Genomic DNA, 69,222 nt, shown 5'->3' with positions numbered 1-69,222 from the left:
CCCTCCTGCCAGGCCGGATGAAGCAGGAGCTGGGACGTAGCAGGGATGCAAATGCTTGGGAACCCGGGGTGAGCGCAGCAGTCGCGTGACAGGGTGGCCTTACCTGGCCGGACTTGTAGATGACAGCAGCTAGGGCGGTCTCCGAGTGAGAATGCCCAGACTTGTCGTACAAGGCCATGAGGGACCCCCCCTCGGGGAGCTGCGGGCTCTAGGAGGGGGATGTGGCTCAGCACAGATGGCCCGGAGGTGCTCGGTGTGACCCTCCCACCCCCGCTGTGGCGTGTCCTACCTGCAGGAGGATGTAGGTGCAGGTGCCGTGGAAGCGGTAAGGCCTGGCATCGAACGTGGTGACAAAGGAGCCGCCTTCCAGGGAGCAGCGTCGGGGGCAGGGCTGCTCTGTGCACTTCCACTGGCCCATGGTACACTGGCTGCAGACCGGGAGGGGGTGACCCAGCTGGCACCCCCAGACGCTCCAGGCTGGCAGAGCTGACTGCCTCTGGGGCTGAGGTTGCCCCTTATATAAGCCCTGTGTCCCGCCCCCCACGTCTCCGTCTTGCCCGTGTGCCCTGGCAAGCCGTCCGGCACTCACCAGGTCTGGCAGGCGGATGTCATGACCTCCCCAGGGGCGTAGACCACCCCGTTGAGCACGCAGGGGCACTGGGTGACCGGCACGCAGGTGTGGTTTTTGGAGATGTCATCGAGAACCGTATCTGCAGGAGAGGGCTTTCCTAGGCCCGGGGCTAGATGCCCTCCCACGCCCTCGCTGGGCAGTCCTTCCCGGCTCCTGTCCCTCTGTTCCCTGACCCCGTCCCCTGCTTGCACTTGCAGCCACCCTCCCCTCGAGCCAGGGTGCCCAGACCCAGGTGCCGCTCCTGGTCGGATCCGGTGCCATGTGTTCTGGCGCTCTCTTGGACCCCCCAGTGACCTCCCTCCTGCCCTCACCTCCTGGACAGAAGCAGCCGAAGGTGCAGAAGCTGGAGCAGGCGTGCTGGGGGTTGGAGCAGGTCCTGACGCAGGCCTCGCCGCACTCCTGGTACACCTGGTTGGCCGCGCACTGGCCCAAGGCTGCAGGCACGCGCGGCCTCCGTGAGAGCCCGCCCCTCCTGCCCTGCCCCGCCAGGGGCCTAGCCCAGCCCTCCTCCACCCACTCTCACAGACATGGGGGGGGGGGCACGGGGGGCCTTTCCCCAGGACTCACAGCAGAGGCCGGGGCCCCGCCAGTTGCTGACGGCCTGGCCAGCCATGCTGCACTGGCGTGAGTACTCAGACAGCGTCGCACAGCTACAGTCCCGCCGGCCTGGCGGGACGCACGCGGCCATGTCCACCTGGCAGCTCAGCACGAACGTCTCTTTGGGCACGTTGCACTCGGGGGACACCAGGGTCAGCAGCTGGCTGCAGGTCTGGGCCTGGGCAGAGGGCCATTCGGGGTTTTGGGGGTCAAGGCCGATCCCACACCAGCCTTAGAAGGCTAGGGGTGTCGTTGGCCTCGGAGAGCCCCTCACGCTCCACCGGCCGGCCCCGACCGTGGCTGAAGGGCTACCGCGGCCCCTGGGGTCCCCGTCACCTCACGTACATGCTCTGCCTGTGGGACCCAGGGGCTGGGGACGGCCTCGTAGGTGCAGATCTCGTTGGGGTCATCCAGCGTCTGGAGGGCGGCATACACGTGGGGTTCCAGGGGTTTGCCTAGGGGTGGGGGGTGGAGCAGGGTCAGCACCATGGGGCCGGGCCTCAGGGGGTCTGGGCCCCGGCCCCCACCTACCTTCCTCACTCAGAAACTCGTCCGTCCGCTCGCCGTTGAAGTCTCCACAGAGACCGCACAGCCTGCCCCTGTGCCGCTTCTCGACGAGCACCTGCGGTGGCGGGTGGGTGGGCACCGCCGTCAGGGGGCCCCGGGACCCTCGCCGCACCGGGGGGGGGTGAGCCCGGGCCCGCCCAGGCTCCTGGTCAGTGCCCCACCCTGGGAGGACCGTGTCCCGACCCCCCACCCCTGCCGGCGTCCTCACCATGAGGTGGGTGCCTGGGCCCCACATGACCACCAGCTCCAGCTCTAGCTGCTTGGTCACCAGCTGCACGCTCTGGCCGAAGGGTGTTATCTGGAGCCCGTTACTGGTGTAGGGCAGGCTGACGACCCTGTGGGACGAGAGTGGTCAGGGACAGCCCCCTTGCCCGCCCAGCCTCCCACCCCAGCCACGTGGCCTACCCCACATCCTTGACGGAGATGACTGCCTTCTGCACGGTGACCACAGAGGCCCCCAGCTCCACAATGATCCGGGAGATGCTCCCGCTGGGCTCTCGCCGTAGCTGGACGCTGAAGGTGGGCGACGCGTCTTTGCAGGTGGCAGAGAAGATGTAGTTGCAGGTTCCCGGGAAGTCATACACGTGGCCGTCGAAAGTGGAGAAGTGTCCGGCCCCCCATGTGGAGCACCAGCCCTTGTCTGAGCCTGTGGGGGTAGCGGACAGAGTCTTGGGGCCCTGTGTCCACCTGGCTGATGGGGCAGGTGTGGGGAGGCTTGACCCCTCGAGCTGGGCCCCTGGCTAAGTTCCAGGCCCTCCTGGTGTGGGCGGGAAAGAGGCCCTGCCCGCCCCGCAGTCCCCAGCCAGCTGTGGGCTGGGTCTGCCTCCCAAGCCTTACAGGAACTGAGGCATCGGCCCCGGGGTCTGCAGGGCACAGAGCTGCAGCTCAGCACCCACGCGGGCACCTGCCCCCTCCGGCTGCGTGGGCTTGTTTCCCTCCAGGCGAGGGGCCGGCTGAGACTTTGCGGAGCTGGGTTCCCCTCAGAGAAACCCCAGACCACGGCTACCCTGTGGCCTCGGTGCTCCGGGCAGCTCTGCAGGACGGGATGGGAGGCTGGCTGTGGCCCTCACCTGTCTTTGGGGAGTCCTGCAGCCTCTGGAGGCCCGGGTGCACAAAGGAGGTGTCGTCTAGGCCTGTGTGGACAGAGGCTCCGGTCAGCACCGCCCCGGGTGTGCGGCTTGTCGGCCAGGAGCCGTGTGGCGGGAGCTCAGAGCCTGCTGGCTCCGGCTCTACTCCTCACGCCCTCTGAGCAGCCCGGCTCAGCCACGCGTGTCACACGTGCACGGGGTCCCTGCGTGGGCAGGCCGGTGCACGTGCATGTGTGGAAAGGCAAGGAGCGGGGCCTGAGGGCGAGGAGATGACAGTCGGGGGTGCTGGGAGGACGGAGAGGCCCCTGGGGGAACGAGAGGTATGCGGCCCCGTGCCAGTCCTGTGGGCGGAGTGGGGCGAGGGGTCCCTGTGCCCCGCCGCACCTGCGGTCTGCCTGCCGGGCTCCCAGCACTCACGCTGCAGGCGCCCCCCAGGTTGAACAGAGAGAGCCCCCCACGCAGGACAGGCTGCCTGGCTCCCCTGTGGACCCCGGGCAGGAGGGGCCTTGTGGTCACTGAGCAGGAGGCCGCGAGGCGACCTGGGGAGGGAGCGGCCCCCTGACAGCACAGGGCTGGGCCTTGGAGGCGAGCTGGCCTGGAGTCGGTGGGCGGCTGTCCGGGCTGTCCTTCTGTCTGGCTGCACCCCACCCACCGTGCTCCCAGGGGTGAGGTCCAGAGTCCCTGGGGGGCTACCCCATCTACCAGCCGCCCAAAGTGGCTGCGTTCCTACTTCCTCCCTCCCTGTCAACCTCTTAGTCTTGGGATCGTGGTGACCGTTACTAGAGAAATGCCCGGTGAAGACGGTCACGTGACCACCAGGGGCAGGAGTCGCTGACCCCGCTGGCGACTCCAAGCGCAGCTGGAGTCGGGGGCCTCACCTGTGGGCCGTGGCCTCCTTGGCTCTCCCCCGCCCTACCGTGCTCCCAGTGCCTCCGTCCCCCAGACCCACTTGGGCCCTCAGTTCTGCCGAGGCTCCCACCTGCTTCAGCAGCCTGTGCAGCTGTTGGGGTTCCTGATCCTGCCCCCTCCCCCGTGCTCCCTCTGCCTCTGGCTCTGCCGTGTTTCTGGGTCTCGGGGCGATGCCAGGGGATGGGGACAACTGCCCGGTGGCCGAGGGGGTCCTCAGATGGGGCAGGTGGCATAGAGGCTGTGTTGCTCTAGTTCCAATGGGCTAGTGACACTTGGTCTCCTGGGCCTCTTCCCTCCACGGTGTCCCCCACACGGGTCCCCATCTCTGCCCCTCCTCTCAGTTCACCACCGCCCCCAGGACACGTCCGGCTGTATCCTCTGCCCCACCCCCCGCAGTGGGTCACTCTCTGGTCCCCCCCCTTGCAGTGGCTACTCCACCAGCTCCTCGTCCCCCCCTGCCAGCCTCACTGAGGCCCTCCGGCTCTGTGTCAGCCGTGGCCCCCACCACTGGCGGCGGAGGCTCCCTTGAGGCACGCTCAGGAGGCAGGCAGGGGGGCCCTCTGCACTTCCCGCTCAGAATCCCAGGACAGACCCACGGGGCCCGCAGGGCGGGCGGCTCTGCCATCCCAACCGTTCTCAGCCCCGCAGGCCACAGCGCCGCCAGAGCATGTGCTGTCCCTTCTACACGCTGGGAGACCCTGCCCGCCCCTGCCCGTTCTGTCTCCACCCCGGCCTGCCTCAGGAGCCTTCTCCTGTACCTGCCTCAAGTCCCCAGCACCCCAGGGCCCCTGCGTCTGACCCTGTGCTCTTTGAGTCTCTGGTCCAGGAGGGCAGGGCCCGCCTTTCAGCACCCTCACACGAGTTGGTGCTCAGAGGGCGTTTGCCGAAATGTGGATGGATGGGGCCTGTGGCACTCACAGCTGGACCCCCATGGCTCGACATCCACTCGTCATACCTGCAGGCCTGCACCCCACCCCGGCTGGCTTCCGGGTGCCCCCCTTCTCGTCCTGGTTCTGGGTCCAGGTCTCAGAGGGGACGTGCCCAGGCAAGTGGCCTTGGCTGGCCAGGGGTCCTGAGTGCTCAGAGCCACGAGGGTGAGGGACAGGCTTCATGGGAGGGAAGGGGCGGGGCGGGCCGAGGGGAGACCCACTGGGCTCAGGAGTTCATGGCCCACCCCCAGTACCTACACCCAGGGTCCCCGGCCGAGGGCCCGCCAAGGAGGGAGCAGCCGACCAAGGATTAAGGAGAGAGAAGAAACCAGTCATGCTGGGCTCGGGCAGAGAGAGGCCCAGAGGGCTTGGTGCCCGCAGTCTCTGGGCCACCGTAGGACCCCTTGGGGCTGGCTTGGGGGCAGGAGTGAAGGCTGTGCTCAGCCTGTGGCATCGGGGGGGTCTGGGGTGGTTACCAGCAACCGGAGGTGGGGGTGAGGGGAGGGGGAAAGGGACCCCTGCTCCTTGGGCCTGGCTGGGAAGATGGGGCGGGAGGAAGCGGCAGCCCTGTCTGAGCCTCTGCAACGGTGGTGGTGGCCCTGGGCCCTGACATGAGCCCCCTTCCGGCCCCGCTTCCTTAATCCTTACGGTAGCCACATGAGGGGGGGAATGTTTCCTCCAGTTTTACGGGCAGCGAAACTGAGGCCTAGAGCCCACTTTGTGGCTCGTCTGTTCATAGGACCCAGTGGAGCTGGGGTCTCCAGCTGGGCCCTTTGGCTCCAGCACCCACGAGGCCACTGCCCTGCTCCCTACACCCTACAGCGCTCTCAGGTCCTGGGGCCCAGTGTGGAGAGCGGAGCCCCGGGCAGCACCGTCCTGCCCAGCATGCCCGCATCTTGCTGCACGCACGGTTGTTGAAGAGACTGTGTGTCCCCGAGGGACCCCTGCCCTGCCGCAGCCCAGCGTCCTTTCTTGGCCACTGTGCCCAGGGCAGGGGTGAGTGGCAGCCTGCTCTCTGGCAGAGGCCCGGGTCTTGGCGAGTGGGGGGCAGCTACAGAGCAGGGAGGGGCCTCCGCTCCATCGACGTCCTTGCGGCCAGCCTGACGCTGGGGCAGCGGGCGTCTGTCTGCCCCTGTGGCGCGGCCTGCGGGCCCCCACTCACCAGCGCCGAGCAAGGCTCCCCCGCAGGACAGGAGCAGCAGGAGCCGAGGCCCCAGCATGATGCGTGAAGAGAGGTCACCGCTGGACCCGGCCCCTCCCGTCGCGAACACCGGGCAGGCTCCCTGCTCCTGTGTGCAGCCCGAGTGGCCGGCCCCGGACGCCTTATGTAGTGGCTACAGGCCCCGCCCCTGCCTCACCCACTGGGCACCGGGGTGGCCAGACAGGACTTGGCCTTCGGAAAGCTCTTTGGTGGGCGGTAGCCCCATTATCGCTGGCCTCCAGGCAGGGGCCAGCATGGGCCCTCCAGGGCCTTGCAGACACGTCCTGTGTTTGCTCCAGGCTGAGGTGGCAGGGGCACCATCAGCCACACCTTGGGGGCTGAGAGGGTGCTCGCCCCGGGCGTGCAGGGAAGCTCCTGGGCACCGTTCGTCCCTGGCGGGGGAGCCCAAAGTGCTCGGATGGTCCCTGGGGTGGACTCCACCCTCATCCAGACCCTAGCACCCCCAGAGGTGCCACCCTGCCCAGCCCCACCCCTGCCTGGGAGCAAAGACCACCCAGTGGAAGGACCACATTTTGGGGTGGGGCCATCACTGACAGCAGCAGGCCTTGGGACACCTCCCCGGGGCCGATACCACCCCAAAGCGCAGGGGCCCCCGTTGGGCACCTCCTCCCTGGTGATCCTTCCCCGCCAGCCCCCTGGGAGGGTGAAGCACCAGAGTGGTCCTGCTGTATCCAGAAGGGCCCCCGTTACCTTTTTCTGACCCCCTTGGCTCTGAGTTGCTTGTAGGCAGAGGAGTAGGACCGGAGCGGCCACAGGGGGCTGCCCATCTGGGAGGGCATCTCTGTGGGGGCCTGGTGCCAGCCTCTGGGTGCCAACCTCCCAGGCAGAGGAGCAGGGGCTGTGCCCACCGCCTCCTGGGAGAAGGGCATGGCTGGAGGGGTGGAGGGCAACAGCTCAGGGGACAGGGAGTGGGCAGGACACAGGCCAGCACCGAGAAAGGGGTCGGGGTTAGGCCCAGGATGAGGATCATGATCAGGGCAAAGGTCAAGATCACGGGCAAGGTGAGGGTCATGATCAGGGAGGGTCAGGAGGTATGTGTGTTTCGGATCCTTTGTGGGATCTTCCAGCAGTCGGGGAGCAGGTATGGGTTTGATGATTCTCCAGGGCAGCCTGGCCTTAAATGGGAGCCTGTGTGGGACCCCATGTAGGAGCCTGGGGCCCTGGTACAGGGGCTTCCCCTTTCCTGAGGTTGGTTCTGGCCCCACAGAGACTTGGGGGTGCAGGAACCCTGGGCTCCTGCTGCCGAGGAACCCCCAGGCTGAGCTCCCCACGTGACACTCCACCCTGCCTCACAGATAACCTGTGTTTACGCTAAATAAGCTATAGTCTTAACGTAAAATTGTTAAAAAAAAAATTTTTTTTTGTTTATTTTTGAGAGAGTACGGGAGGGGTAACGGCAGAGAGAGAGGGAGACACAGAATCTGAAGCAGGCTCCAGGCTCTGAGCTGTCGGCACAGAGCAGGACACGGGGCTCAAACCCACAAGCTGTAAGATCATGACCTGAGCCGAAGACGGACACTCAACCGACTGAGCCCCCAGGTGCCCCTTAACACAAAATTCGTTTCGTGGAGAGCTGCACTCAGCGGCAGCTGGCCCTCCGGTCCCTGAGTCTGGGCCAGGTGGGTGTAAGGTCCCAGGTGTGCTAGGCACTCCCATGCCTGCGTTTGCCTTTAACTCAGAAGTAGAGGTGGATAACGAGGGGTTCCAAGATGCTCTCCTGCGTTCCTCTGCCCTGGAACCACCCCTGCTGGGGTCACTGCGGCCAGAAGCCTGGGCACACAGGGTGAGGTCTGTCCAGGCTCTGCCATGGGGCCACTGTGGGGGTTCTCCCTGCCCTTGGAGAGCTCACACCCTCATGGGGGTCTCACGTCGAAGCTCTGAACTTAGAGGGGGCAAGCCGTTGGGTGGGTGGGGGCTGAGGTCCCACAGGGACAGGTGGGTGGGTCCTCCTTGAACCTCAGCCCTGGCCAGGATGCTCGGTGGGTAAGGGTGCCTAGACAGGTGGCAGTGGGGAGGTGACTTAGCAGACCTTGGGACAGGCAGGATAAGGAGAGAGACCCAGAACCCTGCTGGAAAAACATACCTGGGATGCCTGGGGCCCTCTCCCACCAATTAAAGCCACCCCTGAGGTCCCCTTGGGCCAGGGCTGCCAGGCCTTGTTCTCTGCCTGGACCCTTGTGAGCCCCCCCCCCCCCCGCCCAGCTGCTTTGCCCACCCACAAGTGGAGTTCTCACCCAGCCACAGGGCTGCCTGCTACCCCTCCCAGGAGGCACCCGACCACAGGGCCTTGGCACGGGCCGCTCAAGCCTCAGGACATGCCAGGGGGACAGCAAGGAATGGAGCCAGAGAGGGAACTGTGGTCATGGGCACACCCCCGGATCACTGACGTGTAGGACCTGGGGGAGGGGCCAGGGCTTGTGGCACGTAAGGGGTCCCCACGTTGGGGTCTCCAGTGGCACCCCTCCCCCACCCCCCAGCAGCTTGAAGGACTCCAGTGTGGCCCCAGCAGAGCTTGGGTCACCAGGACTGCCAACAAGGCTGTCATGGGGCCTGGACTAAAGAAATCTGTATACGTGTGCATGTGTGAGACTCGGTTTGAGTTTCCTGGAAAAAGCTGTACATTCCAGGGGCTGTCACCTCCGAGCTGTTCAGGCCTTGTGTGCACAGTTAGTGGACGGCTCTCGCCTGGAGCCGTGGGTCCCAGGTCCCTTTCTATACACCGGTTTGGCGGGAAATCAGGCAGAATGGCGTTTTTCTTTGCTGACCTGGGAGCCCTGAATGTGCTGAGCAAACAGTAGGAGATAAGACTGTGTGCACCCATTGTTCCCGGCCGTGCGGGTGATAAAGGCACAGCCCGCTGGCCAGCCTTGGGAAGCGGAACCCACGGGCTGGACAAGTGGGTGATTGTTCGGCCTCACGCCCCAACTCAGACCCCTGCCCTCGCCCACTGTCTGCATGGCGGGGCCCTGAGCGGCACATCTGGCCCCGGGCCCCGGCTGGTGCTCCAGAGGGCCCGCAGCCCCAGGGCTCAGTGTCTCCGCAAAGGGGCCCTTCACGGCCCACTCAGGAGGGCGGGTGCTGGCCCCTAGGTAGTGGCTCTCCTGGAGGCCTTGACCTGACCTTCACTTGGGACCGAGAGCCTGCTTGAGGATGTAGGCATTCACCGCCGGCAGGTGCTTCCAGAAAGCTCCTGAGCAGGCTTGGGGTCCCCAAGACCCTGGGTTTGCTGAACCCAGGTTTGTGGAGGTGAAAGCGCCAGAGTACACAGTGGCCAGCCAGCCCCTCTGGGCCCCACTGGCCAGGTGTGGCATTCCTCAGGGGAAGGCAGGTCAGGCTTCACCCCAGGCTCGAACCACGGCTCGGCCCCAGCGATCACTGTCTGATCCAAGTGCCGAAGACCACGGCTTTGGGGAAAGATTTCCATACGGGAGCCGAATGTGCCCCGGGCCTGGCCAGCGGCCGTGACCTTTCTGAGGGGTGGGCCCGGCGGCAGCCAGGGAGGCCGTGGTGACAGACAGCGCTGGGGTGTGTGGCCCACATGGGGTTCCATTGCTGGGTGCGAAGTGGGGCGTCCTCCACCCCTGACATCAAGGACAGAGCTGAGGGGCTGGGCTCAGCCCCTGGGCACCTGCCGATCGGGGAGATTGTGCAGACCAGGAGACCCAGGGCCTGGAGGGGCCTGGGAGGGGACCCGGCAGTGGAGGGACCTCTGGCCTGTGGCGAGAGTCTCTCCAGCCCCACCTTTGCCCCAAGATCCGCGTGTAGCTGGGGGCCCAGCAGGTGCCCCTCCTTCTCTCTCTCTCTCTCTCCCCACCAAGTGTCATTCTTGATCCCCACCCCCGGCAATCTGCAGCCCCTTCCTTCTCAAGACCCCCAGCCCTGGAACTACAGGCCTGCGACCCCTCCAGGTACCCCCGTCATGCCCCAGCCTGCCTCACTTGCCCTGCTCTCTGGCCCCCTGCGCCCCTCCCGGGTCGGCTCTTGCTGCTTACTGACCCCTCCAGACCCCAGCCCTGCTGAGGCAGCACCATAGGCAAGGGGCCCCTGGGTCACCCCTGCTCCCTGAGCCACCCCTCCTGTGGTCCCGGGGCCACCCTGCCGCCTGCCCTCCCCCCAACCCTGCACCTGACCCTGCTAGGTCTGCACCTTTAACCTCTGCCTGCCCTAGGCCTGGATTTGGGGTGGGTGCTGCCCACCTGGGGCCAGGGCACCGGCCGGCACCCCCTGCCTTCCTTCGGGGTGGGGGGGACCCTGTGCTGCTTCCTGTGGTAGCTGACTGGCTTGTTCCCCCAGCTCCAAGTGGAGGGTCCGGAACCCTCTGTCCCCTCAGCCGAGGGCCCCCTGGGAGTGACTGCAGTGATGTGCCCCCAGCCCCTGGTTGGCCCCCAGCAGCCCCCCCCCCCGCCTTGGCTGAGTGCCCCCCGCACCTCTGTGCTGGGGCCCCAATTGCCAGCGGATGTTGGGAGAAAAGCAAACAGATAAGGTCGGTCAGGCAGGATTTGGGGTTTGGGCCCTGGTGGCAGGAACACCGCGAGCCAGGCGGGGGGGTTATCTGGCCTCCCAAGTATGGAGGTGGCAGGTTCTGGAGTGTTTGCTCTCCTCTGGTGGCCAGGGGGTGGAGGCTGATGTTGGCGAGCACATTGGGAATAGGGGGGTCATGTTGGGGGGCGTCCAGTTCCGGCTGCGCCCAGACGGGGCAGCTGTCTGCAGCACACACTTGCTTCTCTCTGTCACGTGGGTCCGCGCTGTGGCCACAGCCCTTCCCGGCCCTTGCCGCGTGCTCACGCGGGGAGAGAGGCAGGAAGGAGCTGCCTCTTTTTACAGGGGCACGAATCCCATCCTGGGGGCCCCAGCCTCACGACCCCATCAGCTCCCAAGGGCCCACCTCCTAATTCCACTCCCTTTGGGTAAGAGCTTCAACATATGAGGTTTTGGGGGGTGGTCACACACAGGTGGTTCATCACAGTGTGGGAGGTAATCAGGCTTGGGGGTCCTGCCGGGCCACGAGTCGGGTGATCTCTGAGGGCAGACGTCTTCTGAGCTGGGAAGGCCCTGAGCGGCCCAGGAAGGCTTCCTGGAGGAGGTGGGCTAAAAGTGTGGGCCAGACAGACCCTCAAGGCCAGGAGCTGGGCCAAGGGAGGGAGAGGTCACGCCAGAGTGTGTCCAGGCTCTAGAGTGAGCTGGAAGAAATGGATAAACTGAGGACCGGGGGTGGGGGAAAGAGGAGGGGCCCTGCACGAAGGGGAGAGGCAGCCGGCGAGGGTGGGCCTGGCCAGGTCCAAGGGGTCCTGGGGCAGGCTGGCACTGCCCGGTGTGGCCTGCAGTGGTCCGGGAGCAAGACCGGCGCTCCCGTGGCCCACAATGGCTGGTTCCACGTGGCCGGTCAAGGACACAGAGCACACCGTACGGGACCAGGTACGGTCCACCAGGGGCCGGCCCAGGGGGGCCTCAAGTACTCCCTACTTGCTAAGCAAGTACTCCCAGCCCTCGGACCGCTGCTGGCCTGCCCTCCAGGGGGGCCCAGAACACACTGGACGAGAGGGCCAAGGCCCCGAAAAAGCCTGCGGGGCAGGGAAGGTCCCAGGGGGTCTGAGGCTCCAGACCCACCCAGCATCAGGGGGCAGGGGGCTGAGACTGGCCTTGGGAATAGCCAGTTCCACAGTCCCCTCCTGCTAAAGCAGCCCCCGTGGCTGGGGTTAGGAAAGTGGGCTGCACCTGGGTGGAGGGACACAGAGGTCCCTCTGACCCTAACCTTCCCCCCCCGACCTGAGCACAAGAGGAGGTGACACGGATGGTGTGGCCGACTCACCTTCGGAGGCTTGTTGGGGGCACTGACACCTGCCGTGTGCAGGCGGTGGCCTCGGTGGCCTCCCTCTGCAGAGTTTCAGGAGGGACACTGGGGGGGGGAGGGGTGAGAGGGCCCCGGCTGGTGGTGGCTGGACCCTGGCCAGAGGACACTTCCGCGCACCCCACTCCCAGCCCCGCCGCAGAGGCAGGACTCCTCTGCCGCTCATCGCTCTCCATCGTTTCCAGGCTCAGAGCTGGGTCCCCGTGACCCCACGCCCCTCAGAGGTTAGGGACCATTTCTGGAACCGTAGGAGCCAAAGGCACGGGATGGAGTCTCTCTTCTCCTCCCAGTGGGTAAAAGCATGACTTTCTGTTGGGTGTGTTGGTTTCACTCTTGTTTTCCTTAGCAGCTCAGGCAGGTGTAACAGCCACCAAAAACCGCATGTGTTTGAAGAGTGCCGCTTAATGGGTTTTGACCCAAGCACATTCCCGCCACCACCACGGGGACAGCAGGGCCCCAGGTGGCCTCGAGCGCTTTTGCAACCCATCCGCACAGGCAGCACATGGACCCAGCGCACACACACACTCAGGCTCCGTTGCATCGTCCAGATTTTGTGTCAAGAGAATCCTGCCGTATGGACTCTTTCATCTGGCTGATTTCGTTCGGTATTTTGAGCGAAATCGTTTGAGATTCATCCCCGCTGTTGCCTGATCAGCACTCTGTTCCGTTTCAGCGACGAGCAGCACTCCCTGGCGGGGCGCCGCGGTCTGCTCGTCCGCTCCCCCGGCGCTCGTGTGCGCACAAGTCACGTGCGTGATGCCCGGGCGTGGCATGACGGGCACGTGGCTGGTGGCTTTCTGACTTCTAAGGGGCCGGGCGAGCTGCTCGCCAGAGCGGCCGCACTGATTCGCATCCCCGCACCCTCTGTTTCCTCCAGCACTTGGCGGGAGCGTCATGGCCATTGTAGCAGGACAGGAGCCGCATCCCGCACACACGCTCACTTGCCATCCGTGTGCCTTCTTTTGTTTTCTGTGTTTTTTGGTTTTTTTTTTTTTATGTTTATTCATTTTTGAGAGAGAGAGGGAGACGCAGACTCCAAAGCAGGATCCAGGCTCTGAGCTGTCAGCACAGAGCCCGACGCGGGGCTCGAACTCACAAACTGTGAGATCAGGAGCTGGGCTGAGGTTGGACACTCAACTGACTGAGCCACCCAGGCACCCCGGTTTTAAAGTTTATTTATTTATTTTGAGAGAGAGCAGGGAGGGGCAGAGAGAGAGGGAGAGGGAGAATCCCAGGCGGGGCTCGAACTCACACACCTCAAGATCATGAGCTGAGCTGAGTCAGGTGCTCAACCCACTGAGCCACCAGGCGCCCCCACCCGTCCGTGTACCTCCTTTGGTCAAGTGTCTGTTCACATCTTTGCACATTTTAAAACCAGATTATTTGGCTTTGATTCAGTTCTGAGGGCTCTTGATCTATTCTGGACACGAGTCCTTCTTCATCAGACGCAGGGTTTCAGAGTGTTTTCTTTCTGTGTGTGGCTTACTGAGATACCCTAATCATGTCTCTCAAAGAGCAGATGTCCTGGGGCGCCTGGGTGGCTCAGCCGGTTGAGCGACCGACTTCGGCTCAGTTCGTGATCTCACGGTTCGTGGGTTCGAGCCCCGTGTCAGGCTCTGTGCTGACAGCTCGGAGCCTGGAGCCTGCTTTGGATTCTGTGTCTCCCTCTCTCTCTGCCCCTCCCCTGCTCATGCTCTGTCTCAGAAAGAAATGAGCATTAAAAAAATAAATAAATAAATAAAAAGAGCAGACATCCTCCATCTGGACCGCGTCCAGTTTACCGAGTTTTCTTTGATGGATTACGCTTTTTCAGTGTTGTAGCCGGGAAATGACACTTTATCATTACAAAGTGACTTTATTCTTGTCTGCTAACATTCTCTGCTCTGAAGTCTTTGGCGTTAACATTGTCCCTGGATCCTTGTCTCAGTGTGTTCGCATGTCCTCTTCTGTGCCTCTGCCTTGAAGACTCGCGTGCACCTTTATACTGACAGTGGGTTTCTTTAGGCAACTACAGAGGTGACCGGCTAGTTTATGCGGCCTGAGAACCCGTGTGGGGCTCCTGGGCCCCCGGCGCTGGTGCCGAATGCAGCCATTGAGACTCGGGCTCCAGTCACCCTCCTGCCTCTGGTTCCCTTTCTTCCGTCTTCTGTTGCTTCTTTTGGATCAGCTGAATACTTTCTCGTGAGTCCTCGTGCCCCTTCACCGTGCCACGCGCGACAGCCCGACTGCCCGAGTCACAGCCCGGCTCCGGGAGACACCGCCCCGTGTGCCACAGAGCCTGTGCCATGGCTGCGCCCGCGCCCGTCCCCGTGGTGGGTTATCTCCGAAGAGGCTGATATACGACACGGCAGGCTTCCACGCCCGTGTGCGCGCGTCAGCAGGCCTGTCTTCACCTCCCGACACCGTTCGGTGTCTGCGGACGCCTTCTTTCTGCCTTTGTTTTTGGGGCGTTTCCCTGGGATGCCAGTTTCTTTTCCTTTGTGTCCCTTGGTGGTTCTGACGGAATCATCGGCCACCGGGTCATGTGTGCTCGTCTCTAGAGATGCGTCCCCACTCTGGTTCCTTTGTGGCCGGTCTCGCTGTGACTTCCTTCCTGTTTCTCGTCTGACCCCCCCAGCGCGTGGTTCCTCTCTGGACCTACGACCTCGGCTTCCCTGACACCGTCCCCGTCCCCGAGGAACGGCTTCAGCCCTTACGGTGCCTCTGTGGACACGCGGGGTTCGGCTGCCGTAACCGCGTGGGCACCCCTCCGGCTCACCCTAACTCCTGCGCAGCCCTGCCCTTCCCGACCCCGCGTCTCCCCTGCTCTCCCGGGGTCACAGCCCAGCTCCTCCCGGCCCCCTCCCTGCGGTGACCGGGAACCTTCTTTTCCGGGATGGCGACCCTCGCTGCCCGGTGACCAGTGTCTTGACTGTTTTCCATACTGTGATCCACCTTTCAGCCTCGGGGAGGAGGGAGACTGGTCTCCGTCACTTCCTTTGCTGGAGGCGGACATCCCGGATGAGATGGAACTTAAAAAAAAATCACACCGTGGTACATAGTCACTAAGTAAAATGTGGAAAAATGCATAAAAGTAGCAAGAAGGGGCCGCCACCACCCCCGTTCCCGGAGTCCCCGTGTCCAAACCCGCGAACCTTCTGAGCACCTGCTCCTTCTCTGTGTGCCCAGCACCCATATCCCTCTCCCGGGACGGCCCCGACACCAGGCGTCCACGCTCCCCGCTCTGGAGGCTGGAGTCCCAGACCCAGGTGCCGGCAGGTGGGTTCCCGTGAGGCCCTGAGGGAGGGTCTGCTCATGCCCCTCCCCCAGCCGCTGGCGGGTCCCGCTTCTCTGGGGCTTATAGACGCACCCCCCCGCCCCACCGTCCTCGCGTGGCCATTCCCTGTGACTCAGAGTTTCCCTCTTTTCACTGGGACATAGTCCTGACAACCTCTAATGACCTCATCTTAACTCACAACACCCGCAAGGACCCCGTTTCCAAATCAGGTCCCCTTGCGAGGTCGTGGGGGTGCTGACTTCAGCCCAGGAATTTGGGAGACACGGTTCAACACCAATTGTACACTTCATGTCCGGGGTCTTGTCTCGGGGCCGCAGTGCAGGGATCCCTCTGCCCTTTGGAGACACTGTTTCGGGGGCTACACGGTGCATCCTTTTGATCTTTCGGGAGGTGCGTGGGACAGGCCCGTCTTCCCGAGGCCTCTGTCCTCGTCCTGCACTGCGGGCTGCTGTTGCAGAAGGAGAAGCCCCTTCCCCGGACCCTGCCTGGCCCCAGAGGGGTCTGGGCCGTGGGTGCCCCTGTGCCAGACCTCTGTCCCTCAGGCGTCTGAGCCTGCTGCACACAAGCGGTCCTCCCACGGATCCCCCCCAGGGTATGAGTCTCCTCCTGGGTCTCACCCAAATGAATGGGGCACGCCCGGGCCCGCGGCCTCACTGGGGCACTCACAGCCTACAGGACAGGGCGGTGATGACCCCTTCACGACAGCAGTCGTGTGCCGGGCTCTGCTCCCCGAGGGTCTGTGGCTGGAGTCTGCCCCCACCCCCCCAATGAGCCCACCCCCTGCTGACCCCATGCAGGGTTGATGGGCCGGCAGTTCCCTGCGAGCTGCTCCTTGAGAGCTTTTGTTGACTTTCCCGGCTGGCCAGCTCTGTAATCTGCTGGTCAAAGGCCACATCCGCTTCCTCGAGAACCGTGCACGTGGCCACAGGTCCATGCCCTGCCCCCGCCCCAGCCGGTGCTGCGTCACAGACCCTGGTCCCAGGTCCAGCTCTGGCATTCTGGCTTTGTGGAGCCCTGGCACCTCCTGGGGGGTGGCTACCTGCATTCTTTCTTCAGGAAAATGGGGACATCGGAAGCTCTCCGTCTACCCCTGGCCTGTGCACACGGCTGAGGCCACCCCCGGGGGAGACGGGCCCCTTTCCAGGGGCAGGGGACACAGGCTCTGGTCTTTTGGTCTGGTCTCAGCTCCTTGCTGGGTGGGGCCAGGGGCTGTGTGGACCTGTGCAGGCAGGGTCCCATCTCTTCCCACCCCCAGAGCTAAGTGGTAATTCTGGCCACTTCCCAAGCCTCACAGGCCTTAGGTCTTAGTGGTCACATGTCCCCTGTCCCTGGGGCCCTTCGGTCCTCTCCCAGCCCCTGGCTTCACAGGGAGGGGCCCAGACCAGGTGGGGCCCAAGTATTTGGGTCACAAAGGCCCCGATGGTCCTCTGGGGGCCTCCGGGTGGGGCCAGGGCCCCCTTCTTGATGCGGGACACAGACTGGCCTTTTGTGCGTGGCAGGCCGAATCTCAGGGATTTCCTCAGGCACTCACTGGGCCGAGCTCCCACGTGGTCAGAGGTGGGCAGCCCGCCGTAGGGCAGGGCCAGGCAGGGAGGGCCATGACAGAGCAGGGGACGGCTGACCAGCTGGGGACAGAGTCCCCACTGAGTGTGACTCTTAGAGCAAAGGGGTCCCTGTGGTGCAAGTGACCGTTGCTTCCTGGCTGTGCTGTGGGAGCACAGGGAGCGATGGCCGCTGTCCCAGGTTCGGACCAGGCACAGAAAGGGGAGAGGCCCGCCCTGCATGCCTACGGCAGACCTGCAGTCCCAGCTGGGGCGGGGGCCCCTGGGCCCGGGGGGACCAGAGCCGTGCAGGACGCCTCCCAGGGCCCACTGTGCACAAAGACCGTGGTTCCTGGGCCGGTGAGGGTGCTCGTCTGCTTGACCGCCAGGGGGCAGGGGCCCCGACTGCAGGGCACCTGGGGCGGGCGTGGCCACACTCACTGTCACGCTCAGGCTCATGTGTCCAAGTGCCTGGGCAGTTGCACACACCTTGCCCACATGCTGGCCCTGGTGTGCACATGCTCACCGCTCACGTGTGTGTGTGGTCCCACACGCCTGCTCCCTCACGTGGTCTCACACACATACACACACACACACACACACACACACACACACACACATACGCCCCCCAGGACAGAGTGCGGGAGCCAGGCGCCACCTGCTGGTGAACATCATCCTGGTGTGACACATGCTTCTGGAAGCTTCCAGAGCTAGCTGTGCTCAGGTGGGGGTGGGGACACAGTCCCAGGGGCGAGGTCCCTGCACAGGAGGCTGTGGGGTCCCCAGCTCCCAGAGCAGGCCCAGGTGGGCAGGCAGCACAGCGCACTGGGAGGGTGGGAGCACCCAGCTCCCGGGACCCCCACCCCGGCCTGGCAGGGCCTGTGTGCGGCTCCGGGGGAGGAGGCCCTTGGCTGCACCTGACCTGAGGGACTCTGGTCCCCACGCTCTCCATGGCTGTGCTGAGTCCCTCTTTCCTGTGAACGTTCAGACTCCGACACCAGCTTTCCACCCCTGCTGCCCACAAGGACCCCAATGATTTGCAGTCGCCTGGCCTGGCCCGGGAGGAGGGGGCAGTTGCCTGAAGGTCAAAGGGAAGGTCACCTTGGCTTCCGCCCCTGGGGGACCCCGCTCACCAAGGACTCATGGGTGGGATCTTCCCCACCATCTTTCTGCGAAGTTGACAGGCATCCAGCTGTCTTGACCCGCCCCTCCCTTCACCTCCCGTTGCTGCCCCGCCCCTGGCTCCCTGGGACCGTGGTCCCCACCCCCAGATCTGATCATGATGCTTAGGACATGTCCACAAGCACCGGCTGCCCCCCATGAGAGAGAACTCGGAGGCACCACGTGTGCCTGCTGGGACCCTGCAGACCTGCCCCTTGGCCTGAGGCGGGGTCTGGGGCCTGGCCCGGGACTCTGCATGGTCACTGGGCAGCTGGCAAGTCTGGGGGCATCAGGGGGCGGGCTCGGCTGGGGATGGTACTTGGGGCAGAGCTGGTCTCCGCCTCCCCAGCCAGACCTCTCCAGGTCACTACGCACAGACCCCAGATTCTGAGGTGTCGCCCGCCGCCCCAAAAGCGCCCCGGCGCTCAGTCTCTGTGCTGTTGGAGCTGAGGGCAAGGTCAGTGGTCTTGGTGGGCGTGTCAGGCCAATGCGGTGGGCCCCAGACCCCCGATCCCGAAGACTGCCTCCTCCTGGCCACCCCCAGCCCCTGGGAGAGCACCTTCCCCACAAGGCTTCTCAGGACGGGACCCCCTGCACCCCCACTCCTCGAAACACTGGCAGCGGAACCCTGCCTGGTCTGGGAAGCGTCCCGGTGGCCAGAGACCTGCTTGGCCTGTCCAGCGCTGCCCCTGGTGGGGTAACAGCCCGTTTCCTAACTCACCCGTAGGTGGGGACGAGCCACATCAGGGAAGGGGGTGACCCAGGGTCACACGCACCTGGAGCCTGGCCCACTCTGGCCCCCTCAGGCCCAGTCACCTTGGTGGTCATCGTGGTTGGTGCTGTTCGGGGATGGCAGCTGAGGACAGTGTCTGGCCTGAGGTCCTCAAACCCCCAGCCAGCCACATGCCCACCGCCCAGGCGGCCCCTTCTGGGCTGGGGGCCTTCATAGTCACTGCCTGTTTGCTCATGGGCAGACCCCTCATTGCCAGGGACTTAGCTGGCCTCCTCCCGGGTCCCAGCAGCCCGGCTGAAGGCCCTGCCTGTGTCTGTGGGGACTTCTGCCCCATGGGCCGCTGCTCTCCCCTGGCAGCTGGCCCTCCTGCCCCCAAGACACCGCGCGGACCACAGGCCATAGATGGGGATAGGAAGTGGCAGTCCACACAGGGGCACGGGAACCGGCCTCTGCCATCAACAACTGTGAGCTTTTATTGAGCACCAAATGTATGCAGCACCTGCTGAGGGTGGGAGGCCCCAGAGCAAAGAGCGGGCTGGCCCTGAAGAGGCCGGTGAGGACCTGTGGCTGCAGACACCCCCGAAACCTCCAGCCCCAGCCCTGCACACCTGGGCCCACCTCCTCCTCCTCCCCCTGCGCTCTCCCCCATCCTCCTTCCTCCCCCTGCCCTCTCCCCCATCCTTCCTCCTCCCCCTGCTGACCTGACCTGTTGCTGGGGGGTAGGGGCCCGGAGGAAATGACCTCTAGGGACCTGACCTGTTGCTGGGGGGTGGGGACCCGGAGGAAATGACCTCTAGGGACCTGACCTGTTGCTGGGGGGTGGGGACCCGGAGGAAATGACCTCTAGGGACCTGACCTGTTGCTGGGGGGTGGGCTCCAGCAGAAGGCAGCCTTGCTCCTCTCCCAGCCTGTCCCTCTAGGGGCCACCTCGGGCCAGGGCAGAGCCAGGAGGGACCCCCTGGGTGCTGAATGAAGGCTGCGGTGGGCTAGGTGTGGCCAGTGTCCCCCTGCCCAGGGGACAGATGCAGGGATGGGGAGGGTCCTGTCTGGTAGCTGACACGGTGCTCTTGGTGTGGTCCCGGGTTCCTCACCCTAACTCCCCTCCCTCATGCCTCACCCAGCCCACCTCTGCCCTAATCTCACCCCAAGCCGCAGCCTAAACCCCTCGGCCCTGAGCCCTGAACCCTCACCCGTAACCCCAGCCTAACCTCTCTCCCTGAAGCCCCCTGACCCAACACCCCCGAGGCCGGACCCCTCTGAGCTGACCCCAATCCTCTGAGCCTTGCCCCATCTGTGCCCCCGACAGTGTGTGAGTGTCAGACATGCAGGCCCTGAGCCCCAGCCCTCTCTGTCCGCAGGCACATCCCGCCTGGGCCCGAGGGCAAGGCCGTGCCAAGCGGGGACTGTACTCCCCAGGACACTGCTCGATTCTGTGATCCGGACGAGGGGCCGCCAGGCTCCTTCACGTCTGAGAAGCAAACCGATCCTTGGGGGCCTCCTGGCCCCGAGATCCCAGGGCTGGTTCCCGGAAGGTGCGGGCACAGGAAGGGCGGTGCTGGACGTGAGCCCACAACAGGACCTGGTCATAAACTGGGTGGGGCCGCGGGGCAGACAACTGGCCCTCCCCAGTGGTTCCTTCCCAGCCTGGCCCCCAGCTGTCGGCCTTTCCTAGGAACTGGCACCTTTGTTTGCCCTTTGAAGGAGCTGCTGGCCTTGCCTGGCCGAGCCCTGGCCCCGGGGGCTGCAGACACAGAGTCCACCCCGCCCGGCCGCGGGGCACAGGCCTGGGGGACCACTGCTGCCCAGGCAGGGGGACCGAGACCCAGCCTAGGCAGGGCATGGGCGGAGGCCCCGCGGCCACTGCCTGGCCCTGAGCTGGGGCCGGGAGCCCACAGTTCCCCTTTCCCGTGGCCTGGCCGCGTGTTGGATGGAGGAGGGTGAAGGTCCACTGAGGGAGAAGGGCCCAACCTAAAAAGGGCCCATTTTAGGTTGAAAGGGGACCCTGGGCAGGGGAGCTAGTGTTTGTTCCGCTCCTGCTGGCGGCCCCTCCCCAGGCATCGATATTCGTGGGGTGATTCTAGTAACACTGTCAGATGGGAAATTGTCTCAGCCACTCCCTGGTGTGGCCCACAATTCCCTTGGGACCCCCAAGGCCCTTGGTGGGGGGGCCGTGAGCACCGGACTGTCTTCAGGACGAGACCGCCAGTGATTGGCCCGTTTCACTGGGCTCGCGCTGGCACGGGTGGTACGGAGCCGCCTGGGGGAAGCCGGGGGCTCCTTTGCAAGGTGACCCTGTCCCCACCACACGCTGCCGGGGGGGCCTGGCGGGGAGCATCCCTCATCTCACTTCCTCTAGTCTTGGCCCCGAGGTGAGGACGGCCCGGCCCCAGGAAGCCCTGTCTGGCGGCCGCGGTGTGAGCACAGCCGGCCCCTCGGAAGAAGTGCTGGCTGCTGTGCAGTGGGTCCCAGACCTGGACCCTGACGGCCCTTCTCCCAGGACGAACGAGGGACCCCGTGGCTTCAAGGAAAACAGTGGACAGGACCGTCGTCGTTGCCACGGGAAATCTGAGCTTTCAAGGTTAGGGGTTCGGAGACACGCCAGCGAGGCGGCTTCCCGACCTCAGGGCTGGGCTACGCGGTGGAGGAGGGAGCGCGAGAGTCCCTGCTGGGAACGGGCCATCTGCAGGGGGACGGTCTGCGGGGCTCTGGGGACAGTGCGGGCCTCGCAGACATCACAGAGCAGGATGGACCGGGGGTGGGGGCTTTGCTGTGACCCACAGGGAGAGTCAGCTGCTGTGGGTTCACCTGCCACGGGCTGGGGGTGGCTCTCTTCCCAAAGGACCAAGTCCAAAAACAAACAAACAAACAAACAAACATAAGAAATGTGGGCCCTGGGTGGCTCAGTCAGCTGAGCGTCTGACTTTGGCTCAGGTCATGATCTCACGGTTTGTGGGTTCAAGTCCCGCATCGCGCTCTGTGCTGACAGCTCGGAGCCTGAGTCACCTTCGGATTCTGTGTCTCCCTCTCTCTCTCAAAAATAAATAAATAAATAAATAAATAAACCAAAGGACCAAGTCCACGTTCTTTGAGGAGGTGATGGACGTGCCCCTGCCTTTTCCCGCTTCTGTGTGAAGCTGTGTTTTCTCCGGTCACTTCCATCCAGACGAGGTGTCCCGACAGACGGACGGTGGACCCACAGCCAGGAGACGAACCTGCTGCCATGAAGCCCGGAGTCCTGATCTGCACAAACACCTCTCTTCTCACTGAATTTATGTGTTGGAAAAGAAACAAGTTTATTTTATTTTATTTTATTTTATTTTATTTTATTTTATTTTATTATTTTTTAATGTTTATTTATTTTTGAGAGAGAGAGACAGAGCACGAGTGGGGGAGGGGCAGAGAGAGAGGGAGACACAGAATCCGAAGCAGGCTCCAGGCTCCGAGCTGTCAGCACAGAGCCTGACACGGGGCTCGAACCCACGAACCGTGAGATCGCGACCTGAGCCGAAGTCGGACACTTAACTGCCTGAACCACCCAGGTGCCTCCAAAAGTTGTATTTTATAAAACTGTTACATATATTAGCATACGATATGTTCATGTTATTCTTAACTGAAGTAACTCACATTTTAAGAATTTCTAAGTTTTAATACCCAACGTGACCAATATTGATAGATCTCACCCACATAAACCAAAGCTCCGTTGGGGCCCTTGACACTTTTTAAGGTGTGAAGAGGTTCTGATGTGGAGACGGCCGTCCCTGTCATTAGGGAGAACAGAGGATTCATTTTCCTCGTCCAGCTAGGGACGCCCCTCTTGCCAACTGGAAAGAGCGTGTGCTCCTGGGCTCCCTTGCACCTGCTTGGAGGGGGTCTGACCTTGGGGATGCAAGGTGCCCCCATGCGCAGGTGCTGACCCACCCAGACCCCTCTACTCCACAGAGCTGCCTCTGCTCCCGACCACTGCCCGGGGCCACAGCCGGCACTGGCTGCTCTCTGTGCAATCATTTATTCATTACTTAAAATCATTTTTCTCTTCTTTCAAAAATTTTATTTTTTCTATTATAGTAAAATACACACAATGTAAAAAGTACCATCATCACCGACTCTTAAGCGTGCAGCCCAGGGGCGCTAAGCACGTTCATGCTGTTGTGCAGCTGTCCCCACCCTCAGTCTCCAGAACTTTCCATCTTCCCAAACGGAAGCTCTGTCCCCGTGAAACACGGACCCCCGACCCCTCCCCCAGCCCCGGCACCCATTGTCCACTCTGTCCCCGTGAAACACAGACCCCGGCCCCTCCCCCAGCCCTGGCGCCCACCGTCCACTCTCTGTCTCCGGGAACCTGGAGACTCCAGGGACCTCGTGTGAGTGGATCACACGTGAGCATCACGTTCCCCGGGTCCATCCACGTGGTGGCAGGTGTCAGAACGTCCCTCCTTGTCAGGACTCAGCGACAGTCCAGGGAGCGGACGGACTACGTCCATCCACTCGTCCATCGGTGGACACGGGGTCACTTCCGTGTTTCAGCTGCTGTGAACGTGGGTGTGCAAATACCCACTCGAGTCCCTGCTCTCAGTTCTTTGGGGGACACCCTCGGGAGAAGTGGGGTTGCTGGATCACGTGATGATTCTATGTTTTACTTTTTGAGGACCCTCCGCCCCGTGTCCACAGCAGCTGCACCAGTTTGCTTTCCCACCAACAGTGCTCGAGGGTTCAGTTTCTCCGCATTCTCTCCAACCCATGTTATTTCCTGTTTTCTTTTGTTTTGTTTCTTTTCTCGCAACCGTCAGCCTGGCTGGTGTGATGCCCTGGCCTTCTGATTTGAAGTCTGTTCACAAAGGCCCGCGGGGCTTGGCCTGGATGCCTCGGAGCCCGGGGTGGGTGTTCAGCCTGGGGGGCTCTGCTGCTCTGTGCCCCTCGCCGGCTGCCCTTACCTTCCCTGGGGAGCCCCCACCCCTGGCTCCTGTCGGAGGCAGAGGGGCCTAGGCTACGTGCCTGCACTGGGGGAGCTGGCCCAGGGATCGGGGTACCCGTGGTCTTCCTGCCCCTAGAAGGGGCTCGAAGCCTCCCCCCGGGGCCCAAGGAGTCAGTGTCTCGAGTGTCAGAGCTGAGGCCTGCACATCTGGCTGGGACGAGGGCCCAGGTCTCCCTGTCTGGCTGGAACCCAGAGGGCTGGACACCGGATGTGGGTCCCGGAGCTGACACTCGCGTCTTTCTTTACTGTGCTGTTTAATTGTGCTAAGATGGGGCCCAAGGTGTAGGAAGCAGGAATTTATGGCCATGGGTGAGCCCGGAGCTGGCCTGCCCCTTTCTGTGTTTGCTTTGTGAGTAGTGCCCACGTCAGCCCTGCCCTCCGCCGCTGCCACCCAGGAGGTGCTTGGGTGCCCAGATCGCGTGGCAGGAATTTGGAGAGGTGCCCAGCGCCGCCTGAGACCGCCATCAGGGCAAGCAGGCCTGGGCAGCATTTCCGTTCTGGGCATTCTCAGGGACTATTTGTGCCTGATTCTGTTTATTAAATTGCATAAGTCCTCTGAATGCCAAGTGCTCTCTGGGGTCCCTGTCCCGGCCTGCACACAGGGACCTTCAGGGGGACAGCGGTCCTGAGGCACAGGGTCCCCCCGCATCTGCGCTCAGAGTCCCGAGTCCCTGGACCCGGGTGACCGCCTGCTGTTCCCCTGGCCACGAGCAGAGAAGTGACGTGAGGGGCAGGGCCAGCGGCTGGGAGGGTGGCAGCGATCACCCGCCACTCAAGGGCACCCCCCCACCAGCGGGGGTCTCCCTGCCTGGGGAGGGGGCACAGCTGGCCGGCCGGGTGGCGTGGACCTGTCCTCCTGGGGACACAGATGCTCATCGCTGATGGGGATGGCCGCGGTACTGCCCCCACCGGGTCGCGCTGGGGCTGAAACAGTGTCTATGGGTCCTCTTGCCCTGGTGCCCGTGGGCACTCCCAACTGAATTTAACATTAAATATTTGCTAAGGACATAATTTTTAACGGCTGTGCAATATTTTATGGCGCAGCCTCGCTGCCCTTGGCTCAGGGGACAGGGCACGGCTGTCTGTGACCTGAGGACCCCATGACGCTCAGCACCCCACTAGCTAGAGCACTCATCGCCCCGCCAAGGCGATGGCGAATGTGGGGTCTCATTTCCTTCGCATTTTCTGGAGACAGTCTTCTTGTGGGTTTGGTTATGGCCCTTTGAGGCTGGTAGGCTCAGGGACGTGCGGATGTGGGGTCTCCCCAGTTGTGAGTCTCTCCTGTTGTGCTGCTGGAGAGGAGGCCGCGCGCCGGGGTGGGGGGACCCACTGGCCCCAGTGCGAGGTGGCCCTGGGCTAGAAGTCCGTGGGCCCCCGTGAGCCCCGACTGCTGGTTACAGGGACGTCTGGGGCCTCTGGGAATCGGGGTCAGACCAGAGCCAGGGCCCCGTGCCCCCCAGAGCCTGCTTCTTTCCCCCCCCCCCCCCCGGGGCACTGTCGCCCTGGTAAACGCCACAGGTCCTTTGCGGAAGGCGGGGACAAGGTGGCCAGCGGACGTGTGCAGCCGCGCCCGGGGTCCTCCCTCCAAGCACGGGGTCTGGGGCCGTGAACTGGCTCTGGTCTCGGAGCTGACCCGGGGCGGAGTGGGGGGAGGGAGGTGGGAGGAAGGGGGGCGGAGGGGGGAGGGGGGCAGGTGTCTCTCTTGTCGGGATTCAGGTGGGACGTTTGCCCGCTTGACCCAGGACGTTTCTGCTCATACGATCGAGTGTGGATTCCGTGGGCAGCCCGTCTATTCCCCGCTAGGAATGCCGTGATCCCCCCGCGGTCACCGCGCCTCGCTGCGAGCCACACTGTGTTGACGGCCACCCGGACTCCACCGTCCGTCCCGGGAGCCATGCCCAGCTGGCCTTGGGTGGCCGAACCCCGCCCGCCGTTCAGCCCCTGCTCCCTGGGATCCAGCTGTCCTCACCGCGTGCAGGTTCCCGGGTCAGAGGCTGGAGCACCCCGCCCCCCACCCCCACCCCCACCCCCACAGTCCGGGAGATGTGGCCTGCAGAGGACAGTGACCACGGGGCTCCGCCAGGACTCCTGGGGGCCCCGTCCATGGTGGTGAGACGGGCATGTCCGGGACCCCTCGGGGCGGGCGAGAGGCTTCCATGATAGATGGACTCTGGTGTCCCATCTCCCGACGCCTCTGGGTCCCCTTCTGCAGAGACAAGGTGACTATGGCATTTCAGCCTCACGCAGTGTGGCCACGGCTGGGTCTGTGTGCCACCACCCTGAGCACAACACGAAATGCAGTTTGCTCAGTGCCCGCACCGGCACTCCGTCCTCCGTTAGTGGCCGCCTGTCTGTGTCAGCTGGGGACGCGCTGCCTCTGGGCGGCAGGGCCCCTCCTGCGGTCCGGGCCCCACGGGAACCAGCCGAGGGGCTGGTTTCTGTCACATGTTGAGGGGGGCGGGGGGAATTCATCAGCTTCCTTCACTCTCTTGCTCAGGAAAGCGCTCTTTCCCTAAAGGTAAACATTCGACCCCTTTTCAGGATCCTGCTTTTTCTCCTTTTTGTTTTTACCGTATAAGCATTGCTCAGGATAGCAAAGATTCTCATCAATGTTATTTTAAAATTGTCTCCTTTATTTGTTGCACAGGCAGAGTAGCGTGTGAGAGCGATTCCATCCGCATGTGGACTCCTGTCTCCCTGCTGGCCACAGCAGAGGGCCACGGACCATGGAGCTGAAAACAACCCAAAGTGGCTCTCAACTGTTCTGGGGCCGGCCAGGCGTCTGGAATCTGAGAGGTGTCGCGAACCTGGTCTCTCCTGGAGGCTCTGGGAGAACCCTTCCTGCCTCTGCCGCCGTGGCCACTTGGCCTTCTTTCTTGTGTCTCTCCGGGTGTCCCCTCCTGTCTCTTGTAAGGATATTGGCATTTGATTTAGGTCCACCCTAAACCCAGGATGATCTCCTCCCGGGCCCAAAGATGGTGACCCTCGAGGTTGCCAGGCAGACGTGTCCTTTGGGCGCCGTCCAACCACAGCGTCCCAGCACAGCCTTCCTTACGGATCCGGGAGCACCGGGGGGCTCTGCCTGCCCCCCGCCGGCAGGGTGGGGAGAGGCTCTTGGACGCTGATGTTTTCAGCAGCAGCTAAGGGAACGAACACACTAGCAGGAGACGATCCTCGCCCCGGTGGAGATCCAAGGTGGCGGGGAGGGGACAAGCAGGAGGCTGTGACACTGCCTGTGCCCGTGCTTAGGGGGAGGACCCCAGGGCACGGCTGCACACGTCCACTGGTCACCTTGTCCCCGCCTTCCCCAAAGGACCTGCGGCATTTACCAGGGTGATGATGCCCCGGAGGGAGGGAAAGAAGCAGGCTTTGCGGGGCACAGGGCCCTGGCTCTGGACCGACCCCCCTTCCTGCTGCTTCCCTGTGGGCTTTGTCAACAGCAGGCACTGGCGGGGGCCGTGGCGAGGAGCTTGGGCGATGCTTTGGGGGGCACACTGGGTGGTGGGGTGTGTGTGGGGGTGTCGGTGTTTGGGGGTACAGGCGGGGGGACAGAGGGGGGCAGGCGTGGAGGGGTGTGGAGGGCAGGGGGGCAGTCGGCAAGGGGGCAGAGAGCAGAGGGGATGCATTGGGTGGTGTTGGGGGGGTGCGTGGGGGTGCATCAGTGGTGAGGGGAGGGTGGGAGCATGGGAGGGGGAGCCTGGGAGAGGCGAGCTGGAGGGCCAGGCATGGAGGGGTGCGGGGGGGCTGGCGTGGAGGGGCATCGGGGGCCATGGGGGGCATTGCCGTGGCGGTCGTCGGTGGGGGCAGTGGGCCTCCTGCCCCTTTCAGCCCCCTGCCAGCCGCCCGGTGCCTCCTGCGCACACCAGCTCGGCCCCGGGTCTGAGCGCCTGGGTCCCGTAAGCCCCCCTCTCCCTCTCTGTTCTCTGGGCTCACGGCCTGCGTCTGCTAATGCCCGGGTCCCTGTCGGGATGTGCGGCCTTCAGAACTAAGTAACGATTCCCCAGGCGAACTCCCCTCCGCTCGTGACACCTGTCACGGTTCAGGTTTCTCCGATTTGCTAGAAGTTTCTGTGGCCGACGGGACGTTCTGTCCTGCTCAGGCCCTATGGGAGGGTCACGACTCGGGGCCCTGGGTATTTGGAGGAGGCCCAGGCACCTCTGCAGAGCACCGTCCTGCTTTGGAGAAGTGGGTCCTGCCTTTCTCCTGGGCCCCGTGGGGCTGGCTGGCACGGGGCCAGCGAGTGGGGCCATCGAGCTCTGCTGCCCTGTGAGCAGATTCCTTGGCCTGCCACGCTCCAGGCAGGCCGCGGGGCCCTGCCGGGCTCTGGGAGGTGGCGCCCGCGAATCGGGAGGGCCGCTCGTGGGGCTGGGGAGGCCGTGTGGGGGGACCACCAGCGGCAGGGCCACTGCCTCCGTCCACAGCTGTGGCCGGTTGCCTGAGGCTGGGGCCTGGTTTATGGGGTCCTGCAGGGTCATCGGCTGGCTCCCAGTAGGTCGGAGGCTGGAGCGTGGGCTCGGCCGGCAGCTCGTGGCCGCGGAGCAGAGTCTGGGGCATCGAACTCCGGCACAGCTGTGTTTCAGGGCCCGGACAGCAGGGGGGGGCGCAGTGAGGCACTGAGCAAGTCGGTGGTGGGCCCGGGAGGCCGCTTCCCCCTGGGGGCTGTCCCCGCAGCTGTACCGTTTCTTCATGGTCCACTGGTTTGGGGGGAAGGGGAAGGATTTGGCCACTGGTTACCGTCGGCCCCTGGTCGGAACATCACCTGCTGGGGCGACGTCCCCACAAGCAGGGCTGTGCCCGAGGGGTGTCGGCCAGGTGTGCAGGGGAAGCGGGGCGGGGGGGGCCCTGGGTGGGAGGGAAGGCTCTGTCAGGACGCGCTTGCTGGAGGCCGCTTGGACGCCCCCCAGTGCTGCTGCTGAGTGGCCGCTGGGACGAGCCTCAGAGGTGGTGTGGCAGGGGTGCGGCTGGCCCCTACAGACAGAGCTCTGGCCTGCTCATCCAGGGGCTACTTGCCGGGACTGGGAAGTGGCCAGAGGTCTGGACCCACACAGATCCCCAGAGAGCGGCTGGAGACTTGGCCGAATGCCCCGGGGCCTAGAAAACGGTTGGAAGACAGGATCGAGCAGTCTGGGGAGGAGGGGCCGGACGCGCCCCTGCGATGGGCAGGGGTGCAGCCCTTGGTGCCCCACGTGAGCGCCCACCCAGGATGCCAGAGGGCCAGTTCAGATGACGCCCGTCACCTCTTTCCCAGGTCCCTCTGTGGCTCGCTCAGTGGCCCATGAGCACAGTGGCCTTCATGGCAGGATGGAGGTTCTGCCTGCTGATCGCAGAGCCAGCCCCGGGGGACAGGGGACAGGCCAGCCGTGGGTCCTCATCCGTCACGGAGGACCAGCCACCGGCCCCGTTTGCCTGGGCGTGGGTTTGCTTGCTGCCCACGGAGCGCGGCCCTGCGCCCCGACGCCCCACGGCTTCCCGCTGACGCTTTCTCCTTGGAGCGAAGAAGGCCAGCAAGGCCTCCAGCCGCGCCTGCCTCCCTCACCAGGCCCTGCGCCCCGTGAGCGCCGGCCTGATATCAGACCGACGGCCCGAGCCGATCCAGCTGTGGTGCCCGCCGGGGGCTGGCCGGGAGGGAGGCGACGTCCATGCCTCTTCTCGGGGTCCTGGTGGCGCTCGCTCTCACGCCCGGCCACCTGCTCTTCCAGTGTGGTTCCTCATTCGCGTTTGGAGGGCTTGGTTCCTAAGGGAGGGCGGCTCCCACCACGGACGCGGGACCCGCTGTTGGAGTCACCGGTCGGGAGTGGCCGGCGGTCCCTCCTGCCTCCGAGCCGCGGCGTGAGACGTGGCGCCGCCGTCCTGGCTGGGGCGGCTTCTGAGGGGAGGTCAGGTGGTGGCTCTGACACGGAGCAAGTGCATGGGACCCAGGGAGGCCAGGACCGAGGCCAGACGCCTGTGACCCGGAGTAATAATAAGTGCTTGTTTCCACACACCTTAACTCGAAATAATTTTCGGCTTCCAGAATAGTTGCAAAACAGCACAGAGGTGAAGCGTGTACCCTGACCAGCTTCCGCTCACGGTGCCGCACTCAGCCTAACGACTCTCGCTGGTTCCCGTCGGGCACCACGCGCGGACTCTCTCCGGACGTCTCTGGCCTCTCCGCTGTGCCCTTGGGTCCAGATCGCACATCACATCGGCTGCCACATCTCTGCTCCGTGACAGCTCCTTGCCCCTCCCCTGTCTCCCTCGGCCTTGGTCATTTGAACAGCCCCGATCGGTTATTTTGTAGAACGTCCCTCAAGTTGAGTTTGTCGGACGCTTTCTCACGGCTGAGTGGAGGTTTGGCAGAGGTGAGGTGCCCCTCCTAGCGTGCGGCGCGGGTTCCCGACGTGGCTGTGCTGGGTTCCCGGCCGTGCTAACCCCCTCCTGTGGGTGGGGGGGTGCCTGCCAGGCTTCTCCACCACTTTTTCTACTCCTTACCATTTTGCTACTGCTTAACTTATGACTATCTGCAGGCAGTTACTTTGAGTCTCTGTGCGTGTTTCTCTTCAGACGTGGGCCCCGACCGCGACATCTGTCGGTAGGCACCGCCTGCAATCAATCCCACAGTGTCTGCTGGTGATTTCGGCCTCCCTGTCCCCTTGTACATTAATCGGTCGGAACTCCTCTATAAGAATGACCTGTTCCTTCCCATTCATGTACTTACTCAGTCATTCATATCACAACGGACTCATTGATAGTTGTTTGATTCCCTGGGTTGTAATCTCATTTACAGCCACAGACTTGTTTTGCTTAAGTGGTTCTGGCTCCAGCCTTTGGGTGCTGCCTCAGGCGGCCCTCTGTGGCTTTGTGACGCACATCCGTCATTTTTGGAACAGTTCCTTATTTTCTGCCGCCACGAAGTGCTCCAGGCTTTTTCATAATTTCCTTTTCCAGAAACTCAATTGCTTCTCCAAGGAGCCCCGTTTCCTCTTATTGGAGAATGGTATTTATTTACTTTTATTTTTTAATGTTTATTTATTTTGAGTGAGAGAAAGAGAGAGAGAGAACAGGGGAGGGGCAGAGAGAGAGAGAGAGAGAGAGAGAGACAATCCCAAGCAGGCTCCGTGCTGTTAGTGCAGAACCTGATGCGGAGCCCAAACTCACTAACCGTGAGATCATGACCTGAGCCAAAGTCAAGAGTTGGACGCTTAACTGACTGAGCCCCAGGCACCCCTGGAGAATAGCATTTAAAAGCCAAGACCTGGGCCCTGGGTGTGGTCATGACTCCTGGAACGCAGGTCCTCTCAGAGGTACATGTTTGTGTCTTAGCTACATTTACACATCCATCTATCTATTTCCATCTACTGTCTCTATCATCTATCATCTGTCTATCTATCTATCTATCATTTACTCAGTGCTTATCATTTTAAGCCACTGGGTTTGGGATGTTTTGTTATGCAGCAGTAGCTGACTGATACATGTGGCTGGGACTTTGCAGACTATGTTTGCAGGCTCCCTGGCCAGCTGGCTTCCTGGAAGGCACTGTTGACAGATGGGGAGGGAGGGGAGAATGGATTTGCTTCCTTTTTCCAGCTCCTTTGGAGCCCCTCCACTCACAGAGGATGGCTCCCACCCTTGGGCACTCCCATCACCAGCCATGCCAAACCCCTGAGTGCCCCACCCCCCACACTGCTCCAGGTCCTGGTGACCCCACCTGTCCTTTTTTGTCCCCACCCAGCTATGGGAGTGGAAGCTGCTCTCTGCTACTCCTAATGTCAGTGACTCAGGGCCCCCTTTTGCTCTTCCAGCCTCTAGCACCTGAGTAACCAATTCTCTGAATCCTCTCTTTTTGAAATGCCTAGTGTGGTTTCATTTTTCTTATGGGACAGTAATTGATAAAGGGTGGGTTTTTGGGTCAGCCCAGGGTCCAAGGGCTAGAGAGAGGCTACAGAGCAGGTGAGGGGACAAGTGGGGCCCCAGAGACAGAGCCTCTGGGAGGAGGGGCTTCACAACATGTGGGATGCCACAAAAGCAGGATTTGGGGGATGTATAGCACTAAACAGTTACAACAGAGAAGAAGAAAGAAGGGTCTTGCGTCAGTGACCTAAGCTTCCACCTTAAGAAATTAGGAAAGAAAAAAAGCTAATTAAACCTAGAGTAAGAAAGGAATAAGATGAAGCAAAAAACAAAATGAAGCACCAGAGGAAAAAATCAATGAATCAGAAACCTGGTTCTTTGAGAAGATCAATAACATTGATAAACTGATAGGAAATAGAGAAGACTCAGAGTATAAACACTAGGAATGAGAGGTGACATCACTACAGATCCCACAGATGTTAGGAAGATAATAAAGGGAATATTATGGATAACTTTCTGCCACTAAATGTAGCAACTGAAATGAAATGGACAAATTTCTTGAAAGACATAATTTAGTGAAGCTTGTTCAAACAGAAGTAATTGGAAAGGCTCTCTCTATTAAAGAAATGGAAAATAAAACCAAAAACCTTCCTACAAAGAAAGCTCCAGGCCCAGATGGTTTCACTGGTGAATTCCATCAAACATTAAAAAAAAATTTTAATGTTTATTTATTTTTGCGAGACAGAGAGAGACAGAGTGTGAGCAGGGGAGGGGCAGAGAAAGGGAAACACAGAATCCAAAGCAGGCTCCAGGCTCTGAGCTGTCAGCACAGAGCCTGACACGGGGCTCGAACTCATAAACTGTGAGATCATGACCTGAGCCAAAGACGAACGCTTAACTGACTGAGCCATCTAGGCATCCCCATCAAACATTTAAAGAAGAAATAACACCAATGCTGCACAGACTCTTCCAGAAAAATTGAAAAGGAAGGAACATTTCCCACCCCTTTCTTTGAGGTCAGTATTAATTACCCTGATGCCCAAACCACACAAAGACACCACAAGAAAGGAAAACTATAGACTAACATCCCTCATGAACATAGATGCAAAAACTCTAAATAAAATTTTGGTAAATTGAATCTAACAGCCTATGGAAATCACGACTGATTGGGGTATATTACAGGAATGCAGGGTTGTTTAGGATTCAAGTCAATGTAATTCATCATATTGCCAGACTAAAGAAGAAAAATCATATGATCCTCTCATTAGATGCCAAAAACAAAATTATCAAAATGCAACACCCATTCTGATAAAAACTCTCAGCAAACTAAAAGAAAAGAAAACTAAAAGAAAAGTAAATAGCATTCATAAAAAAGACTATGGCTGACATCATATTTAGTGACTGAATGCTTGTTCCTAAAAGTAGGAAAAAGACCAGGATACAGGCTCACACCTTATCCAGCCACTGCTGTGCTGGAAACCACAGCCAGTGCAGCCAGCAAGAGAGATAAACTTAAAAAACGCATCTAGACTGGCCAGGAAGCAGTAAAAGTGTCTTTATTCACAGATGACATGACCTTCTATGAGCAAAATCTGGAATCTACAAAATTAACTGTAATTAACGGGTGAATTTATCAAGGTTGTAGGTACTACAAGATCAATATGCAAAAATCAATTATATTTTCATAAACTGGCAACAATGAGAAATTTAAATAAAAGCACCACTTTCAATAGTGTGAAAGTGTGAAAAATATGAAATACTTAGAGAAAAATCTGACAACAGATGTGACAGGCCCATGTGACTGAGTGCCACAACACATTGCTGAGAAAAATTACATAACCAATGGAGAGATAGACTGTTTCTGTGGGTTGGAAGATGTGGTATCGCTAATATCCAATTCTCAAGCTCATCCATAGATCTGATGCAATCTCAGTCAAAATCCTAGCAGCTGGGAGCCTCTGATTTCTTGTTACTCATATCGGGTTTCTCCAAAGAGCAATGGTCAAACTTCTGTGAAAAATGGCCACAGCACTGTCAATCAGTGGACAGCGTGAGCTCAGGGTAGACAGGACTCACAGGGACCACTGTATGGCTCTGCCATTCTCTGGCTAGTGAGCTCAGGCAGCTCCTTCACCCTCCCTGATCTCAGTTTCCTCATCTCTGGAACGGAGTAATGTGAGCAGCTGCCTCCTGGAGATGTGGAGGGCTTTAATGAAGTGGGGAAATTCAACACTTGGCCACTGTCTGTTTATGGTAAGCCCTCATGGGGTGTGAGCTCTGAGGAGTTGCTACAGAAGGCACATCCACTCACCCTAAGAGATTTCATTTGTTCATCCCTTCACTCATCCATCCGCCCACCTACCCACTCACTCATCCATCCATCCATCCATCCACCCATCCATCCATCCATCATCCATCCACACATCCATCATCCATCCATCCATCCATACATCCACAGACCCATCCATCCACCCAGCCATTCACCTATCCATCCATCCATCCATCCATCCATCATCCGTCCATCCATCATCCATCCACACACCCATTCACCCATCCATCCATCCATCCATCCACACATCCACCCATCCATCCATCCATCCATCCATCATCCATCCAACCATCCATCCATCCATCCATCCATCTGTCATCCATCCATCCAACCATCCATCCATCCATCATCCATCCAACCATCCATCCATCCATCCATCTCTTTTTCCATCCATCCATCTGTCATCCATCCAACCATCCAACCATCCATCATCCATCCATCCATCACCATCTACCTATCACTCCATCCATCTCCATCCATCCATCCATCCATCCATCATCCATCCATCCAACCATCCATCCATCCAACCATCCATCCATCCAATCCATCATCCATCCATCCATCGCCATCTACCCATCACTCCATCCATCATCCATCCATCCAACCATCCATCCATCCATCCATCATCCATCCATCCATCGCCATCTACCCATCACTCCATCATCTCCATCCATCCATCCATCATCTATCCATCCATCCATCATCCATCCGTCATCCATCCATCCATCCATCCATCCAATCATCATCTACCCTTCCCCCATCCACCCCCTATTCCTCCCTCCATCCCTCCCTCCCTCCTCCACCCACCCAGTCACCCAGAAGCAGAGTTACCGAGCACATCTACTGTAAAGCTGGCCTGTGGAGGATCCTACATAGGCTGCTGCTCTCAAGGCACTCACAGAAAGAAGGCCAGCAAGTCACACATTGTGGCCAGGGTGGTGATGACTGTGGTCAGGGTAAGGGTATGACACTTGAACTAGGTCCACCACTGCCTAAAGGTGGCTGGGTCTTCTGAAGCACAGTGGCCTTTTCTTCATAAGGAGGCCAGCCCAGTGGCCACCTTCCCAGTGGAGCCCAGGCCAAGAAGCCCAGCCTGCTGACTTGGCCTTTCCCCATTCTTACCCAGAACAAATACTCCGTGTGCTTATCCACCCACACTTTATAGACTGCTTGGGGGGAAGGAAGTTTATGTCCTTTTCATAAACTCTTGCAGTCCAGGAGATGATGTAGGACCTGGTCCTGCACACCCATAGGTCTTTCAGAACCTTTGAAGGGGCAGGACGTGGGCATGGCTGGTGCTGGCCTGCCCTTGAGTCCTCAGATGCTCACTTGCCAGGAACTCTTTCCCTGTGGCTTGCTGGGGCTGGGGTCTCTCCTGGGTGTCCAGAGGGGCCGAGAACCCATGATTTCTTTTGGCACGCCCTCCGTCTGCCTGCAGAGGCTGGGCCAGAGCCGTGGAGCTGGGGTTGGGTGTAGGGTCTGAGAGGGGTGTGTATATAGAGAGAAGGTGGGGAGAGGGAGAGAGAGAGGGAGATTTATTTTAAGGAATTGTGGGGCCTGCAAGTCTGAAGCCTGCAGGTTGGACACCAGGGAAGGCCGATGTTGCGGCTCCAGACCAAAGGCCATCCGGGAGCAGAATCTCTCCTTCTGGAGTCCCTGTCTTTTTTCTCTTAAGCCTTCAACTGATTGGATGAGGCCCACCCACATTATGAAGGGTGATCTATTCACATCTAAAACATACCTTCATAACAACATCTAGATTGGTGTTTTATCAAAAATTGGTACTGTGGCCTAGCCATGTTGACGCATAAAATTGACCTTCACACCAGGTGACCCAGAACGGGGTGGGGGTGGTGGGCTAGGGATGCACCTGCTATCTTCGGGTCTTTCTGACAGGTGTGAGGCTTCATCTTCTCTCTTCTCTCCACAACCTTCCTTTCTTCTTCCTCCTTCCCACTTCCTTCCTGCCCCCCCCAACCTCCTTCCCACCTTCTCCCCTCCCCCTACAAACCCTCCCCCCCCACACAACCCTTCCACTTCCCGATGAGTCAGGTTTGTGGACAGAAAGCAGTAGAACAGTCACTTTAGGCTGCGTTTCATGACGTCTTTGTGGCCTCCTCCCTGTGGTAAATTCGAGCGACACTTGGGAACCGTGTCTTGTCAGGGTAAACACTGCTGGGTGTGGGGCCTGGTGGGGAGGCCCCAGGTGCCCCGGCCCTGTGCTGGGGGTCTGCCTGTCACGGATGCAGTCAGCGACCCCTCAACAGCCTCCCGGCTGCAGCTGGGCAGGGCTGTGTCCTCCAGAGGACAGGGGACGAGGAGCCTGTGGGGCCCAGGGGGGAAACACACTCCAGCTGCAGAGGGGAGACCCCCAGGGCACACTGTCCCTTTCCCACGTCTGTCCGTGTGTCACAGGTGGTGGGTGGACGTGCCTCAGGGCCCCGGGCATCTGTGGCCCCAGCCGGGCACTTTCCAGTTTGTCTACCCTGTATGCAGTGGAGCCTGCGCCCCACTGACTCACCTGTGAGCGGCCCCATGACCACGGCGAGAAAGCCCAGCTGGCAGCGAGGGCTGACCGGGGATCCGATGGTGGGGATGAGCATGGACTCAGTCCCAGACTCTGGAGGGGGCGGTGGGGCGACGCTGGTCACCCCAGCCTGATGGAGCGTTCACTGCCGCCTTCTGTAGGCTCCTTCCCACCACGCACTCGGAGCCTCACCCTGTGCCTGGCGGTCGGATGTCACCGCTCTTCAGGTGCCACCTGAGACCCTGCAATTGGGCAAAGAGGGTCAGGGTCAGACCTTGGGGCCTCAGGTCAGCCCTGCTGCCCCTACACATAGGAGATGTAGGGCTGACCTTCTCAGACCCTGGGGAGGGCCCCACCTTCTCAATCCCAGGGGAGGACTCCACCTTCTCAATCCCAGGTGAGGACTCCCACCTTCTCAACCCCAGGGGAGGACGCCACCTTCTCAATCCCAGGGGAGGACGCCACCTTCTCAGACCCCGGGGAGGGCCCCACCTTCTCAGACCCCAGGGAGGACTCCCACCTTCTCAATCCCAGGGGAGGACCCCCACTTTCTCAATCCCAGGGGAGGATGCCACCTTCTCAGACCCCAGGTGAGGACTCCACTTTCTCAGTCCAAGGGGAGGACTCCCACCTTCTCAATCCTAGAGGAGGATGCCACCTTCTCAGACCCCAGGGGAGGACCCCACCTTCTCAATCCCAGGGGAGGACGCTACCTTCTCAGACCCCGGGGAGGGCCCCACCTTCTCAATCCCAGGGGAGGACTCCACCTTCTCAATCCCAGGGGAGGACTCCCACCTTCTCAATCCCAGGGGAGGACCCCACCTTCTCAGACCCCAGGGAGGACTCCCACCTTCTCAATCCCAGGGGAGGACGCCACCCTCTCAGACCCCAGGGGAGGACTCCCAATTTCTCAATCCCAGGGGAGGACCCCAGCTTCTCAATCCCAGGGGAGGATGCCACCTTCTCAGACCCCAGGGGAGGACTCCACCTTCTCAGTCCAAGGGGAGGACTCCCACCTTCTCAATCCCAGGGGAGGACTCCCACCTTCTCAGACCTCAGGGGAGGACTCCCACCTTCTCAATCCCAGGGGAGGACGCCACCTTCTCAGACCCCAGCGGAGGACTCCCACCTTCTCAATCCCAGGGGAGGACTCCCACCTTCTGAATCCCAGGGGAGGACCCCAGCTTCTCAATCCCAGGGGAGGATGCCACCTTCTCAGACCCCAGGGGAGGACTCCACCTTCTCAGTCCAAGGGGAGGACTCCCACCTTCTCAATCCCAGGGGAGGACACCACCTTCTCAGACCCCTGGGGAGGACCCCACCTTCTCAATCCCAGGGCAGGACACCACCTTCTCAGACCCCAGGGGAGGACCCCACCTTCTCAATCCCAGGGGAGGACGCCACCTTCTCAGATCCCAGGGGAGGACTCCCACCTTCTCAATCCCAGGGGAGGACTCCCACCTTCTCAATCCCAGGGGAGGACACCACCTTCTCAGACCCCTGGGGAGGACCCCACCTTCTCAATCCCAGGGCAGGACACCACCTTCTCAGACCCCAGGGGAGGACCCCACCTTCTCAATCCCAGGGGAGGACGCCACCTTCTCAGATCCCAGGGGAGGACTCCCACCTTCTCAATCCCAGGGGAGGACACCACCTTCTCAGACCCCTGGGGAGGACCCCACCTTCTCAATCCCAGGGCAGGACACCACCTTCTCAGACCCCAGGGGAGGACTCCCACCTTCTCAATCCCAGGGGAAGACTCCCACCTTCTCAATCCCAGGGGAAGACTCCCACCTTCTCAATCCCAGGGGAGGACTCCCACCTTCTCAGACCTCAGGGGAGGACTCCCACCTTCTCAATCCCAGGGGAGGACGCCACCTTCTCAGACCCCAGGGAGGACTCCCACCTTCTCAATCCCAGGGGAGGACCCCCACCTTCTCAATCCCAGAGGAGACTCACACCTTTTCAGACCCCAGGGGAGGACTCCCACCTTCTCAGACCCCAGGGGAGGACTTCCACCTTCTCAATCCCAGGAGAGGACCCCAGCTTCTCAATCCCAGAGGAGGACTCCTGCCTCTCATATTCAGGGCAGGAGGGGCTGGGCTGGGTGTCCAGTGTCGGGCCAGGATTTCTCTGAATCCCAGCAGGGCAGAGGAAGCCTGGCATGGAAAATCACTGCCTTGGGGGGCTGTGAGGGGCCCCTGTTCCTGGGTTTCCCCGGGGCTCAGTGCCAGCCTGTTCAGCCCCACGGGGAAGTGGCACAATGGGCCTGCTGGCCCAGCTGGCTCTGGTTTCCTAATCCCTGCTGCTCCTGGCTCAGGCCACATACTCGTGCCTGGGTCCCTGGGTCCCTGCAGAGAGGACAGTTCCTGGGCCTGGGGCTGGCGGCACAGTGGGATGGGAGGAGGCGCTCCATCCCAGGCCCCCCAGGAGTGGCAGGCTCACTGCCCCTGGCTCCCAGCCACCCTCTTAGACCCTGGGGGATTGGCCCCTTGTTGGGGCCCCAGGAATCATCGGGTGGCGTGAACAAGCTTCTCGTCCCTAGGTGCTGTCACTGTGGTGCGGAGGTCCTGTCTGCAGAGGAAGGGCCCACACGGAGGCGCAGGCCAAGGTGCTGACTCTAGCCGGGTCACTGTCTCCGAGGGCAGCCTGGGTCAGGGAGGAAGGGTGTCCCACGCCCCCACGCTCTGGGCATCCACCTCATCCAGAGTCTCAGTGATTGTTGACATGAGTGCCCCCCGCCCACACCTGCTCCTGAAGCTCGGGGACGACTTGACTGTAATTTGTGGAGGCTGAGACTCGGTTCTCTCCCTGCCTGCCAGGAGACAAAACTCCGGGCCAGGCAGGGGAGGCTGACAGCCTGGGGCCACGTTCCCCTCGAGGACGTCCACTCCCAGCCTCCTGCCGGCCCTCCCGTGTCCCAGAGGATGCGTTTCGGCACAGCGTCCCCTGGCTGGGCTTCCCAAGTTTCAGTTACAGGTAACTCCAGAGACTGGATCAGCCTGGGAACAGGAGGGGATTAGGGGGCGGGCGGAGCTGGGGGCCTGATGTTACCCAGTGGGCTGCCCTCCGAAACCAGCCAAGGAGCAGAGTCTGCACAGAGATGAGGCAGCCTCTGGGCCTCCCCGGAGCCCACACATTCCCTGCCTTGGGGGGCTCGGGGCCCCAGTCGGGGCAGGGCCTCCGGAGCGGGAGAGCAGGGAGGGAGGAGCAAACACGGGGCAGTGGGTCTCCCTGGGAGCCCCCCTCAGGGAAGCACCTCCTGCAACCCTCGCTCTGCTGGGATGTGGGACAGGGTGGGCAGGGGCCAGGGGCCTGTGGGATGTGGGTGCGCAGGACCTCCCCGGGTGGGCCCTGTCCCGCTTGCTGCTGGGAGGGCGTGTTGGTCGGAACCGGGGTCATGGGGGCTGGGGTGTCTGAGAAGGGCTGGCTTTACTGAGGGCTAATAAAAAGATAAACCACAGATAACTTGAATCAATATTTCCCAAGTGACACCACGGGAGCCCCCACAGCTGTTTTCCTGATAACCTGGCAAACGCCCCACCCACGCTTTGCCCCTCCCCTGCTCTCCCCGCCTCTGCCGGTCCTGCTGGGCCATATAAGGCCCGGACCCCTGCCCCAGTTGCTCTCCCCTGCCACCCTTCTGAGCCACCATGGGGCTGCCGCTAGCCGGCCTGGTGGCCGTCTGCCTGGCCCTGAGCTCAGCTGGGGGTGCGGAGCTCCAGAGAGGTGAGAAGGTGGTCAGTGGCGTGTCCTGGGAGGCAGGACGGCCGAGGCAGCTCAGAGCGGAGGCCCTCCTCTGCCCAGCCTCTGGGGTGCACCGCTTGGGTTGGGCATCCTGCCCTCCGACTTTGGGTGGAAGGAAGGAGGAGGGAAGGTGGTCTTGGGTGCCTGTCATCCCTTTGAAGGTGATCTTCGGGCCAGAGTCTGTGGCCAGGTGGTGGTGCCAGGTGCAAACACCTGAGCTGGGCCTTTGTCCAGGGGCCTGGCGGGTCGGGGGGGGGAGGGTGGGCAGGGGCAGTCGAGAGGGGCTGGGTGTCAGGGCCCCTTGGAAGGCCAAGGCCAAGGTAGCCCTTCCGCAAAGTGGGGTGTTGGCCGCGTGCCGAAGGGGTCACTCCAGACTGAGATGAGTGGGAACGTGGGATGGGGGTGTCTCTGTCCCATTTGGGTGACAAAGCCGCTGGGGGTGGGGGGAAGTTGGCCCCAAATGTCTGGACACAAAGTGGGCACCCAGAGACGCCATCCTGGTGGGTGAGGGGCGGTGGGAGCAGGGGGATGCCGGAGGGGGTGTGGCGGTGATGGGGCAGGGGTCCCTGGACCAGGTGGACAGGGTGCCCTGCGCTCCGGGAAGTCCCTCTATCCCACTTGGTGCCAGGCTGGGCGCACGGGGGTGGCGGCTGGAAATGTCCTTTCAAGGGGCTGAGACCCCCTGGTCAGGGCGGCGAAGGTCCAGCAGGGGCCAGTCCTGCAGGATGGCCTCGTGGACGGTCCCCGAGGGCAGCTGTGGGGCGGGGCCTTGGGACAGGCTTCCCGGGGCCTGGCCCGCTCACCCTGTGTGTCCCTGCTCCCCCAGAGGGCAGGACCCGGAACCATGGCCACAGCGTCTGCAGCACTTGGGGCGACTTCCACTATAAGACGTTCGACGGCGACATCTTCCGCTTCCCGGGCCTCTGCGACTACAACTTTGCGTCTGACTGCAGGGACTCCTACAAGGAGTTTGCGGTGCACCTGAAGCGGGGCCTGGGACGAGATGGGGCTCACCCCCAGCTCGACTACATCCTGCTGAACATCAAAGACGACACTATCTACCTCACCCGCCAGCTGGCGGTGCTGAACGGGGCCGTGTGAGTGGGGCTGGGCGGCCCGGCGAGGCCCTCCACCAGCTAGGAGGGTGTCGGGTTTGAGTTCGGGTCACTGACCCATTCAGCAAACACCTATGGGCCCCCGCCAGGAGCCCCCATGGGTGCGAGGGGCTTTACCCATCCTGTACTGGGGGCCCCAGGCCCCCCCTGTTACCCAGGCTCGAGTTACCCAAGGGGGGGCCGCGGGAGGCCCTCTCCCCTCCCCAGCTATTGTCCCCCATTGTCTCGGGAACAATGGGCTCTAAGCCGCATTCCTGCCCAGCCTCCTGCAGGGTGTGCCCTTTGTTTCCCCAGGGGGTTGTGTATAGGCCCCCGGGGCACAGAGCTGGGGCCTGGAGGAGGGGCATAAGGAGGGACAGGGGCAGGCGGGAGGCCAGCCGGCCAAGGTGGACAGGGCTGACCTGCCACGGCCCCGGCTGCCCCGGAGGGTGGCCACGCCATCCGTGGCCCTGGCACTGGGAGCGGAGGCCACCCCACCCACAGGACGTGCAGCCTCAGTCCCCTCTGGGCAGTGGGTGACTGTGTGGGCCTGCGCGTGACTCCCGCCTGGCGCCCCTCCCCAGGGTCAGCACCCCGCACTATAGCCCCGGGCTGCTCATTGAGAAGAGCGACGTCTATACCAAGGTCTACTCCCGCGTGGGACTCACCCTCATGTGGAACCGGGAAGATTCCCTCATGGTGGGTGCAGCCCCCGCCACAGCCGGGGGTGCCTAGCGGAGCTCAGGGGCCAGCGGACCGGCCCCCGTCACGAGCGGATTGGCAGCAGAGGGGGACCCTCGGGGCCCAGGGTGCGGGGGGAGGCGGGCTGGCCCTTCGCCCACCCCCCACCCCTGTCCTGGTCCTCAGCGATCCCCGGGGCCAGGACACCCCGGGGCTGACCCCAGCCTCCTGCCGTACCGGGCGCCCGAGCGGAGGGAGGTGCTGGGGACCAGCCTGGCCGTGGTCCCGCTCACCTGCCTCCCGTTCCCCCTCCAGCTGGAGCTGGACAGTAAGTTCCGGAACCACACGTGTGGCCTCTGCGGGGACTACAACGGCCTGCACGTCTATTCAGAGTTCCTCTCTGACGGTAGGGTCTCCTTGGGGGCCTGGCGGGCGGGGCGGGGGCGCTGGGTCCCTGCCGCTGCCCCGCTGACAGGCCTGCGCCCCCAGGTGTGTCCTTCAGTGCCATCGAGTTTGGGAACATGCAGAAGATCAAAAAGCCTGGGGCGGTGTGTGAGGACCCCGAGGAGGAGCCCGCGGGAGAGTCCTGCTCTGAGCACGTGAGTCGCTGGCGGGGGAGGAGCCGTTCCCGGGAGGGAGGCGGGGGGCGTCTGGGGGTGTCGCGGAGAAGAGGAGGGCGGGAGCGGCCCTCATCCCCTCACCCCCGCGTCTGTCTGCCAGCGCGCCGAGTGCGAGAGGCTGCTGACGGGCTCGGCCTTCGAGGACTGCCTGGGCCTGGTGCCGCTGGAGCTGTACGTGCAGGCCTGCGCGCAGGACCGCTGCCGGTGCCCGCTGGGCGCCTCCTGCGTCTGCAGCAGCCTCGCCGAGTTCTCCCGCCAGTGCTCGCACGCGGGCGGCCGGCCGGGCACCTGGAGGACCCCCAAGTTCTGCCGTAAGCGCCGCGGTGCCGCCGGGCGGGTGGGGGCGTGGGCACCGCGGGGCCCTCAGGGCGGGGCGGCCTGGTGCCCTGTATCCTGGCCCCCTGTACCCTGGGCCCCCTGCACCTGGCCCCCTACACCTCGGCCCACTTGTACCCCAGCCCCCCGTACCCTAGTGCCCTGCACCCGGCCCTGCTGTACCCCAGCCCCCTGTACCCCGGCCTCCCTGCACCCCGGCCCCCTTGTACCCCGGCCCCCTTGTACCCCGGCACCCCTGCATCCCGGCCCCCTGCACCCCGGGCCCCCTGCATCGTGGCCCCCCTGCATCCCAGCCCCATAGTACGCTGGGCCCCCTGCACCCCAGCCCCACTGTACCCTGGCCCCTTGTACCCTGACCTCCCTGCACCCCGGCCCCCTGTACCCCGGGGCCCCTGAATCCTGGGCCCCCTGCATCCTGGTCCCCCTGCATCCCAACCCTGTTGTACCCTGGGCCCCCTTGTACCCCGGCCCCTGTACCCTAGGCCCTTGTACCCCGGCCCCCTGCACCCCGGCCCCCCTGCACCCCGGCCCCCTTGTACCCCGGCCCCTGTACCCTAGGCCCTTGTACCCCGGCCCCCTGCACCCCGGCCCCCTGCACCCCGGCCCCCCTGCACCCCGGCCCCCTTGTACCCCGGCCCCTGTACCCTAGGCCCTTGTACCCCGGCCACCCTGCATCCCGGCCCCCCTGCATCCCGGCCCCCCGCACCCCAGGCCCCCTGTACCCCGGCCCCCGGCACCCCGGCCCCTGTACCCTAGGCCCTTGTACCCCGGCCACCCTGCATCCCGGCCCCCCTGCATCCCGGCCCCCCGCACCCCAGGCCCCCTGCACCCCGGCCCCCCTGCATCCCGGCCCCCTGTACCCCGGCCCCCTGCACCCGGCCCCCTTGTACCCCGGCCCCCCTGCATCCCGGCCCCCCTGCATCCCGGCCCCCTGTACCCCGGCCCCCTGCATCCCGGCCCCCCTGCATCCCGGCCCCCCGTACCCCGGGCCCCCTGAATCCTGGGCCCCCTGCATCCTGGTCCCCCTGCATCCCAACTGCGTTGTACCCTGGGCCCCCTAGACCCTGGCCCCGCTGTACCCAGGCCCCCTGCACCCCGGCCCCCTTGTACCCCGGCCCCTGTACCCTAGGCCCTTGTACCCCGGCCCCCTGCACCCCGGCCCCCCTGCACCCCAGCCCCCTGCACCCCGGCCCCCCTGCACCCCGGCCCCCCGCACCCCGGGCCCCCTGTACCCCTGCGTACATGTCCGCTCAGGGGCCTGCCTTTGCCTTTGCAGCCAAGAGCTGCCCCGGGAACATGGTTTACCTGGAGAGCGGCTCACCCTGCATGGACACCTGCTCACACCTGGGAATCAGCAACCTGTGTGAGGAGCACCGCATGGACGGCTGTTTTTGCCCGGAAGGTGTGTGCTGTGGAGGCCTCGGGGCGGTGGCTGGTGGGTGGGCGCTGCCCTGAGATGGCCCGCCCAGGCCCGTGTGCTCTGGGACCGGGGGGCGGGGGGGGGGGGGAGGTCAGCGATGGCGCTGGACGCGAGGGGCGGTGCCCTCTTCCCTGACACTGGGTAGAAGGGACACAGAAGCTGAAGACCGCCTCCCAAGCGCACACAGTGGGGCTTCAGGGAGTCTCGGTGGGAGGACTCCTTCCTGGTCATCACCCCGAGGGCACCTGTCCCGCTGCCCTGCTCACAGAGCCTGGAGGCCCCCAGGGTGGTGGTCTGGAGGCTGTGTTCCCAAGGCAGATCCCTGACTGGGTGATGTGTGGGGGCACAGGTGTCCCCGAAGGACCAGAGGGGCCTGCGGGTGGGAGGCCTGGCTGGCAACCCCACCTGGGAGATTGCCCCATCACAGGCCAGCCCGGGGCTGCGGCCCTGCCGGAGAAAGCCCCGCTGTGGGGATTCTGGGGTTTTCCGAGGCTGGCCGAGGATAACGTCTCTTCCCTACCGTCCAGGCACTGTGTACGATGACATTGCGGGCAGAGGCTGCATTCCCGTCAGCCAGTGTCACTGCAAGGTCCACGGGCACCTGTACTTGCCCGGCCAGCAGATCACCAACGACTGCGAGCAGTGGTGGGTCCCGGGTCCCGGGCTGGGGGCCTTGGGCTGGGGGCCGGGTGGGCTGGGGGCTGGGAGCCGGTGGGCTGGGGGCCCTGGGCTGGGGGGGTTTCCTGGGCTGGGTGCCCTGGGCTGGGAGCCTTGGGCTAGGGGCCGGTGGGCTGGAGGGGGGGCAGCTGAGCCTGACCCTGTGCCCCATGGCCCACAGCGTCTGCACCGCCGGCCGCTGGGTGTGCAAAGACCTGCCATGCCCAGGCACCTGCGCCCTGGAGGGCGGCTCCCACATCTCCACCTTCGACGGGAAGAAGTACACTTTCCACGGGGACTGCTACTACGTGCTGGTCAAGGTAGCTGGCCGGGCGGCGAGCGGGCACGGCCGGCTCCCGGCCCTGCATCAGGCTCTGTGTGGGTCGCTGCCACCGTCCCTGTCCCCTGCAGGGTGACCACGACTCCTATGCCCTCCTGGGTGAGCTGGCCCCCTGCGGCTCCACGGACAAGCAGACCTGCCTGAAGACGGTGGTGCTGCTGACCGACAAGAAGAAGAACGTGGGTGCCCCCGCCCCTCCCCGCCCGGCGCCCCTGGGCCCCCAGGGCCCCTCTCAGCCCCACCGTCCCCTCTGCCTGTCCCGCAGGTGGTGGCCTTCAAGTCGGACGGCAGCGTGCTGCTGAATGAGCTGCAGGTGAACTTGCCCCACGTGACTGGTGAGTCCTGCCCCCTCCCCCCCCCCCATGACTGGTGGGTCCATGGGACGCCCAGCTGGGGGTGGCGCTGGAGGAGGTACAGCCCCCTGCAGCTCCAGATACCCCTGCTGACGAGGGGGACCCCGCCCCCTGCCTTGCAGCCAGCTTCTCCATCTTCCAACCATCCTCCCACCACCTCGTGGTGAACACCGCCTTCGGCCTCAGGCTGCAGGTGCAGCTGGTGCCCGTGATGCAGCTGTTTGTGACGCTGGACCAGGCCGCCCAGGGGCGCGTGCAGGGTGAGTGGTGCCCTCGGCCCGCCCCCACGAGGGCCCCGCTCGCTCGGGGCCTGCCCCCTGGCGCCCCGCCCCTTCCCAACCCTGTCCCGGCCCCTCAGGCCTCTGCGGGAACTTCAACGGCCTGGAAGGGGATGACTTCAAGACGGCGGGCGGGCTGGTGGAGGCCACGGGGGCCGGCTTCGCCAACACGTGGAAGGCCCAGTCGAGTTGCCACGACAAACTGGACTGGCTGGAGGACCCCTGCTCCCTCAACATCGAGAGCGGTGAGGCTCGGCCCCTCCGGGTGCACGGGACGCCCCGCGGGACCTGTTGGCCGGGTGGGGCTGGGGGGAGGCCAGCTGGCCAGCCTGTCCAGCTGCTGCTTTCTGCCGCGTGGCTGGGTAGGGTGGTCCACGGTGGCTGCCCGCCAAGAGTCACCGCGGAGGGGCCAGGCTTGCTCGCTAATCACTGGGTGGTGGCCCTCACCCAGGGGCTGGTCTGGGGACATGACACATGCCTTCCCACCCACCAGGTCAGGGCAGGTTGAGCGTGGGGCGGCTGGGGTGGGGGTGTGGCCTTGCATTGGGCTGGAGGGGACTGGGCTCCAGGGGACCGAGTGGGTTCCAGCTGGGTGGCCAGGCAGCGGGGCTCAGGGGACCTGCTGGAGGGGCCTGCCCCTGCTGAGGCTCTGTCCGTCCTCCGCAGCCAACTACGCGGAGCACTGGTGCTCCCTGCTGAAGAAGACAGAGACCCCCTTCGGCAGGTGCCACTCAGCCGTGGACCCCTCGGAGTATTACAAGGTGGGTGGGACCCGCGGGACCCGCACGGGCCCTGCCCGTCGCCCGATCTTGCCCGGAAGGTGCGCTCTGTGCGTCGGGCCGAGCCCGACCCTTGGCCTCGAGTCTCCCCCTGGGAGGGGCCGACCGTCAGCACGTGTGCGCGCGGGGGTGCCTCGCCTGGGTTTGCCCCTTGCGGGGTGGGAGCCGGTGCGTGTGTGCGCGTGCGTGTGTGAGCTGCTTCCCTCGCTCACTGCCTGCCTCACTTTCCCCCAGAGGTGCAGGTACGATACGTGTAACTGCCAGAACAGCGAGGACTGCATGTGCGCCGCCCTGTCCTCCTACGCCCGCGCCTGCGCCACCAAGGGCGTCATGCTGTGGGGGTGGCGGGAGCAAGTCTGCAGTGAGTGCCAGCCCCCGCGGGGTGTCTGGCGTCCCCCGTGGCGGGAGGGGTCAGCCCCGCTGTTCCGTGCTGGCAGGGCGGGGCCCAGAACCGCGGCCCGGGGTTCCGGGGGGGGCGGGGTTCCCGTGCGCCGTCTCAGGGAGACTGCCCTCGTGGGCCCCTTGGCCGGGGTGGGGCTCAGGGATGGCCTGTGGGGCGGGGGGCGGGGGGCCGGGGGCCGTCCCTGCGCCCCTCACGCCCGCCCCACGCCTCCGCAGACAAGGACGTGGGCTCCTGCCCCAGCTCACAGATCTTCCTGTACAACCTGACCACCTGCCAGCCCACCTGCCGCTCGCTCTCCGAGGCCGACACCCACTGCCTCAAGGGCTTTGCGCCGGTGGACGGCTGCGGCTGCCCCGACCACACCTTCCTGGATGAGAAGGGCCGCTGTGTGCCCCTGGCCAAGTGCTCTTGCTATCACCGCGGCCTCTACCTGGAGGCCGGGGCAGTGGTCCTGCGGCAGGGGGAGCGATGGTAGGCAGCCTGGGGTTGGGGAGCATGGGGGGACCCACGGGCCCGCCTGCCCCCACGAGGGGCCTGTTCACTTCCTGCCTCTTCCCCTCAGCGTTTGCCGGAACGGCAGGCTTCAGTGCATTCAGATCCAGCTGATCGGCCTTCGTAAGTAGCCTGCGTGTGCCTGGCTCCCCACCCCTCACCCATCCCCGCCTGCTGAACCCTCCCCCCCCCCCCCCCCCCCGCCCCCAGCCCGACTTCCACTGAGCCGAGGCGGCCCCCTCTGTCCCACAGGCTGTCAGGCCCCAAAGATCCACATGGATTGCAACAACCTGACAGCGCTGGCCATCCAGAACCCGCGACCCACCAGCTGCCAGACGCTGGCTGCCGGCCACGTGCGTGTGGGGGCCGCCATGGGGGGGGGAGGGTGTCCCCAGGCATCCACACTGGCCCCGGGACCTGGATGTTGGGTCCCGCGCACACACGGGCCTCACTGGCCCTCCCTGTCCCCGGGCAGGGGAGGTGGTGGCCGGTCGGCCCCCCGTCCGGCCCACTGAGGGCACGGTGGCCAGCCTAGGGACCCTCGGCTACCAGCCCTCGCCTGTACCCTGGCCCAGGGCAGAGCACGAGAGAGGAGAGAGGGCCAGGGTCTGTGGGTGGGGAAGGGACAAAGGAGTGTCTGCCAGGGTCAGGAAAGGGGGCGGCAGTGACGGGGCCAGCTCTGGGCCCCGAAGCAAATCCCTGAACGCCGCTCCGGCCGCCTGCAGTACCAGACGGAGTGCATCAGCGGCTGTGTTTGCCCGGACGGGCTGCTGGATGACGGCCGCGGCGGCTGCGTCGTGGAAGAGCAGTGTCCCTGTGTGCACAACAAGGACCTGTACTCCCCTGGGGACAAGATCAAGGTGGACTGCAACACCTGGTGAGTGGCTGGCTGACCCCGGCCCCAGGAGCTCTGGCGGGGGTGGGGTGGGGTGGGTGTGGTTCGTGAGCCGCTCCGGGGCTGTCCGCACAGCGCCCGGCCCGCCGGGCTCCCTCTGAGCAGGGGTGGGGGGACTTGCACCCCCGTGGCCCCTCCAGGCCCCCTTCCCACTCTCCTCAGCACCTGCCGGAGGGGCCGCTGGGCGTGCACGCAGGCCGTGTGCTACGGCTCCTGCTCCATCTACGGAAGTGGCCACTACATCACGTTCGACGGAAAGCACTACGACTTTGATGGACACTGCTCCTACGTGGCGGCTCAGGTGAGGGCAGCGGCGTGGCCCTGCCCCCAGCCCGTGGCCCCGCACCACGTCCTAAAGCCACTCTCAGCCCAGCAAGAAGGGGTCCCCAGTGAGGGGCCCGGGGAGTGAGTGAGGGGCTTGTGTGTGCCGTTAAGGGCCCCCTCTTACCAGAGGAGGGCTGAGGCTGGGTGGGGGCCCGGGGCAGCGGTGGCCGGGCCAGTGTGGCTCACGTCCCCCGTGGGTCCCCAGGACTACTGTGGCCAGAACTCCTCACTGGGCTCCTTCAGCATCATCACCGAGAATGTTCCCTGTGGCACCACGGGCGTCACCTGCTCCAAGGCCATCAAAATCTTCATGGGGGTGAGTGCCGCCTGATGCCGGGGACGCACGAGCCCTCGGGGATGCTCCGGGCGCCCAGTGACAGGGCCTCTCCCCTGGGCACAGAGTCTGGAGCTGAAGCTGGAGGGCAAGCACCGCGCGGTGATCCAGCGAGACGTGGGCCACCACGTGTCCTACACCACGCGGGAGGTGGGCCAGTACCTGGTGGTAGAGGCCAGCGTGGGCGTCATCGTCATCTGGGACAAGAGGACCACCGTCTTCATCAAGCTGGCGCCGTCCTACGAGGTGCGTGGCGGCGCCCGGCTGCCGGGGCCCCGGGGCGCAGGAGGGGCCGAGCCGCCCTCCCGGGCCGGAGCCGCCTCACCACGCCCCGGGCTCGCTGCCTCCGCAGGGCACGGTGTGCGGGCTGTGTGGGAACTTCGACCGCCGCTCCAGCAACGACTTCACCACGAGGGACCACATGGTGGTGGACAGCGAGCTGGACTTCGGGAACAGCTGGAAGGCGGCTCCCACCTGCCCAGACGTGAGCTTCACCCCAGAGCCCTGCGCCCTGAGGCCGCACCGCCTCTCCTGGGCCATGAAGCAGTGCAGTATCATCAAGAGCCGGGTCTTCGCCGTCTGCCACAGCAAGGTGCGTGGGCGGGGCCGTGGCGGCGGGCCTGGGCGGGAACGTGCGCGTGGGCGGGGCCGTGGGCGGGGCCGTGGGGGCGGGCCTGGGCGGGGCTGTGCGCGTGGGCGGGGCCGTAGGCGGGGCCGTGGCGGTGGACGGCATGGATCCTTGCGCAGGGTGGCCCTTCTTGCTCCCGCTGAGGAGCGCCCTGAGGTCACCATGTGCCTCCTCTCCTCCAGCTTCAGCTCCATTTTCTGGCCTTTACCAGAGGCCCGGCCCTCCCGGAGACCCCTGGCTGGGTCCCCAGCCCTCATGTCTTCCAGGGAGGGAGAAAGGACGGAAGCTCCGGGCAGTGGGGGGGGGGGGGGGGGGGGCGGGGGGGGGAGGGGAGGGGTGGCCCCCTGTCTCTGGACCTCCCCTGCCGGCCCCCTGGGAGGCTAGTGCTGGGTGACCGTGCCCTGCCCTGGGGGTCCTGAGCTCCTCGGCTGCAGGGGCAGGCCCGGCCCCATGAGGGCAGTGCGGGCCCAGGGCACAGAGGTCTTCTCCCCCAGGTGGACCCCAAGCCATTCTACGAGGCCTGCGTCCATGACTCGTGCTCCTGCGACACGGGCGGGGACTGTGAGTGCTTTTGCTCTGCCGTGGCCTCCTACGCCCAGGCGTGCACGAAGGAGGGGGCCTGCGTGTTCTGGAGGACGCCAGACCTGTGCCGTGAGTGCCCGCCTGTCCTAGGGCGGGGGCCACACTGTGGGTGGGCTGGCCCTCCTTACCCACCCAAGGGATGGGGTGTTTGCAGTCTCTTTCCCTCCTGAGAGCCGTTGCTCGGGGCCAGGGTGGCGCGTGGGCTGCCAGAAGGGAGCTGGCCTCGTGCTCCCTGGATCTGACCCCGCGTCCCCCACAGCCATCTTCTGTGACTACTACAACCCCCCGGACGAGTGCGAGTGGCACTACGAGCCGTGTGGGAACCGCAGCTTTGAGACCTGCAGGACGGTCAACGGGATCCACTCCAACATCTCCGTGTCCTACCTGGAGGGTGAGCGTGCCCCGGGGGCCGAGGCACAGGGTCCTCTGCAGACCCGCAGGGTCGCCTGGGAGAGGCCCCGTGGGGCTGGCGACCTGAGGTCCGGGGCGGACCAGGCCCACCTCGCTGTGAAGCCAAGACCCCGCCCGAGCGGAGAGGCGGAAGGAAGCAGGACGGGCGGGTGTCTCATCCAGGGGTCCCGGGGAACCTCCTCAGGGCCTTGGAGTTGAGAACTAGGGATGTGAAGGGGTGAGCCACCTGCAGATCTGGGGAGGGAGTGCCCTCCCCCACCTCCCCAGGAGGCTGGGAGGGGCCTGGCCATCCCTTTGGCCCTATGGCAGTGTGCAGGGCCCAGCGAGGGGGGACCTAGGACTTCCCGGAGGAACCTCCTGGAGAGAAGGCCCTGACATGGTGGGCACGATGGTGGGGTCTGGAGGATGTGGGATCCTCCGTGGCGGTCCAAACTCTGTGCCCTGTGCCTACCAGGCTGCTACCCACGGTGCCCCAAGGACAGGCCCATCTACGACGAGGACAAGAAAAAGTGCGTCACGGCCGACCAGTGTGGCTGCTACGTCGAGGACACCCGTTACCCACCTGGAGCGTCCGTGCCCTCCGACAAGGACTGCCAGTCTTGGTACCTAAGTTCGCCCTGCAGGGAGCCCGGGGGAGGTCGGGCGCACGCGCACGGGTGACGTGGCTTCGTGTGCACAGGTGCACACGCGAGCATGTGCCTACACGCACACACCACGCGTTCATGTGTGTGGGTGTGGACGCACGGCCAGGGGCGCACACCCGCAGGTATAGACACGGGAACAGGACGTGGGGACAGGCCAGCCTGTCCCTTCTCATCCGCCTGCTCTGTCTGGCCTTTGCCTGCCTCAGCTTGTCCTCCTCGGCCCACAGCTAGACCCCAGTGGGCAGGCTCCTTTGGAGCTGCACCCGGGGTGCACCAGGGAGGGCCTGGGCGGGGGGTGTGTGCTCGGGGTCTGCAGCTCTGTGCTTGCTTTGCAGCATGTGTACCAACTCCTCGGAAGTCGTCTGCCGGCCCGAAGAAGGTGAGCTGCCCTCCCGCCCAGGAGAGCCACCAAGCTGCCTGTCCCTGGACTGTGGGGGTGGGGCTCAGTGTCCCCCTCCCCTGCTCCTGCGGTCCCCAGAGGCCCTTCCTGGCTCAGAGCCGGCTCTGACTTGCACCGGCCTCCCCAGGCCTGAGATGAGGGGCCGAGGTCACCCCTTGTGCCATCCGGCTTCTGCGCTCCGATGGGTTTCTGGGGATGGAGTCCCGGTGGCAGATCGGTCTGCCGCTGGTCGGGGCTGGGGGACACCTAGTCTTTCTCTGATTGGGACGGGCAGGGGGTACTCGAGGGGCTCTGTCTTGTCCTTGCCATGTTGACCTTGGCCTCCTGCCCGTCCCCCAGGGAAGATTCTCAACTATACTCAGGATGGGTCTTTCTGCTACTGGCTGATCTGCGGGCCCAACGGGACGGTGGAGAAACACTTCAACGTCTGCCAGCCTACCTCGCCTCCCTCGTCCTCCTTGCCGCCCTCCACCACCCCGGTCACCGGCACCACGAGCACCACCCCCACCCCCACCCCCAGCACAGGTGAGGCCCCGGGCCCAGCTGAAATGCGGGGGTGCGCGCAGCTCACGGGTGTCTCCGTTCAGGGGACGTCACCGGGGCCCCTGGCCCGCCGAGTTGAGATGCGGCATCAGGACCACATCCCTGAGCCCAGACCGCAGCGAAGGTGACCTAGGAACACTTCCCGAACCAGCGAGAAAATACCCCTGAGGCTTAGAGGAGCAGAGGAAGGTCCTTAAATCCCCCCGTGGTTGTTCTCACTGAGGTGGTGGCCGTCACCGGACGAGCCACGGGGGTGTGGTAGCCACGGGAAAAAGGGACTTGTAAAAATTATGAAAGAGTCGTACAGGTGTCACAACCTCTAGTGACAGCCTCCTTTCCTTTCTGGCTCTTGTGCAGCAACGACCATCTCCTCAACGACCCCGTCCTCAACCACTCCCAGTAAGTTGTGTGGGCAGTGTCCCCGAGGCGGGTGGATGCAGGGGGCAGGGCACCCGGAGCTGCTCCGGGAACTCCCCAGGAGATGCGGATGTGGGGCCCGTGGCCCGTGCTGCTCACGTCACCAGAGAGGGTGCTTTGGGTGGCATGACCCCCTGGGACTCACGGGTGCCTGGCTGACGCACGGGGGAGGGAGCGGCTCGGGGTGACACTGTTGTTCAAGCGTCCGGACCGAGCCCCTTCCCGTGGGCTTTCTCATTGGAATGGCTGACCCTGTCCATGCTAATTGTTTTCAGGGGGACATCAGGATTTGAAAACAGCCAAGGGAGGGGCAGAGGGCTGCAGCCCGGGGGTCGGGCTGTCACCCAGGTGTGGCGTGAGGGGCTCTTCCTTCCCTGGGGCTCAGTGTGGAGCTGCAGGAGGAGGGAGGAAGCGGAGCCGGGCCCACACTCTCTGAGCCGACAACACCCTGGCTCTTTGGCCGTGATAGGAGGGCGGTCGTGCCAGTCCCGGTGGGCTCCCCGGAAGCTGCGTCCAGGCGCGGTGACCAATCCGATCCCGGATTTGCTTCCCCAGATGTGTGCTGCTTCTGGTCCGACTGGATCAACGAGAACCACCCCAGCATGGACAGCACCGGTGGAGACTGGGAGAAATTCGACAGTGTCTGCAGGGAACCCGAGGACATCCAGTGCAGGTTGGCCACGGAGCCAGAGCTCAGCTGGGAGGAGACGGGCCAGAAGGTACGGTGCGATGTCTCCTCAGGGTTCACTTGCCTCAACGAAGACCAGTTTGGAAACGGGCCGTTCGCCGTCTGTTATGACTATGAAATACGTGTCAATTGTTGCCTGCCGATGTATGAGTGTCCCGGGTCCCCAACCACGGCCCCAACCACCACCCCCTCAACCACAACCACCACCCCGACCACCACCAGCATGCCTGAGTGCGTGCCTGAGTGCAATTGGACTGGCTGGCTGGATTCAGGGAAACCAGACAACACCAAACCGGGGGCAGACATCGAATCTGTCAAGGTCTGTGAACCAGGCTGGGCGGCCAACATCTCCTGCAGAGCCGCCCAGTTCCCTGACGTCCCCCTTGGGCAGCTGGGGCAGAACGTGGATTGCGACATCAGTGTCGGGCTGGTGTGCAGAAATGAAAACCAGAAGCCAGGGGGATACATGCCCCAGCCTTCTTGCCTCAACTATGAGATCAACGTCTACTGCTGTTCGTGGCCTCCACCCTGCATCTCCACGCCTTCCCCTGTAACCACGCCGACCTCCCCGACCACCACCACCACCAGCACAGAGACCCCGACCCCGGCCTCGACCACCACCACCAGCAGCACGGAGACTCCGACCTCCACCCCGACCACCACCAGCACGGAGACCCCGACCTCCACCCCGACCACCACCAGCACGGAGACCCCGACCTCCACTCTGACCACCACCAGCACGGAGACCCCGACCCCGGCCTCCACCACCACCACCACCAGCACGGAGACTCCGACCCCCACCCCGACCACCACCAGCACGGAGACCCCGACCCCCACCCCGACCACCACCAGCACGGAGACCCCGGCCCCCACCCTGACCACCACCAGCACGGAGACCCCGACCCCCACCCCGACCACCACCAGCACGGAGACCCCGACCTCCACCCCAACCACCACCACCACCAGCACGGAGACCCCGACCCCCAACCCGACCACCACCAGCATGGAGACCCCGACCCCGGGCTCGACCACCACCACCACCAGCACGGAGACCCCGACCTCCACCCCAACCACCACCACCACCAACACGGAGACCCCGACCCCCACCCCGACCACCACCAGCACGGAGACCCTGACCCCGGCCTCCACCCCGACCACCACCAGCACGGAGACCCCGACCTCCACTCTGACCACCACCAGCACGGAGACCCCAACTGCCACCCCGACCACGACCAGCACGGAGACCCCGACCCCGGCCTCCACCACCACCACCACCAGCACGGAGACCCCGACCTCCACCCCGACCACCACCAGCACGGAGACCCCGACCTCCACTCTGACCACCACCAGCACGGAGACCCCGACCCCGGCCTCCACCACCACCACCACCAGCACGGAGACTCCGACCCCCACCCTGACCACCACCAGCACGGAGACCCCGACCCCCACCCCGACCACCACCAGCACGGAGACCCCGACCCCCACCCCGACCACCACCAGCACGGAGACCCCGACCCCGGCCTCGACCACCACCAGCACGGAGACCCCGACCTCCACCACAACCACCACCACCACCAGCACGGAGACCCCGACCCCCACTCCGACCACCACCAGCACGGAGACCCCGACCCCGGCCTCCACCCCGACCACCACCAGCACGGAGACCCCGACCTCCACTCTGACCACCACCAGCACGGAGACCCCAACTGCCACCCCGACCACCACCAGCACGGAGACCCCGACCCCGGCCTCCACCCCAACCACCACCCCGACCACCACCAGCACGGAGACCCCGACCTCCACTCTGACCACCACCAGCACGGAGACCCCGACCCCGGCCTCGACCACCACCACCACCAGCACGGAGACCCCGACCTCCACCCCGACCACCACCACCACCAGCACGGAGACCCCGACCCCCGCCTCGACCACCACCATCACAGAGACCCCAACCCCGGCCTCGACCACCACCACCACCAGCACGGAGACCCCGCCCCCGGCCTCGACCACCACCACCATCAGCACGCGGACCCCGACCCCGACCTCCACCCCGACCACCACCAGCACGGAGACCCCGACCCCGGCCTCCATCACCACGACCACCAGCACGGAGACCCCAACCCCCACCCCGACCACCACCAGCACGGAGACCCCGACCCCGGCCTCAACCACCACCACCACCAGCACGGAGACCCTGACCTCCACCCCGACCATCACCACCACCAGCACGGAGACCCCGACCCCCACCCCGACCACCACCAGCACGGAGACCCCGACCCCGGCCTCCACCACCACCACCACCACCAGCACGGGGACCCCGACCTCCACCCCGACCACCACCAGCACGGAGACCCCAACCGCCACCCTGACCACCACCAGCACGGAGACCCCGACCCCGGCCTCCACCACCACGACCACCAGCACGGAGACCCCGACTCCCACCCCGACCACCACCAGCACAGAGACCCCGACCCCAGCCTCCACCACCACCACCACCAGCACGGAGACCCCGACCCCCACCCCGACCACCACCAGCACAGAGACCCCGACCCCAGCCTCCACCACCACCACCACCAGCACGGAGACCCCGACCTCCACCCCGACCACCACCACCACCAGCACGGAGACCCCGACCCCCGCCTCGACCACCACCATCACAGAGACCCCAACCCCGGCCTCGACCACCACCACCACCAGCACGGAGACCCTGCCCCTGGCCTCGACCACCACCACCACCAGCACGCGGACCCCGACCCCGACCTCCACCCCGACCACCACCAGCACAGAGACCCCGACCCCGGCCTCCATCACCACGACCACCAGCACGGAGACCCCAACCCCCACGCCGACCACCACCAGCACGGAGACCCCGACCCCCACCCCGACCACCACCAGCACGGAGACCCCGACCTCCACCCCGACCACCACCAGCACAGAGACCCCGACCCCAGCCTCCACCACCACCACCACCAGCACGGAGACCCCGACCCCCACCCCGACCACCACCAGCACAGAGACCCCGACCCCAGCCTCCACCACCACCACCACCACCACCAGCACGGAGACCCCGACCTCCACCCCGACCACCACCAGCACGGAGACCCCGACCCCGGCCTCCACCACCACCACCACCAGCACGGGAACCCTGATCTCCACCCCGACCTCCACCAGCACGGAGACCCCGACCTCCACCCCGACCACCACCAGCACGGAGACCACAACCGCCACCCCGACCACCACCAGCACGGAGACCCCGACCCCGGCCTCCACCCCAACCACCACCAGCACGGAGACCCCAACCACCACCCCGACCACCACCAGCACGGAGACCCCGACCCCGGCCTCGACCACCACCAGCACGGAGACCCCGACCCCGGCCTCCACCCCAACCACCACCAGCACGGAGACCCCAACCACCACCCCAACCACCACCAGCACGGAGACCCCAACCACCACCCCGACCACCACCAGCACAGAGACCCCGACCCCGGCCTCCATCACCACGACCAGCAGCACGGAGACCCCAACCCCCACCCCGACCACCACCAGCACGGAGACCCCGACCCCCACCCCGACCACCACCAGCACGGAGACCCCGACCCCCACCCCGACCACCACCAGCACGGAGACCCCGACCCCGGCCTCGACCACCACCACCACCAGCACAGAGACCCCAACCCCCGCCTCGACCACCACCACCACCAGCACGGAGACCCCGATCCCGGCCTCGACCACCACCACCACCAGCACGGAGACCCCGACCCCGGCCTCGACCACCACCACCACCAGCACAGAGACCCCAACCCCCGCCTCGACCACCACCAGCACAGAGACCCCAATCCCGGCCTCGACCACCACCACCACCAGCACGGGGACCCCGACCCCGACCTCCACCCCGACCACCACCAGCAAGGAGACGCCGACCCCGGCCTCGAGCACCACCACCACCAGCACGAAGACCCCGACCTCCACCACCACCAGCACGGAGACCCCGACCACCACCCCGACCACCACCAGCACGGAGACCCCGACCCCGGCCTCCACCACCACCACCACCACCACCACAACCAGCACGGGGACCCCGACCTCCACCCCGACCACCACCAGCACGGAGACCCCGACCCCGGCCTCCACCACCACCACCACCACCAGCACGGGGACCCCGACCTCCACTCTGACCACCACCAGCACGGAGACCCCGACCCCGGCCTCCACCACCACCACCACCACCAGCACGGGGACCCCGACCTCCACCCCGACCACCACCAGCACGGAGACCCCGACCCCGGCCTCCACCACCACCACCACCACCAGCACGGGGACCCCGACCTCCACCCCGACCACCACCAGCACGGAGACCCCGACCCCGGCCTCCACCACCACCACCACCAGCACGGAGACCCCGACCCCCACCCCGACCACCACCAGCACGGAGACCCCGACCCCAATCTCCACCACCACCACCACCAGCACGGAGACCCCGACCCCCACCCCGACCACCACCAGCACGGAGACCCCGACCCCGGCCTCCACCACCACCACCACCAGCACGGGGACCCCGGCCTCCACCCCAACCACCACCAGCACGGAGACCCCAACTGCCACCCCGACCACCACCAGCACGGAGACCCCGACCCCCACCCCGACCACCACCAGCACGGAGACCCCGACCTCCACTCTGACCACCACCAGCACGGAGACCCCGACCCCGGCCTCCACCACCACCACCACCAGCACGGGGACCCCGGCCTCCACCCCAACCACCACCAGCACGGAGACCCCAACTGCCACCCTGACCACCACCAGCACGGAGACCCCGACCCCCACCCCGACCACCACCAGCACGGAGACCCCGACCCCGGCCTCCACCACCACCACCACCACCAGCACGGGGACCCCGACCCCCACCCCGACCACCACCAGCACGGAGACCCTGACCCCGGCCTCCACCACCACCACCACCACCAGCACGGGGACCCCGACCCCCACCCCGACCACCACCAGCACGGAGACCCCGACCCCGGCCTCCACCACCACCACCACCACCAGCACGGGGACCCCGACCTCCACCCCGACCACCACCAGCACGGAGACCCCGACCCCGGCCTCCACCACCACCACCACCACCAGCACGGGGACCCCGACCTCCACCCCGACCACCACCAGCACGGAGACCCCGACCCCGGCCTCCACCACCACCACCACCAGCACGGAGACCCCGACCCCCACCCCGACCACCACCAGCACGGAGACCCCGACCCCAATCTCCACCACCACCACCACCAGCACGGAGACCCCAACCCCCACCCCGACCACCACCAGCACGGAGACCCCGACCCCGGCCTCCACCACCACCACCACCAGCACGGGGACCCCGGCCTCCACCCCAACCACCACCAGCACGGAGACCCCAACTGCCACCCCGACCACCACCAGCACGGAGACCCCGACCCCCACCCCGACCACCACCAGCACGGAGACCCCGACCTCCACTCTGACCACCACCAGCACGGAGACCCCGACCCCGGCCTCCACCACCACCACCACCAGCACGGGGACCCCGGCCTCCACCCCAACCACCACCAGCACGGAGACCCCAACTGCCACCCTGACCACCACCAGCACGGAGACCCCGACCCCCACCCCGACCACCACCAGCACGGAGACCCCGACCCCGGCCTCCACCACCACCACCACCACCAGCACGGGGACCCCGACCTCCACCCCAACCACCACCAGCACGGAGACCCCGACCCCGGCCTCCACCACCACCACCACCAGCACGGAGACCCCGACCCCCACCCCGACCACCACCAGCACGGAGACCCCGACCCCAGTCTCCACCACCACCACCAGCACGGAGACCCCGACTCCCACCCCGACCACCACCAGCACGGAGACCCCGACCCCGGCCTCCACCACCACCACCACCAGCACGGAGACCCCGACCCCCACCCCGACCACCACCAGCACGGAGACCCCGACCTCCACTCTGACCACCACCAGCACGGAGACCCCGACCCCGGCCTCCACCACCACCACCACCACCAGCACGGGGACCCCGGCCTCCACCCCGACCACCACCAGCACGGAGACCCCAACTGCCACCCCGACCACCACCAGCACGGAGACCCCGACCCCCACCCCGACCACCACCAGCACGGAGACCCCGACCCCGGCCTCCACCACCACCACCACCAGCACGGGGACCCCGGCCTCCACCCCGACCACCACCAGCACGGAGACCCCAACTGCCACCCCGACCACCACCAGCACGGAGACCCCGACCCCCACCCCGACCACCACCAGCACGGAGACCCCGACCCCGGCCTCCACCACCACCACCACCACCAGCACGGGGACCCCGACCTCCACCCCGACCACCACCAGCACGGAGACCCCAGCCGCCACCCTGACCACCACCAGCACGGAGACCCCGACCCCGGCCTCCACCACCACGACCACCAGCACGGAGACCCTGACCCCAGCCTCCACCACCACCACCACCAGCACGGAGACCCCAACTGCCACCCCGACCACCACCGGCACGGAGACCCCGACCCCCACCCTGACCACCACCACCACCAGCACGGAGACCTCGACCCCCACCCCGACCCCGGCCTCAACTACCACCACCACCAGCACGGAGACCCCCTCCACACCCACACCCACGACTGTGTCAGCGACGTCCACAGAAACGCTCACACCGCCAGGACGCCCGTCATCCACTCCGCACAGGCCACCGACCACGAGTGCCACGACCTCCAGTGTGCACCCCCCCACGCTGACCCCAATCTCCTCCCCCAGCATTGTTGAAACTACAGGTTCCATCACCAGCACAGCCCTGGAATACTGTTGCGTTTTGAATGACACATACTTTGCCCCAGGTACCCAGGCTTGTCACTTCTGACTCTTAGGCGCCAGAGGCGGGTGGGTTCTGGTCTCCTGTCACCAGTGGTAAGGGGTTAGGCCGAAGTCCCCACCGGGAGCCGGCTGGACGGCTGTCCCTGTGGTCTGCCCCTCTTGGCTGTCGCCGTGAGTCAGGGACACGGTCGAGGTGGGCTTCCCTCCAGTGGCCCTGTCGGCACCTGTTTGTATGCTCTGGGAGCCAGCCCTGCGTGGCTAGTGTAGGTCTGGTCTCTGTCCCCTGGCAGGTGAAACGGTGTATAACGGCACGCATGGGGACACCTGCTATTACGTGAACTGCTCGCTGTCCTGCACCTTGGAGTTCTTCAACTGGTCGTGTCCGTCCACACCCTCCCCAACGCCCACCCCTTCCTCGCCAACGCCGGCCTCAACACCCAAACCACCCACGTCCATGGCATCGAGCACTCTGGCCACCACCAAGCCCCCTGGGTGCCTAGACTTTGATCCTCCCAGAGAGGTCAGTGGGCTGCGGGCCGCTTGTGGTCCCCTTGGCTCTGCGCACACATGCCCACCTGGGAGGACAGGGATGTCTGCCGGTCACCCGCGACGCCCTGTCCTCCGAGCGGCCTTTTCGGGGCAGGGTCGGCCGAGCGCCCACCTTCTGGGCCACGCCTCCCCTGCCGGGCGAGGAGGAGGAGGAGGAGGCTTGGCCGGTGGTGAGGCCGGGGCGGCTGCCTCCTGCACTGGGCGGTCCCCAGGCTCCAGGGGAGGGCTCAGGGCCACCCCTGTGCAGGCTGGGGCTCCAGGGTGGTCCCCGCTGACCCTGCGCCTTCCCCGCCTTAGGAGAACGAGACGTGGTGGCTGTGTAACTGCACCATGGCCATCTGCAAATACGACAACATAGTGGAGTTAGTGCAGGTGAAGTGCAACCCCCCACCCATGCCCACCTGCTCCAACGACCTCCCGCCCGTGCGCGTCATGGACCCTGATGGCTGCTGCTGGCACTGGGAGTGCGACTGTGAGTTGGCCCAGGCCGCGGGACCCTCCCCTCCTTCCCCCTTCTGCGGGTGTGGGGCTGCAGGCCCTCAGGGGCTTCTCGTGCCTCCTGCTGGTTCCCCCTCTGGGGCAGGGGGTCCAGGCAGGGGAGGGGCGTGCCTGCTGGAGCCACCTCCACCACCGAGGCTGCTCCCCGCCACCACCCCCCCCACCCCCGGGGTGGGCGGGGCAGGGCTGGACTTCGAACCCGGACCCTCTGGCTCCCAAGCCAGGCTCTGTCCCACCGCACAGGCTTGGACGCCCCTCGCGCTCCAGGAACCAGAATTTCCGGGACCCCCTGGATTCCTGCTTTGTCTTCTCGCTGTTCCTGGGCTCCCGCCGGCTCCTGTCTCTGTCCCAGCCGCTCCCCCCGTCTGGGGCTTGGTGTGGCTCACGGGAGCTCTGTCCGCAGGCTACTGCACAGGCTGGGGGGACCCGCACTACGTCACCTTCGACGGGCTTTACTACAGCTACCAGGGCAACTGCACGTATGTGCTGGTGGAGGAGATCCGCCCCACGGTAGACGGCTTCGGCGTCTACATCGACAACTACCACTGTGACGTCAACGACCGGGTGTCCTGCCCCCGCACGCTCATCGTGCGCCACGAGACCCAGGAGGTGCTGATCAAGACGGTGCAGATGGCCCCCATAAAAGTGCAGGTGCGCTGGCCAGGTGGCGGGACACTGCGGCGGGGGGGGGGGGGGGTGCCGGTTCCCTCGCTCGGCAGGGGGCTGGGCTGTTCTCGCGGGACCAGGGACCTTGACCTCCCACACGCCCCCTGGCTGCAGTCCTCTCGCACACACTCGCGTGGAGTTGCTGGTTCCGGGGGCCTGGGGAGCCTCACCCCTCGGCACAGGGGGACTCTCGGGACAGCGTCCTTGTGATCTCACCCCGGGGATCGGCCGGGACCAGTCTGGCCCGGAGCAGTGGAAAGGAAGTGGGAAAGGGACCAGGGCAAGGGGCAGGGGGACGGGGGGCAGGGGACAGGCAGGGGTCCCCACACTGGACGCACAGGCCTGACAACAGGTAGGGCTGGGGCGACCCCAGATGCTCTGTCAAGACGCAGCTTGCCCCGACTCGCCCCTGTGAGACACGCGCGGCGGCCGGGGCAGGGCCCCGGGGGAGGGGCCACCACGTCGGCCCCGAGGGGACGTCCTGACCGCGGGTGTGCCGGCCGCAGGTGCAGGTCAACGGGCAGGCCGTGGCGCTGCCCTACAGGAAGTATGGGCTGCAGGTGTCCCAGTCGGGCATCAACTACGTGGTGGACATCTCCAGGCTGGGCGCCCTCATCTCCTACAACGGCCTGTCCTTCTCCATCAGGCTGCCCCACCACCGGTTTGGCAACAACACCAAGGGCCAGTGTGGTGAGCCCCTCAGCCCCTGCGGGCTCCCTGCGGCTCCCGGGCCCGCCCCCGGGGGGGGGGGTTGGGGGTTGGCTGGGGCCGAGGCCGGTGTGACGGCCGGCCAGCCAGGGGCTGGCTCCCTGGCTCTTCGGCTGGGGCCCCGGGGCCGTCATGCCGGGTGGGCCCCTGTGGGACCGAGCCGGCCGGAGTCTCGTCCGCTCTGCGCCCTCAGCCCTGGCCTGGCGGTCGCCGCGGCCCCGGGGCCGGGCCGGGGCTGTCTGCTGTGCGGCGTGGCTCTGGTGCTGGCTCAGCGTGGGCCTCCCTCCCGACGCAGGCACTTGTACCAACAACACCGCCGACGACTGCGTGTTGCCCAGCGGAGAGGTCGTTTCCAACTGTGAGGTCGCGGCCGACCAGTGGGTGGTGAACGACCCCTCCAAGCCACACTGTCCCCACGTCGGCGTCACCACCAAGCCCCCGGCTAGCACGCCGTCAGCGGGCAGCCCCACGCCCAAGGACTGTGCTTCCCCTCTCTGCGACCTCATCAAAGACAGGTACCCCCCAGGCCTGGCTGCCGCCGGTCACCCGCCGGGGGCAGGGGCTCAGGGAGCGGCCAGGCGTACAGGGAGAGCCAGGCCAGACCGCGGGGTGGGAAGAAGGGCAGGCTTGAGGGGCTGGGGCCTCGCCCCCAGTCTGCAAAGGGGGGCCGGACGCGGAGCACGTCTGGGGTGTCAGAGTGAGGTCAGGGCGCCACGGGCGGGTGCCGGGCCTCGGACGGCCCGGGGCTGGGGCTTCCGACGTCTCCGGGGCTGAGCCGTGTGGCGAGACGTCCCTGTGCCTTGGCGGGGTCGACCGCGCCGGGGGCCCTAGGGAGAGAGGCTGAGCCGGGACCGAGCTGGCGTGCAGGGCTGATGTCAGGGAGGCAGACCTGGGCTGAGACGGAGAGGAGCTGGCATCCACGGGGAGCGAGTGCCTGTTCCCAGAGGTGTGCGGGCCGAGGCTGCGTGGCCCCCCTGCCACGGCTGCTGGAGGGGGTCCCGGCACCCGGCAGCCTCCGCCTCCGGGAGGCGGGCGCACAGCACCTCGCCCTCGGGCTGCAGAGCCGACCCCCCCTTCCCCAGGGCGGCCCTTTGCTCTCCTGCCACGGGCAGCCCACAGGCGCCTGTTGGGTGGGTGCAGGCTGAGCCAGGCTCCAGCAGGGCAGCCGGGTGGAGGTGCTGGGCTGGTGGGGAGCATGAGGGGGGCGGGGAGGGCCGGCCGGAGCGTGACCCCCGTGTCCTTCCTCACAGCCTGTTCGCCCAGTGCCACGCCGTGGCACCCCCCCAGCACTACTACGACGCCTGCGTGTTCGACAGCTGCTTCGTGCCCGGCTCGGGCCTGGAGTGCGCCAGCCTGCAGACCTACGCGACCCTCTGTGCCCAGAAGGGTGTCTGTATCGACTGGCGGAACCACACCAACGGAGCCTGCTGTGCGTGCCCGCCTGCCCCTGCCCCGGACCCGTGGTCCCGCGGGCCGGTGGGGTCTCTGGCTACGGCCTGTAGCCACGCCTGTGGGAGGCCAGGCGTCCAGGGAGAGCCGGGCAGGACCGTGGGGTGGGAAGAAGGGCAGGCTTGAGGGGCTGGGGGCCTGGGCTGCCGCCGGGCTCGCCAAACACAGCTCGTCACCTGCCTCCCTTCTCAGGATGGCACGGGGCACCGAGGTGGGCGACGCCGGGCAGCCGCTCACCCCCCCCGGGGGCAGGAATGTCACTCGCCAGTCCCCCACCTCCACCCCCCCCCCCCCCCCCCCCCGGCTCCGGCTTCTCTGATTCCTGTCCCCTTCCTGCAGTGCTGACGTGTCCGCCTCACAGGGAGTACCGGGCCTGTGGTCCTCCAGAGGAACCCACCTGCAAGTCTGGGTTAGTTGCTGGAAGATGCACGGGGGCGGCGGGCCTCCAGCTGGAGCACAGACCCACCTCATGATGCCCTCTCATCCCCAGATCCTTCGAGAAGAACAACAGCATCCTGGTGGAGGGCTGCTTCTGTCCCGAGGGCACCATGAACTACGCCCCGGGATTCGACGCCTGTGTGGACATGTGTGGTACGCTGCCTGCCCACATTGCCTCCGTGAAGCCCGCCCTGATCCCGTGGCACCGGGACTCTGCTAACACGATTTGTTTCCTCTCCCTTCCTAGGCTGTGTGGGACCTGACAATGTGCCTAGAAAGGTAGGCCTTTCCTCTTGGTGCCACGGTAGGATTCACCCATAAGCCCTGAACTTTGGGGACCAGGGTGGGTGGCAAGAAGAAGCCAGGAGTCTCAGACCCTGAGTCATGCCATTTACATCCCGGAGGGCTGAGCCAGCAGGGTCATCCGGACACCCACACCCAGTCACTTACCCACCCATGCATCTCCCTCCCTCTCTCCCTCCCACCTTCCACCCCTCCATCCATCCACCCACCCATCCATCCTCCCATCCGTGCACTCACCCAACTCTCCATCCATCTGTCCAACTCTCCACCCATCCATCCATCCGTCCGTCCATCCGTCCATCCATCCATCCATCCATCCACCCACCCATCCATCTGTCCGTCTGTCCGTCCATCTGTCCTCCTGTCCGTCCATCCATCCTCCTGTCTGTCCATCCGTCCACCCATCCATCCATCCAACCACCCACCTGTCCGTCGATCCATCCATCCATCCATCTATCCATCCATCTGTCCATCCATCTGTCGTCCTGTCCGTCCATCCGTCCTCCTGTCCGTCCATCCGTCCTCCTGTCCGTCCATCCATCCATCCATCCATCCACCCATCTGTCCGTCCGTCTGTCCATCCATCCATCCATCCATCCATCCATCCAACTGTCTATCTGTCCATCCATCTGTCTGTCAAACTCTCCACCCATCCATCCATCCGTCCGTCTGTCCGTCCATCCATCCATCCACCCATCCATCCATCCAACTGTCCATCCGTCTGTCCTCCTGTCTGTCCATCCATCCTCCTGTCCGTCCATCCGTCCATCCATCCATCCATCCATCCACCCATCTGTCCGTCCATCTGTCCATCCATCCATCCACTCACTGGCCCATGTGTCCATCCACACCTTCATGCCACCCACCCATGGGCCATCTGAAGCTCTATCTAAACCTGAGATGACATCCTGGCCACAGTGTTGTCCTGTCTCCTACACATGGTTGATGCCTTAGCTCTAGTCTGCGAGCCCCATACACGTGTCATGTGTTTCCCGTGTGCCAGCAAGTGCCAGGAGCAGGTCACGGCTGTGATGTCAGTGACCTGCCCCCACGTGCTGGGAGGTGGGGAGGGCACAGGTGTCCTATGGGACCTGAGTGGGACGCGAGGTGTGGTGCCCTCATCCGGCCGACTGTGGATGTGCTGCGGTGTGGCCCTGGCAAGGGGTCTTGGGTGCCAGCCCGCCTCACCCAAGTGGCACCTGTGACCCCCCTGCCCACCCACTTCCTGCCTGCAGTTTGGGGAACACTTTGAGTTCGACTGCAAGAGCTGTGTCTGCCTGGAGGGCGGGAGCGGCATTTCCTGCCTGCCCAAGACGTGCAGCCAGGAGCCGCCCCAGTGCACGGAGGAGGGCACCTACCCGCTCACAGAGGTCAACCCCGCCGACACCTGCTGCAACATCACGTCCTGCAGTAAGGCCACCCCCGGGATGGTGCGGGGTGCTGGGGGCCCAGGAGTCGCCCGGCAGCCCCCGACGGTGTTTTCACCTCCTCACTGAGCTGGGGAGCCGCTCACTTGGGGGCCTTTGGGGCATGTCCACCTGAGCACGGGTGTCGGAGGAGGCCGGTGCCCGCAGCCCCCTCTTTCCCCTTGTCTCCCCCCTCCCCCCAGAGTGCAACACCAGCCTGTGCCCGGCGACGCCGTCCAAGTGCCCACTGGGATTTGAAGTGAAGAGTGAGATCACACCCGGGAAGTGCTGCCCCACCTACACCTGTGGTTAGTGGGGGCTGGGGGGTGGGGCTGAGACCCCCGTGGGGTCACCCTGCGTGGCGGCCACACTCCCCCTGGGCTCAGTGTCCGTGCTGTCCCTGGGGGTGGGACTGACCGTGGGGTCACCCCGCATGGTGGTCACACTCCCCCTGGGCCCAGATGTCCACTCTGTCCAGCCCGACCCGCGTCCCCGTTCTCTTCCTCCCAGTGCCCAAGGGTGTGTGCGTTCACCAGAATGCTGAGTACCAGGTGAGCGTGGGCAGGGTGCCGGGCAGGGTGCCCGCTCTGGGGCCTCCGTGGTGGGCGGTAGCCCCGCCTCACGTGCTCCTCTCTGTGCCCTCAGCCGGGGTCGCCAGTTTACTCCTCCAAGTGCCAGGACTGCGTGTGCACCAACCGCAGGAACAGCAGCACCGAGCTCAACGTCATCTCCTGCACCCACGTGCTCTGTGACAACTCCTGCAGCCCCGTAAGCCTCCCCCCGCCCCCCTGGAGGCCACGGGCCATCCCGCGGCCACCTCTGTGGCTCCCTTCCTCCCCGCACCAACCCAGCCGTGTGCGTCCCGCAGGGCTTTGAGCTGGTGGAGGCCCCCGGGGAGTGCTGTGGTAAGTGTGAGCAGACCCACTGCATCATCAAGAGGCCCGGCAAGGAACCCATCATCCTAAAGGTGAGCGAGGGGCCTGCTCCCATCCCCACCCAGGAGGGGCCGGCCCGCAGCCACGGGCAAGGCCTGGGATGCCTCCCGCCACCCCAGCAGGGTCTTCCCAGGGCTGGGCATGGCTGTTCCAGTGTCCTGGGGTGGCCGTGACCGCAGTCTAGGGCTGGAAACACCAGGAGTGACCGAGTCTTTTCGTCTGGAGCCGGAGTCCAGGCTGAAGGTGTCGCAGGGCCGCGGTCCCTTCAAGGGCTCTGGGGGAGCCTTCCTGCCTCTTTGGCTTCTGGGGCTCCAGACGGCCCCGGGGTTGTGGCCGTGTCCCTCCACTTTCTGGCTCACCTTCCTGTGGCCCCGCCTGTCTCTTATAAGTATACTCGTTGTTGGATTTAGAACCACCCGTGTAATCTGGGATGGTCTCATCTCAGCGTCTTTAACCTAATCTCACCTCTCAGCACTCTTTCTCCAGATAAGGTCGTGTCTGCAGGTGCAGGGGTCAGGATGTGGACGTGTCTGGGGGCTCTAGGCTGGTGGCTGTGGGCCTGCAGGCTGGACCTTCTGTCCGACAGGAGCTGCACTTGGCTGGGTGGTTGGAAACCTGCAGGGCGTTTCTTGTCTATCTTCCGGGTGGGCCCCCTGTGGGTCTCACCAGGCTGTCTTGTGCCCTGCAGCCCGGGGACATAAAGCATGACCCCAAGAATAACTGCACATTCTTCAGCTGCGTGAAGATTCACAACCAGCTCATCTCTTCGGTCTCCAACATCACCTGCCCCGACTTTGACCCCAGCATCTGCCTCCCGGTGAGTGGGGGTCCTTTCTTCGGGACCTGCCCTTTCCCACCCTGAGGCAGGACGGGGCTGCTCATGGCTGGGGGGTGGTCTGGGGGTCCCAGGCTCGTTCTCCTTCCTTCCAGGGTTCCATCACTCTCATGCCCAATGGTTGCTGCAAGAAATGTGAGTACAGCCTGGCGGGCAGGCATCTCTGGGGCACACGGCGCGGCAGGGGAGCTCCCTCTGGGACCCTGGGGCGGGGGTGAAGGAGGCACAGGGGATGATGTCCCGGGACTCCCGTCCCCTTCTGTGCCGCTCTCAGCCAGATGTTAAATTGGGGGGCAGCAGCTGGGGGCCCTGCTTGCTGTGGGGTGGCCGGGGCTGGGGCACTCGAGGAGGGAGAGGAGGCCGTGAGGGAGAACCTGCGGGCCCCCCGGGGTGTGGAGACCCCACCCCCCAGCCCAGAGCCTCCAACCCCCCTCCTGGCAGGCATCCCTCGCAACGAGACCAGGACCTTCTGTTCCGCCATCCCCGTTACCCGGGAAATTTCTTTCGCCGGCTGCACCAACAAAGTCAGGATGAACTACTGCTCTGGGTCCTGCGGGACCTTCGCCCTGTGAGTCCCAGGCCCCGGGCAGGGGTGGGGGAGGGGCTCCTTGCCCTAGTGGGGGTGGCTCCTCACTCTGGCCGGCCGCCCGCCCGCAGGTACTCGGCCGAGGCCCAGGCCCTGGACCACAGGTGCTCCTGCTGTAAGGAAGAACGGACCAGCCAGCGGGAGGTGGTGCTGCACTGTCCCCAGGGCGGCTCGCGGAGCCACACCTACACCCACATCGAGAGCTGCCGGTGCCAGGACACCGTCTGCGAGCTCCCGCCGGCCCCGCGCCGCGTCCCCGGCCGCTCCCGGCGCTCCAGCCCCGGGGGCCTGCGCCCAGGAGGCGCTTGAACAGGGTCGTGCCACCCAGCTCGCCCCCACCGCCCTCCGCACCCCCCACCCCTCCTGCTGACCCCCTGAGCTTCCTCACCTCCTGAGCCGGCTTCCTCTCTGCAGATATTTATTTTCTGAGTCTTTGTTCAATTCTTCGCTTTCCACAATAAACTTGGGCAGACGCTGTGCCGGTGTGTGTGGTCGGTGCTGGGCGTCCGGACGGCTGCCGTGCACGGCCCCGGGTCTCGCTGCTTCCTGTGGGGCGAGCGGACCGAGAAGGTCCAGAGAGGGGCCCGGTCCGCACGCTCTGCGCACGGGGCGCAGGGGGGCCGGCGCACACTTGCCTGCCTGGCTGTGGCAAGCTTCCTGTGCCAAGTGCGGCCCCCAGCGACCTCTGTCCCTCGAGCCGCCTCCAGAAAGCCCTGTCCCGCCCTGTCCTGCCCTCAGCGTGGCCAAAGCCCTTTCTG

The 69,222-nt window shown here is 64.7% G+C and overlaps 1 protein-coding gene across 1 annotated transcript; it reads left to right on the top strand.

The window, feature by feature from the left end:
• Positions 1-39,814: 39,814 nt before the first annotated feature.
• Positions 39,815-68,773, top strand: MUC2 (mucin 2, oligomeric mucus/gel-forming). The gene is made up of 49 exons (XM_047823319.1): positions 39,815-39,890; positions 40,735-41,005; positions 41,587-41,701; positions 41,999-42,089; positions 42,173-42,282; positions 42,404-42,614; positions 43,916-44,041; positions 44,587-44,704; positions 44,898-45,036; positions 45,128-45,235; positions 45,322-45,391; positions 45,532-45,669; positions 45,768-45,932; positions 46,354-46,448; positions 46,701-46,827; positions 47,085-47,340; positions 47,432-47,484; positions 47,614-47,714; positions 48,087-48,238; positions 48,419-48,557; positions 48,786-48,896; positions 48,981-49,160; positions 49,267-49,506; positions 50,037-50,193; positions 50,384-50,515; positions 50,990-51,137; positions 51,515-51,558; positions 51,919-52,104; positions 52,480-52,521; positions 53,095-59,684; positions 59,877-60,114; positions 60,382-60,611; positions 60,938-61,112; positions 61,542-61,789; positions 62,311-62,494; positions 62,808-63,027; positions 63,763-63,941; positions 64,301-64,370; positions 64,452-64,552; positions 64,647-64,678; positions 65,938-66,112; positions 66,312-66,416; positions 66,619-66,659; positions 66,754-66,876; positions 66,977-67,075; positions 67,732-67,860; positions 67,974-68,013; positions 68,320-68,446; positions 68,536-68,773. The coding sequence occupies exons 1-49, from the start codon at positions 39,815-39,817 to the stop codon at positions 68,771-68,773; spliced, it is 13,245 nt and encodes a 4,414-aa protein (XP_047679275.1).
• The last annotated feature ends 449 nt before the right edge of the window (positions 68,774-69,222 follow it).

The sequence above is a fragment of the Prionailurus viverrinus genome, chromosome D1 (assembly GCF_022837055.1).
Source record: "Prionailurus viverrinus isolate Anna chromosome D1, UM_Priviv_1.0, whole genome shotgun sequence".
NCBI lineage: Eukaryota > Metazoa > Chordata > Mammalia > Carnivora > Felidae > Prionailurus > Prionailurus viverrinus.
The sequence above is the reverse complement of the archived record's forward strand: the minus strand, read 5'-3'. Positions and strand labels throughout refer to the sequence as shown.

What these genes read in the sequence shown, in the direction of transcription:
- MUC2 (XM_047823319.1), top strand. Translation starts at nt 39,815, where the DNA reads ATGGGGCTGCCGCTAGCCGGCCTGGTGGCCGTCTGCCTGGCCCTGAGC. An exon ending in TTCAGAGTTCCTCTCTGACG is followed by an intron (nt 42,090 to 42,172) that starts GTAGGGTCTCCT and finishes CTGCGCCCCCAG; the next exon opens with GTGTGTCCTTCAGTGCCATC. An exon ending in CGCCTGTGTGGACATGTGTG is followed by an intron (nt 64,553 to 64,646) that starts GTACGCTGCCTG and finishes CTCCCTTCCTAG; the next exon opens with GCTGTGTGGGACCTGACAAT.